Below are 72,089 nucleotides of genomic sequence, written 5' to 3' on the forward strand. Positions count from 1 at the left end.
TGCCAACAATTTGATAGTTCTCACTGTAATTTTCTGTATTGTTTTTAGTGTGCATATGCATAGCATACTCCTTGTTAAAATTGCTTTGAATACTAAATAAGTGATAAGTAAGCACTTGAAAAGTTAGACCTATTATACATTGTACATTATATATAGATAAAGCTATTAAATGCCAGCAAGATGAATGGTTTCAAGAACTTGAAGTTAGATAGTATGCATAAACTGAAATCTTTGTTTCTAGTGGTATGAACAACTCCTCTTAAAAGAAGTGGATGAATAAAATGAAGGAAGACTTGAGTGTTGGGGATCAAATCAGAAACCATCACATCAGAGATGTGTATCTTATTACGTATAAATCTATTTGAATAAGTATTTGTTCTTTGTATGTACAACATATATGTTTGAGAAAACAGATAAATAGGAGATATACTACACTTTATCCGTAAAAAAATAAATTCCAATTTGATGAAACAAATATTCGGACGTAAGAAGGATAGGGGGTAGAGGGTGATGTTGGAAACTATAATTTTCCCGGTTTACTATAAATATTGTTAGGAATTTGATTTTTTCTTTGTTTGAGCTTATCAGCATTTAAGGACATGTTAGCTATGATGGTCTCAGTATCTATCTATCGATAAAAAGTGTACTATGATGTGATCAATATTAGCATTCGGTGATTTATCAAGTGAATATGAGAATATTGATGTGTTTGTAACAAAAGCCACAATAGCTGGTTTGGGCAGCAACTGCAACATATATTTTCAACCTACACTAAGCATTGCCAGCAAACATTTGCGTTCTCCTTAAGCAAGTTATTATTACCATGTGATCTTAGCTATTGCCTTTGAGCAGTATTATTTTCAGATATTGTTTGTTGTAGTTATTTGTGTACATACTTTTCTGCAATAGGAGAACAAGTATCACCTCCTGGTGAAAACTGCTGAATTTTTCGCGCGAAATAGCGTATGAATATATATATATATATATATATATATATATATATATATATATATATATATATATATATATATATATATATATATATATAGTATTGCAAGCAATGCTAAAAGCAAACAGAAAAGGGAGAAAACCGCTAAGGCTTAAATGCAAGATGCTCAAAGTAGAAAAATGGATGTTAGGATAAGATGACTGTGGACAAAGTATGAAACTCAACATCAGAGAGACCTAAGTATGGTCAAAAGTAAGAAAATGATGAATAGGTATAGCTTAGAATAATCAATGTGGGAAAACGACAAGTGCAAGGACTACTTAAGTATACGAGAATCTAGTAGACAGACCATATTAAAACCTCTCCTTTAACTTTTAAATGTTTTATATTACAGTATATGTGGAATAGTCTTTATTAAAACGAAAACAAATTAAAATATAATATTACTGGTTCAACATATAATGTGAATTTGTCCTGTGAACACATATACATTGAAAAATAATTAAGTGAATACAGTGAACCGATTTGAAAACCTGTGAAAGCGAAAATGTGAGTATTCTGTTGCAAAAATGCTTCATTGAACTTAGAAAAGTATTTTTAAAGTGAACATAATCATGAAAGGGTGTAACTTATTGGTAATACAAAATATAAACTGGAAGATTCAGGATCATACTTGTTCAAACCTGTTTTAACTAAGTCTTCCAAATAAAAAAAATAGGAGATCGGGTGAAAGTTCTACAATGAGGTCAGTAAACTAAATAAGTACTGCAGTTAAGAAAGGTTAAACCTATGTGTGACTGTATTTCATGCACTATGGTAAAATTTCGTACTGTTTTACATAAATAGACAAAATTTTCAAAAAGTGTTTGAATAGAGACATCTTCTATTTCTTTTTTTTGTCAGTGCTGAAGATTAGAAGTCAAAAATGTCCAATGAAATTAGTAGTGAAGATGTGTGCCTCTGTTACTGCAATGACATTCAAATAAACATTCAATGTTTAGTAAACACGTTTCAAATGGGGTAATTTAAAAGAAGAAGTTTGCTACTTTGCAGTGGATGTAAAAGCGGGCAAAATAAACTATGAGTGCATTCTGTTAGATAAAAATATATTGAAGAAAAATGTGATAAGTTTTATTACGGATATAAACATGCAAGATGAAATTGTGCAGCAGTTTCAGAAGATGCATGACAGTACTTTATGAAACAGTTCATAATGACACATTTCTTAAACAATTGATAGAAATATTCTTGCAGAAAGATTTTAAGTTAAGAACATTGTTTGTGAATAGGAAAATTTTGAATTGTGTTCATGATTGAAAGAATCCAACAATTGATACAACTATGTTTCATTGAATAATCTTGTCAGTATTCTGTAGGTGTATTACAAGGTGTGAAAAGGAATGGTATGACTTGATTTTTTCTGTGATCGTAAAAACTGATAACAAATCAATCTTACTGTTGTAATTGTCTAAGAAAATTGAAAATAGTTACTGTATAGTGCAGTGCAGTGCAATAATTTTAAACATATCTTTTGACAATGATGGGAAGAAAGTGGTAAATGTTGCAAAAGAACTGATTAACGCCACTACAAAACGAAAACTACGTACAACCCAATTTAAAATATTGAAAGATACTCCTCTGCTACAATTATTATGGAAAATAAGTGTTTATAAGTCTTGAGGAGATGATAGCGTCTGTTAAATGTTTCATAATTTAAGAATGAATGAACAATTTTGCTAAATAAGTGATAGGAAGCTGTTCACTAATAATAAATTTGAGATCCTACAAACAATAATTACCAAAAACAAACCAATGGTTCCCAAATTTTACATATGCTTGTTATCAAATGGCAATACTTGTCCTCATACAAGATGTAAATTTTGTTAGCCAACTTTAATTCCCGGATATATTATATTATATTCTCAAATCATCTTGTTCTTTTCATAAATGACCATCTGGTATCCAGAGGTTAGTTTGTTTTGGAATTTTTTCGCATCAGCAATAGTACAACCATTTTGATGTTTAATGATAACATCATCATCATACAAATCCTTAGCCTGATTTAATAGTCGCTCAGAATTCTTTTTAATTCATACACGTAGTTGCGATGATAATCAGCCCTAACCTTACCGAAGATGATAGCCTTGGGAAGGCAATAGATATTTCTTTCCATTGGCTGGTACACTTTTTCCAAAACAGTGGTATAATACTCATACTTGACCGATCCATGGGTTTGACGTGAATTAGCAATGTGGATCTTAAAATTACCTTCTTCCCAAAAGGAAAAAATGCTCATTACTATTCAAGACACTTTCGATGGTTTGGAACAATATATTGGGGTTCAATTCCTTTTTTACGCTTCCATGAAACATATAGAGGGTTGTTCAGCTATGAAGTTAAGCTCTCATTTGTTATTCCTACAACAGTATTATTTTCGTTGTCTTTGAACGAATATCGTATTACAAAAATCAAATATTACCTGGATGTAGGATTCAGGATTTTTTTTTTCAATTTTACTTGTGCATTTAATACATATTTCTTCTCCTTTAGCCCTCTGTACGTATAATTACAAAATGTTGCCTTTACTATTTCAATTTGTGGTACCATACATTGTATTTGACGTGTCCAGATATCGTTAAGTTCATAGGATTTACCTAGCAATTTCATTGGATTGAACCTTTTCTTCTTACAAGTTTACCAATATCACAATAAATATTAGTAATATCAAATACTAATTTACATTCTGCTAAAGTAATATCCTGTCCACCTTCAAAATATGTCTATAGTTCAATCAACAAATGTTGATATTTTTCTTTAGGTACACGTATAACCTAGGAATGATAAGTATCCACCAGTTGTTTCCAGGTATAAAACACCACCTCTGGAACATCATAACCAAATCGATGAAGCAAATCTATAAGCTCATCAGCTTGTTTGACCAATTCCATCCACGACAATTGTAATAACGAAATTATATTATTGTAATGAACGATATCATATCACCAAACTTACACTTCACTAGTTAATTTTCCCAGGTAGGATGCAGTTTAACTTTGCACAAATATAATATTGTTCGTGTAATATTGCATTAAGTACTACTGTTGTCAATACGTTATAGACCTTTTAGCATTACCAATGTCTTTACCATTTCCTTTCAAACTGTAATGAATTATTTTCCTTCTCAATGTCTTTGGATATAATAATGAGATGGTGTTCACCAATGTGTGATACTGCTGTTTGCATGTTGCATTACGTTAACGTCAAGTGAGACAAAATTTTTGTCTGCAGTAAGTCTGATCATGATGTCCATTTTCCGTACATTAAATTTTGTCTCACTTGATGGACGCTTTGCTCCAGTATGGAAGCTTTCCTGGCAACGTATTGTGAACAGGTCTTCTCGGGCTAGCAGCCAGGTAAATACTGTTATATCTTGCGACTTTTCGAGGGCTGACATCGTCCTCATCTTCAGGCGAATATGATGGTGCAATGGAGTGTATGGAATATATATACCCATGTATGTATGATTGGACTCTTCTGATTGGTGGTTGAAATGGCGGCTTCTGATTGGTGCTTGAAATGGCGGGATATCATAGGTGTCCATGTATTACTCAGTTGGAATCCTGTGTCTCTGTTAAGGTTCGTTTTTTTCTTGTGTGACTGCAACGGCTTCTTTTATCCTCCTGTTCCAAATTCTTGAGCATTTTGCTATTATTTCGGCAATCTTATGTTGCTGTTTGATGCTATTTTCAGCCAGTCCGGATGTTTCTGGTTGGTTTAGTCTGATGTAACCGTTGTGTTCTTTGCATCTGGCTTCAATGGTTCGTCCTGTTTGTCCAATATATGACTTACCACATTCACATGGAATGCGGTAAACTCCAGGAGTTCGGAGGATCAGGTCATCTTTGGTTGATCGTATTAAGTTTTTTATTTTTTCTGGAGGTTTGTGTATTGTCCTGATGTTGTACCTGGCAAATAGTCTGCTGAGCTTTCCAGAAGTGTTCCCGGTGTATGGGAGGCAGATTGTGTTCTTCCGTTCTTCATTCGCAGTTTCTTCTGCACTTTTGTCCTTGTTGTCAGTGTCCTTCGTTCTGGTCCTTTTCAGGGCTATATTTATATCTCACATTGAGTATCCATTCTGTAGTATGGCGCTGCAAAGGTGATTAAGTTCCTCTACTAAACAATCCTTGTCGGAGATGGAGAATGCTCTATGTGCTAAATGTTGAGAACTCCAAGCCGTTGAGCTTTGTGATGGAGACTGTTTGCGTTGAAATATAAATCTGTATGTGTTGGTTTCCTGTATACCCTATGGCCTAGGCTGCCATCCGGTCTTCTGTATATCATGATGTCAAGAAATGGTGGACGTCCATCTTGTTCAACTTCCATCGTGAATTCCTCCGACAAGGATAAACTTTTGTGTTATGGTTGTTCTGAAAATCGTACTAATTTAGATGAAAGTGAGTCTATACCTTTAGACTATGATATGATATGCAATAAAGCATGACGTGCTATGGTTAATGTGCAAACATTTCTTGACTTATATGAAGAATTTGCAGGAGTACATAGTGATACTAAAATTGATGATTGGACATTTACATACGTATTATATAACATATTGCTAAACAAAGACAATATTCAGTTAATTAAAGAGTTATTCTTACAAAAAATTTTCAATATAATATTCAATTTTAAACTTGTAAAATAGTAATAATGGAAAATGAAAACTATTCTGTTAATCAATTACAAAATAATAAGAACAAAATGTATGAATTAACCAAAGCAACTGATAAAAGACTTTCGGCAATAAATTGGCCAACATGTAATAGTACATATACTAATATAAATATTGATTGTATTAAACAATATTTCAAGGAATGTTAACATTTTTAAAGTCACAAGTGTATCCTATGTAACAAATGTATCTGTTATAGAAATTTGTAAATAAAATTTGTATCACTTCATATTACTTGTTTTTATTAATATTTCATTAGATGTATGTTTTTAAAACTTTCTTATGTGTAAAAGCGATTTACATTATCGTACTTAAAATATTCTGTGAAAAATCATTTCTTGCTATTGAAAACTTTAACATGCACATATGAAAAAATAACTTTCTGCATGTCATGATTCGGGTACGTAAAATCTGTTTGTGCATTTTTATGACGTAAAAATTCTGCATGTTATAATTCACGTACGTAAAAACTGTTTCGGCATTTTTTATAACGTAAATATATGCATGTGATAATTCGTGTACGTAAAATCAGTTTCTGCGTCTTGTTTTTGAAAATTGCATTTTCGTTTTTAACCTTGTGTTTTTATTTTGAAAATTTCATTTTCATCTTATCAAGTCGCATTTTTCAGTTTACGTTTCTACATTTTGTTTTTTGAAAACACTTTTTTGCATTTTATATTACATGTATGTGAAAACTTTTCTGCACTTTATATTGCATGCGTGTCAAAACGTTTTGCATTTTGTAAGGTAAGTATATAAAATCACTCTACAATATTACAATTTTTAAAAAAATAATTATTAGATCAGTTTATGTCTGTTTTATATATATTCTCCTTTGCCATTGCAAAGTCGGTGTTAATTTTTGATTGCAAATATTTTATTCGTTCGGTGGTGTACTGTTAAATAATTACAGTTAAATAATTTGAATATAAAGATATATACAAGCATACAAACATAAGTATAGAAAATAATATATACATATATGTACAAAGAAAATAACACACACACACACACACACAGACAACTAAAGAAAATAATATATATAGATAATATTATATACATATATACAAAAAAGTAATCACTTTGGAGCGTTTGTGTCCTTTTCTAGTAAAATGTCCACTAATACTTCAATATATTTTGGATTTTTTAATAAGTTTTTATATTTTTCAACAAACAAGTGTTCATAATTTTCCATAACTGGCCATAATTTTCCACGCTTCTGCTTCAAGTGTTAATATGTTCACAATGAGACATCTATGGTCAAACTGATTGAAATAATTTAGGGTACACCCCTCACAAAGTAAAACTGTCTTCGGTTCCCACTTTAAAATACTGCCTTTAACACATGTTTCACTCACAAACTCACTACTACCTTGGCATTGTCACTGTTTCTTTTGCACACTCAAATCCAGTGGGGCCTTTTGGTGTGAAGTTGGAAAATCCAACGGTGAAACACTTGGCGATGGAGTGTCGGGTTTACATTCATCTGTCTCATTGAAAAATTTACAAATTTATTCCTCATTAAATAAATCAGGATCTTCTTCAGCAAGTGTCCACTTTATCGATGGAACTTGAAACTTTTGTTAGGGTGTTCCTGCTGCTGGTGCTGGTGAAGGTGTTCTTGATCCAACAGGCGAAGTTTGAGTTAGTACTGGATCCTCACTCAAATCAATAATTTCTTTATCTATAATAACATCTGGGGAAGCCACTGAAAAATAGCAAGTTTCTTCATCAATAAACATGTCCGGAGATTCTGTATTGGATTTGAATTTTTTCCTGGGAGATTCAACATACTCAAACGAAGAATCCCAGTCTATTTCGTTGCAAAGCTCGATTTCTCCCTGCATTAAACTGCCAAACGACTCATTGGTGATACTATGCCAGTCTTCTCTAAATACCCCATATATAAGGAAAACTTATGTCGACGTCATATCACGTAGTACTTTAAAACACTCCCCCTACATCATTTAAAATATTCACATGTACTTTCCCAATTCTCTATACAATTTTATAGGTATAAGGGGCGTAGAAAACATGTACATACTTTTCATTGATGTTCTCATATATCATTCATTTGATCAAACATTCTTTTGAAACAGTATCATCAATGTTATCTACTTTGTGCCACGATCATTGAGATCTTACAACGGTATTCCTCCAATATTGTTATTCATATCCTGTACTAATCAATCGTTTGTCATCTACGTACAAAAAAAGGGTCAACACAGTTCATACTACAAAACTTCTTTTGTATTTGAATTCGTTATCACATCAATTTGACAATCTTCTATTGTATTCACATTCAGCACCGCTGTATGTTTCAACAGGATCAATAGTTCTTTTGTTTCCCGTTCAGTGTCGCGTCATGTTCCACCATTTGTGCTGTCAAACTTCTTTTGTATTCTCCGCTGACAGTGTTTTATTTTATCTACCATGCCATTAAACTTGTTTCTATTACTCTGTCGGAGTAGATATCCCCCTGTTCATAAGCGTGGGAAAATTTTGGCCGTGGGAACGTTCCCACGGGGCTTAAACCGGTGTAAACCAGTATGTTGCTATGCTAGAATAAGGAAGTATACTCTTGGACGCCTACCAGATGTAAAAAACAAGATAAAACATGCCTTTTTCGTGTTCTTGTCGTTTATTGGCTAATAATTTGAACCCCCAAACCCCCCACCCCTCTTGCAAAGAGCGTAAGCGGAACGTATGTGCTTGTTTAGATCATTCTGTTAGCAGCTGTTGCAAAGGAAGAAACGTCAAAAAATTTAAAAATGTCATCGTCAATGAGTTTATTAGATAAGCTTAATAAGCCATCAATGGAACCCTTTACAAAAATGCGAGATTTGGAGATTGGAGTACCATTTCGAATTGTAAACTGTGAGATAATTACAACGGTATATGGTAAAAAGGCATGTGTGACATTTGAAGGAGGCGAAAAAGTGATTTTACCTGGCCGTTGTACTGAAAAATTGGAAGCAGATAATGGTGCATTATTAACGTATTTACAAAGTGGAAATGTCTGTTTAATATATAAAGGAATGAAGATTAATGTATCTGGACGTAACATGCACGATCTTGAATTTACTGAACTGGTTTACTCATCGTAAGTGTATGGTAGCATGTACAAACAAGATGAAACATGAATTTTCCTCTTCGCCCCCTTCCTCTTCATGCATGCGCAGTCATCTGTGTGCATAGTGTCGTTATTCTGTGCTGACCAGCAACTGGAGTAACATGTCTTTGAGTGCTTGTGCGTCAACTATGGATACCAAGAAAGAGTACTTGTTAAATGTTGAATATGGACTTAATTCAATGAAAACCAAATTAATTTGTATTGGACTGGATAGTGATACATTTGAACCAGTAATTCGTGTTGACAAAGGACTTGTGTTTGGAGTGGAGTTAAATTTGACAGAGTGGGAGAAACTTGTACATTTAACCCCATTTGTTACGGACTATTTAAATTCTCAAGTGGAAATTACATTTATAAAATCTCTTGGTCGAAAAAACGAACTGGTGGTGCGAAAACTAATGGGTGAAAAATGACTGATGTTAGAGAAGAAAGGAACACTTCATGCTCCTCGAAACACTGTGTACTTAACTTCAAGTGACTAGCTTTATTTCTTGGAAATATTACCGTGTATTGAACATGCTGTAAAAAACAGTAAAGTTTGTAGTGTTGTGCTACGTGAATATTTTGACTTGTGTACAGATACTATTCGTAATCATGTACAATCGCAGTGTTTTACATGCAGAGGACTTGCCGGAATCCATACCTGTGTAAATGAACAGAGTATTATTAATGGTATGAACATCAGTTTTAAAAATTTTTCTCTCTTGATAAGAACAGTGATGTGAACATTGATGGTGAACGATTAAAATTGGAAATGAAAGTATTTTGCAAACAAAAACTCATAGATTCAATTATGGCTGATTTAATTGATAGTGTATCGACACAGCCATGGTAGGGGGAAACCGAAACTCAACCTTCGGAGGGTATCAATGAAGTGAACGACTCTTCATAAAGAAGAAGAAGAAAATTGATTTGTTTTTTCACGTATACTAAACAACGTAATATCAAATGTAATAAAAATATATATAGTGAAAAGTGAAATGTTTTATTTGTGTGTGTTTTGTGTTCGTTTCATACACCTCAATATGATAGGATTTTTAATTTTTTATAAGAAAAAAATCCTAACATATTTTTTTCCTCGCATATTATAAGTGATACGTATAATAATAATAATAATAATCATAATGAATTCAAATTCTTGAAATGAATGTTAAAATAAAAATTAGTATTTGAAATTATTATTATTAGTAGTATTATACAACTTTGTCTTAAGTATGAAAAAACTTTTTTAATTTTTTAAAAAAGGAACTAAAATAATTAATATTAAAATTTTAAAAACAAAAGTCCTATCATAATAATAATATTGAATTCACATACTTGATTTAATTTACGAAAGAATAACTGATTAAGTATTTGAATTCATTATTATTATGTAGTTATGTGATTACATCATTGAATTAAAAATCAGTTTTAGAATCTTTTTTTTAAAAAAAACACTATGAAATTCTTTAATTCAATGACTTGAAAATATGTTTTATGATATGTGTATTTAATTACATAACTGATCATAAAACATATTTATTTATTAGGAAACGGAGAAAATACGAAATAAAACATTTGTTTTCAAAGAGAAAAAAGAATACAAAGTGTTTATTGCTGATGAAACTATTTACACAATTAAAACGACGGTAAGTATAGTACATTTTAAAAGAACGTTAGATTTTGTTTTCATTGTTCATGTAATGATAACTTCACAACTGCCATATACTGTTCACTGATGATGGCTATACACAGTTCAATTAATAATACTACTGCTGTTGATGATGGTGATGAAACGTAGATAGAAGTCAATCTGTACAATGAAGATGATGTCCATACACACGATGACGATCTTTTACTCTCTGAAATGAAAAAATTGAAAAACAAACTTAAAATTTATTTAATCTATAATCATGAACAAATAAAACAACAAATGATAATACATACAAACACATTATAATAAAGAAGAAGAAGAAGAAGGAGAAGAAATGACTACCTGCAATAATATGAAAAGAAAGTAATCAAAACAAACGAAGAAGAAGAATGAAGACATGATTACTTCATTCTTATCCAAAATTTAAGGGGTGGCCAAGGTACCCCTCCCAAATTTTTCAAGGGGGTGCACCAATATACCCTGTCTTATGAAAGCGAATGGACCCTTGTATACGTCCATATAACTATATAAGGTAATAACACCTCATCAAAAGGGATAAATTAGGTCAAAAAACCCCGAAATTTGAATTTTTGGCAATTTTTTACCCATGAAAGGGAACAACATAGACACCCAATACTGATAGAGGTATAGTGTGTCCGCTATCCTCTTATACAGTTTCTGTCCGATGCCGACACACAGTAGGTGGTGGAAGATGTCACCAGACTCAGTATGGGGGCTTATTTATGGCTGGTCAAAGGGAAGTCATTGAGGGTGACAGTTCACTTGTTGCCACATTTTACTTTTTGTGCTCTTTCTAGAATTCTTTTAAAAGAACAGGCGGTTGCAGAAGTTCTAATATGTATAGAAAAGCGTTTTATAGGTTTGGCTTTTTGCGTAACAAGCTGCGAAACATTTAAATTTGCACACCAATTCATACTTCTGTATAGCACTTATAGATACAATAATAATAATAATAATAATAATAATAATAATAATAATAATAATAATAATAATAATAATAATAATAATAATAATAATAATAATAATAATAATAATAATAATAAATGCTTTAATTCTACTTCCCTCCAGATGGTTAATTAAGCGTAATTTATTGTTATGATGTACACATTGCATTAATGTTGCCCACGCTACGGGATGCATCTTTTTAAATTAGTGCCAAGATAATAAACTTGACAATTCATGTTTCGTATTCGAGAGTAGAATCGAGACGACACGAGAAATTTTGTGTTTCGTTGGCAAAATTAGTTAAGTCTTAGTTCTCAAATACTTTTTTGTGATACAAGATAGTTTAAAAACTAAATTGATAAAGTGATTGTACGAACACAATAAAGAACAATATTTAAAGAAATGTAGGCCATTAAGCAATAAATATACTCTAATGTTAAATATGTTGAGTTGATTTTAGTTTAGCGTCCCGTTCAGCAGCGAGGCTATATGAGACATGGACCTACTGATTAACGTGGAATCCGAACCACATGAGCTCCCGCCGGGAATCGAACCCGGGTCTCCCACGCCAAAGGCGCGTACGCTAACCGCTTAGCCACGAGGGAGCTCAACGTTAAATATGGTGAGTGTTGTTATGCCATTATCTTCGTGGATCTTTCGTTACGCCCAAGGATTCTGATAACTTCTAGGTGAAATTAAGAAAATTATCAGACAATAAATTTTAAAACGAGATCAGAAAATTTTTGAGACGAGGAAAGCTTTTTCTATAATAGAAACGGAAGAAACTTTATATCTCGTCCTCTTCTTGTCGCGTGAACAGCACTATAGAAACCTCGCTACCCGCGTGGACTAGTGGTGCCCTTCCCGCTGGTCTAGTGGCTAGCACGCGCGCCTTTGGTGTACACGGTCCCGGGTTCGATTCCCTGTGGGAGAGCCTTTGGAATTTTAACTGTCCTTGATGTTTCTATGTTCATTTCCCTGTCGTTTTAGGTTAATAGAAAAACGAGTTGGTAAGTAAAAATCTAAAGTATTCTAAGAAGTAAAACGAGTTAAGTAAAAACCTAGTAATAACTAGTTAAGCATGTAAATCAGCCACGTCCGGTAAATCAGTTAACTTCTTTTAAGAAAAAAATTGCTAGCACGCTTGACTTCGATTTGCATCATCCCTCGTTCGATTCCCGGTGGAGGTGCAGTTCAACGACCAAAGTCTGATTCCACTATAATTAATAAGTCTACGTCTTCTTTAGCCTAGCAGGCATAATCGTGGGACGTTAAACAAAACCGTGGACAGTACTATATTAGACGCATTTATTATTATTATATTCCTTCTGTATTGCATGTTAGAATTCAGCGTTTACCAAAATTTGAGACAATCAGTAGTTACCATTAATATAACCCTTAATATTCTATTGCTATAGTATTCAATCAGTGCTCAAAGGTGATTTTTATGCTTGTAGTATAATATTTCTCTGCTTTCGCTGCAAAAATGTTTACTATATGTGAATTACGATCCCTGTTGAAACAGTTTGCATTTTAAATTAATTGCTTAAATTTTCTTGCATACACTATCGAAAGAAAAGAAAGGGAGAAAGCTATTTCTTAGTGTAATGATGAGTTGTGCTATTGTAAGCATCTAAAAAGCACCTATAAAAAGACCTAAAAATATCTTTAATAAGTGCCTAAAATGAGACGGGACCTTATGTTTAAAAGGGATCTGAACCATTACTCGATCTGAATTCGAGACAAGAAGTACACAAAAAAGTTAAATGAAAATAAAAACTAGTGAATGGGTTTGCTGGGTCTGTTTTATGTACAAGCAGGCACATAGCCAGGATTTCGTAATAGGGGGGAGGGGCTTCGAAGGAAGGGGTCCGGACCCCCCGGACCCAACCCTTAGCTACGAGCCTGTGCACAAGTGATTCATGGAACTAGGTTCACGTTTGAGTTTCGGTGCTATAAGGGACACTAAACTCCAATCAACCAAAAGTGATTCGTTAGTACCTGTCAAGTGTGTTAGAAACTACAGGAAAGCAAATGTTAGTAAGTCCGAGTTTGGCGTTCTTTTTCGAGGCTGAGGTAATATGGGACGTGGAATCCGAACTGCGGTAATGCATTCAAGTTGTAAGGCACGCACTGGCAATGAAGCCGGGACCAGCATGCTCCAAAGGTGCTAGCGCAAGCCACTAGACCAGAGAGGAAAGCTGGAAAGAAAATGCTGTATATATATATATATAAGGGCGGATCCAAGAAGGGGGCTAAGGGGCTATAGCCCCCCCTTGACGCTCAGGTTTACACTGCATAAAATGGGCTTCAATTCTGCTTTACACTGGATAAAACGGCAAATTATTGTTTAGCCCCTCCCTTGATCATATCCTGGATCCGCCACTATATATATATATATATATATATATATATATATATATATATATATATATATATATATATATATATAATAAACCTCTATAACCACAACTTTTAAATAGTGCTCTAATAAATCAATATCCTATTAGATAATATGTTACTACCCAAAAAGAAAATCGAACATATGTTACTAGAAACTAAAATATCAATTTGAATAAGACTTACTTCATGTCACGTCATCGTCTTCACTGTCTGATTCTCTAACACAAATAATAAATTGTTCTGAATTCTGATCATGACTAAAATAACTTTCTTCTATTTTCTGAATATGACGAACACAGTTCTCCCACAAGTTGCTGTCTATCTTCTGAACACATTCTCGTAATAACTGACACACACTTGCACTAAGGAAAGGGGAAGTATTGTTTTTTCTCACATCTGTCTTCAACCATGCCCAAACCAACTCTATCGGATTGAGGCAACAATGGTAGGGTGGCAAACGAAGAACTTCGTGACCATGCTCGTGTGCTATACTATCAATAACAAACTCTTTCTATATATTAGAGTTTTTGATTGCCTCTATTAATACAGCTGTAATAGGGAGGGGTTGTGGAATAGGAATATTGTGCCTATTCATGAAATCTACTATGTCCGAAATTTTCGTTGACATTGTGGGTATACGGCGTTTAAGTCGTGAATGATAGCTTGCATTGTCCAATACTATCACGCATTTCATATCAGTTGGTAAGCTCTTTATGAGGCAGTTCTCGAACCAATTCTCAAAAACCTGAGCATTCATGTCATCATGAGAATCTCTCTTTGAATCGCCGATGTTTCTTGCAGAAAGAAACAAACAATTCGGAACCCATCCTTCTGTACTCCCTCCATGTAAAATCATGATGCGCTTCCCTCTGGATACAGGAGCTTTGGGAGCGCAAGAGCAAGAACCATCATCCCAACCTCTTTTCACCACATCGTGTGTGTCGAACCAAGTTTCATCTACATAAACAATTTTGCAACCACTGTTCCTAAGCTGATAGAGTCGCGACAAAAATCTAAACCTCCAGGCAACTATTCTAGCCGACTCCATAATAATTCGCCTCTTGTTCAAAGTACGGAACTTAAAACCTAATTTCTGCAAAAACACACTTAAAGTAGTTCTTCGATATGGGAAGTGACCATCCTTTCGAAGTTCGGATAAAATTTCATTCAAAGTGGGGCTTCTACCCTTCACTGTAAAAATAATAAATTTTGCGCCTAACCATGTCACAAATAAAATTGTCGATTTTTGACAGTTTTCTTCTTTTATTACTCGATTTCTGTGGAGTTTTGGGACCTTGATGCACTATCGTTCGAACTGTATGTCGATGAAGGTCTAGGATTTTTGCGGTTTCAGTGATTGCTCCCCTCCCTAATTTATTTTTTGTGACATAATTGAAAGTATTGCACACAAGTTTTTGCGACTGTTTGCAAAGAGTTCCTGTTTGCTTTTTCACTTTCCTCGGAGTATCTTCGGCACGACTTGGTCCCGGATTGATTTCGAGGCTGTTAACACTACCGTCGTCTTCACTGTCACTAGAATTAGAACCAACACAAGCGCTACGATTCGAATCACAGTCATCAGTTACATCGACATCAACGTTATTCAAAACAGCACCATCTTCAGCATTATTGTCGCCATTGGAATCTTGGCTCTGTTCCCACGGCCTCCACATGCTGAAGATCACAGGAAAGTTTGATCGAAGAAAATCAGCGATAGTTTTAAAAACCTTGGTAAAAATTAGCAGTCTGATCTCGCACTACGCTTTACAAAAACTGAACGACTAGCCCAAAATTTACTTCGGATATTGGCAGATAAAAGTTTCTTCCGGCTATGCCTGGGAATGTGTAAATATGTTACGGTCGTGTTTTTCTATTCATTCATCTTTTTAGTAAGCGATTTTTAAAAAAATCTAACAGTGAAAAAAAGGAAGAAAAGAAAGTTCTTAATTTTATGAGGCGTGAAAAGTTAGCAAGTTTAATAGAGGACCCTTTTTTCCCCTCGAAGTTAGGTCAAATGAGTTTTCAAAATTGTTTCTTCTATGTACAAAATGGGGTGCTACGTTTTTATCTAAAGGGTGTCTTACTTGCAGTAAAGTTATATATATACATCGTTATAACCGAGGATTGCCTAGGGAAGATTTTTGACGCGAATCCAAGAAAGAAAAAAGTGTGTTTTGAAACGGATTAAAAATATTGACAAAAAAAAAAAAAAAAAAAAAAAGGAGGGAAGGAAAATAGCCACTGACCATCAGATGCAGTACACCCTGCCTGACAATTTGGAAAGACATACGGCAACATCGTAGAACACATTGACGAATGGGTTTTGCCAGCGGGAGCGTTGTCTGTTGGTGTTATTTGACTGCTGTTTTGTGGTTTCAGTGGGAAAGAGACAGAGCCTTTGAGATTCTGAAACTGTACACGAGGAAAGCGGACAGACTTTACATACTATGCTCCTAGGCTACCATACCAAATTTTTAGATTTGGCAATTTCCAAAATTTAAGGGGAGTGGTCCTATGTACCCCTGCCAAAATTTAGGGGGTGGGCCATGGTACCCCTGCCAAAATCTAGAGGGGGTGGTCCTAAATACCCCTAAGTCGTTGACCCCGGGCCAAGGTCATTGACCTTTGACCTATGACGTCACTAAAATTTTTGCTGACTCAGTTCGCCATACGGGGACCCCTACTATTCTACTGGTCTACTGTCATTATAAACTATGACATCTACCTTCCACAGAGTCTGCCAACAAATTCAGTTCCCATGGAACTTCTGGACTTCGAAGGTGGCCGGATTCTATCATGTATTAAAAAACAGCCATCACACACTATGGCCACATAAACACCTAGCATAAACCACGTTTCACAGAAGAATTTTCCGGACGAAGTATAATTCTTCTACTCGGGCCAAGTTAACTTTGAGGTGGATAAACACCGTGTGCGTGGGCTTTCTAGGGGTTCTCACATTTCTTCCCACTTTCTTCATTCCATCATTTCATTCATTTTTCATCATAATAGTCTTCTTTAGTATAGCCGGCATATAGACTAGACAAAAAGTATAGACCAACGTGGGTGCGCAAATGCTTCCCTTCGGAGTATGAGCAGTCGACAATTTGTCAGAAAAATGAAAAAAAAAAACAGCCAGAATGAAAGAACAAAATGTCGGATCGAAGTCAGGTAATAATAATAATAATAATAATCATGGAGAGCCATTTTTGAGTTGTAGTTTTAGTCTGTTCCTTTTCTCCAGCGGGTAAGCGTGTTTATTTCGAACTTATCATCTGTGTATTGTATTGTGTTCCATTTGATATCGGTTCGCATCAGTGACGACCCCAATCACCACCGACTGTTATCATCTTGAGTTTGCAATATTTGCCTTCGTGAGAAAATGGGTTCCAGTCTATCACATTCTGGCATGTATGACCAGAGTACATAACTTTCAGGGGCTATGGGAGAACGATCATTCTACTTCCGGTTCAACAGGTTGCGAATCGTAAGAGTAAGCATATTTCCATCTTTCAGTATGTCCTTCCACTTGTGCAAGTTTCAATACGATACTCGCCGAGGAGTTGCATAACTTTCCTTGTTAGTGGTGGACAAACACCGAGCTCGTGGTTTTTCTCGGTGTTCTCCTATTTCCTCCCACTTTCTTAATTGCACCATTTCATTCATTTCTCATCATCACCGTCTCCTTTAGCCTCATCGCATAGCCATGGGACGTAAAACTCAGAGATTTTATTTCATTTTTCATTCAACATGAAAAAGTGAAATTTAAAGGTCCATACTTCCAAAACTATGGGAATTTGCGTAGTTGGGTCAAGACTTCACTTAGAAAGAACTATATGCACTATCCAAAAATACATGTATCAGAACCCTAAGGTACTCACAAAGCAATTTTTATAGAGGGAGCTTGGTTACAAGCATATAATTTGAAGTATCCTTCAACTTCCTGTATAAAAATTGTTCCGGAAGTAGCCCTACACAGGATTTTGAAACTTGGATACTTGGGAAGGACACGTACTGGTTCCTAAGTGAAGTATTGATCCGACTATGGTAGGTCCCATAGTTTTTGAGCTCTCCGAATGGAAGCATTTGTGCACCCAGGATGATCTATACTTGTTGTCTTATCTTGGTGTCAGGAATCACCTCCCAAATGTTGCCGGTGTGGTTTTGAAACACCCTGTGCAATATGTATATCTATCTATTTATCTATGTGTGTAAGAGAGAGAGAGCCTTCGACATGATAATTATTAGTTAACTTGATATATTTCTGCTCTAAATTATAACTTTTGGTGATTTTCGTTTCTCCGATTTAGTACTACATGACCTCCGGTGCTTGGGGTCACTGGTTCAATCCCAGCTCGCGCCGTGTGGACTTTGTTGTGGACAAACATTGTGCTCGTGGGTTTTCTCGGGGTTCTTCCGTTTCCTGCAACTTTCTTCATTCCACCATTTCATTCATTTCTCATAATCACCGTCTCCTTTAGCCTAACCGGCATAACCGTACGACGTAAAACTCAAAGATTTCATTTCATTTCATTTTAGTACTACATGCTGGTTACATACACAGGACTGACACCGTTGGACCAAAACGGCATAGGATCGAAAGCAGATATCTTCATACGATTGAAATAATAAAAAGTACATTCATTGGATCGACAGGAGTTTATAATTTATAGTAGCAAATATTAAGCAGATAATAAAAATATTTCTTAGGCACATGATTAAAAGCTAAATTAGTTCAGAGAAGCGGCGTAGGAGCAAACTGGCGCAGGACCGAAACCAAACGGTATAAGACCGAAACAGGTTTCTGAGATGAATTTTCGTTCGTGTAACTTTTCGGTCCTGTGCCGCATCTCCCTAAATGCTAACAGTTGCTCGGTTACAGCCTGCCTCCAATCCATCAAGTAAAAATTAGGGATGGCCAATATTGTCGGGAAAAGTACACCATACAAAAGGCATTACATTTCCTCGTCTGTTCGATTTGGATAATTTTTGGATATGTTGTAGCTGAGGACTATGCCGTCAATTGTTTATACTGGGTTGATCAACTCCCTATGATCAATCCTGTGACCTCCTGTGGAGTTGGCCCCATATAAATAATTGACCGGGGAGTCATCAGCTACAACATATCCAAAAATAACCCAAATCGGACAGACGAGGAAATGCAATGTTTTTTGTACGTTATAACTTTTGGTGACCTCTGGGGGTCACAGAGTTGGTCATAGGGAGTTTGCCCCATATAAACAATTGACCAAGGGGTCCTCAGCTACAATACATCCAAAAGTCACCCAAATTGAACAGACGAGGAAATGCAATGCTTTTCGTACGGTGTCCTTTATTTCCCTGAATCGGAAATTCCACTTTCCGGATTTCGGAAAAACCCGGAGTGCATAAAAGATATGGAATTCGGAAAAATTTTGTATTTTTTCCGAATTCCAGAATTTTTCCGAAATCGGAATTTTCGAAATTCCGGACATCGGAATTTTTCCCAAATCCGAAATTTGTCCGAATTCTTTCCGATTTTACTTTCCGGATTCAGAAAAGTAAAACTTCTGGAATTGACCATCCCTAATAAAAATGGACAGTAATATGACAAATGGATAATCCGTGCCTTTATAAACATTTTAACGGATCCAAAGGCAAAGAGAATTTTCTCTGCATTACTCTTAAACATAATATCATGAAACTGTTAACCAAATAATAATTCTCAGTGCCCAAAATGTTATTCAATTTTATTTATTTCTTGAACAAAAAAGCTGCAAATGTGTATTTTGCTGCGCAGTTTCTCTGTCTACAAGACAACTAATTCCTCTGCCATCTGGTGGTAACAATAATCAACACGAGTGGCTTCAGAAAATGACTGCGGTGAAGTGTAGATGGAGGAAATTTCATAAATATTTTTTCTCAAAGTGAAAGTTAAGGACTTACTTTAAACTATAGGTAGAACATTTTGAATTTGAAATAGAGTAGTTTATTTCAAAACATAATACTGTGAAGAATTTAGTCAGGTGTTTGAATCGAAGTGCTTTATACAGATCTTACGGAATATTTCTTTGCACTAAATTGTTTACGATATAATTTTGGAGGTAAATTCGAACTAAGTAATTTGTTTCAGCGAAATTGTATTTAGTTGCATTGTTTAGAGTTATGATTTTGGAAGTTGTTGAGTTTAGAAAACCAAAGGGAAAAGAACGAAAATACTTGTTCATAAACATATGTAGGAAAAAGAAGAGATGAATTTGAGGAAAGAAGATACAAATAAACTGTCGGATGAAAATAATTTTCTCCGAAGCCTGAACAGTGGAAGTAATTGAGAATGGAAGTAAACCAGGTAACTATTGTAAATTGGTAATATAAATTTGTACTTTGCAATTTTATTAAGAATTCGTGTCAGTGGCGGGTCTAGCCCAAGGAGCCTAGGCAGTAACAAAAATAATTGGATGGCATTTAGTATCTCCCACAAATCGTTTCATGGTTCCAGAACCGAGTACCTTATATTTGTCTAAATTGTGATAAAGGTAGAAGTACAAGGGCCCTGAGGGCTTCTAACTCCTTCGCTAGCTGTCCCTAGCTCAGCTATATTTTGTAAAGTAAGTAAGACACTGTAAATCTTGTATGTGCAAAATTGGGGGAGATACCAAATATCAGCCAAAATAATTTAAGCTATTTATATATTTTTGACAATTTATAGTAAACTCATGATATACATATCACAGTCGAGGTTCCGACTGGGCACCCTAGATTTTACCTTGAAGATCCGCCACTGATGCATGCTATAATTTTGTACTTGCATCTTAACAAAGTGCAGGTTTTGTCTGAACTGGGTATCGCGCAAATTGATATGGAGCACAAGACAGTATTCCACAACAAAAATATTTTTGTAAAATACAGTAACCATTTTGTTGTATGAACGCTAGGTGCCACTAAGAGTTTCCAATTGTTTAGCAAAAATTAAAACATTTTATTTTATTCACACTAGGTGCCGCTAAGGGTGTTTAATTGTTTAGCGGAAGTTAAATATTTTATTGCATGCACCCTAGGCGCCACTATTTTCTCGTTTATAGTTTAGTAAAACTGCTGGGCAGAATTGGTAATTTTAAAATTGGTTTATCAGAAAGTAGCCTTTATTGAAAAAAGTAGGACAGAAATTTTGCAATTATGGATGATATGATTAAATTTCTCTGTTACCTGCTGTAATTGTGCCTTAATCACACATTAAACCTTTTCTATTGTAATACAAAATAAGCTGCCTCTCCAGGTCGTGCTCTAGTCTTGAATAGGATCGGGAAGTTGGGAAAAGAAATACAAGTATTTCGCCAGAATGTGAGAAAAATTTACAGCGTAGGTCTAGCCCTTAGAGAGATCAAATATTGAGTTTTGTAGAAACAGTTACAATAAATTGTGCGCTTCTTATTTTATCGTTTCTGTATTATTAATGTCATAATTGGTACTGTCTCTGATTGCCAACCGGGTGTTCCGGGTTCTGTTCGTAGCAGGGTCAGCGATGCCAACCTGTGGGAAAAATCCCATATCGTGGGAGTTTTTGACCTTATTTTCTCGGAAAGGGATAACAAGCAGCGTATATGGGATTTTTCGAGAAGATCGAGATTTATGGCTTATTCATTTAGATATTGCAAAAAGTGACTAACAAAGAAATTTAATTTTTAACATTACAGCATACTTTTAATTAGTAGAACGTGGGAAATTCATACGTGAAATGGGATTTTTTGCCTCTCGACATGGGATTTCAGGTTGGCATTACTAAGCAAGGTTAGTTTCATTTTCGCGCTGAGCCGTAATATGTTACTCGCCATGTTATATCCTTTGTTTCGTAGATAATACTTTCGCACCGCCCGTAACCTTAATTAGTGGGAGTTATCTACATTTACTACTCGAGCGTCATAATACTTTAATTTTAGCAGCAATAGTAATGATAAAAGGTAGGCAAATGTGGGCACGAGATCACAACCTTGTTCAGTTGTTTTGTGTATGTTACTCAGCGTAGGATTTATGTGTGTGTGTGTAGGGTCCAGATCAATATTTGTAAAATGTATTAATTTATTAATGAATCAAAATACAAGACGATAGTAACATCCAAGTCTTAAGAACCTAGTTAGGTACCGGTAGGTGTGCCTTTCACTAACGTTATAGGGTAGAAATGGTATAATTAATGTAAGCATCATTACATGTTACTCTCCGTGAGGAAGAAGAGTTACATTGACTGAAAATTGTGTATTCGATGTCCAGTAATTTCATAGTTGCATTGGGGGGGGAGAGGGGAAGCAAGATCCGACGATATGAGTAATTTTCACGTTTTTCGTTAGTATATTAACTATTAAAATGTGTATATATAGCTCAAACTTACGGGGAACGCAACCCCCCCCCCCCCTGAAAGCCCAAACGGCACTATCTTACGGTGCCTGAGTTCTCACGAGCTTTCGATAAATTAGGTTCGTACTTTTTAGTGTGTTACAGGTTACTAATGTGCAATACAGTCTCTGAAGGCTTTAGGTGCGATTAAAAGTTGATTATATGATGATGCCTGGATTCTTAATTTGGTCATATCACATCCAATATTCATGCAAATAGATACGTAGCGTTTTTAGTCTTATGCTGTTTCATATCTGCTAATGACAAATTGTACATGATGAGTTAATATGTGTTTTATTATTATTATTTATTTTCATCTTATAATTAGTAGTATGTCGTTAAAATACAGGATGAAAAGTGTTCCTAATTTCGAAACAATGCAGAACGGTTTTTCTGTTTATTTATTTTTTATTCACGTGATCATAATTTTCTGGGGCACTTCGCCACCTGTCGTTGTGTTTGAGAGGTAAAGAGTTCGAACGAAACGTGTAACAATTTCCGTTGATTTCAGAGATAAAATGTCGTAAGTAATTGCTTGAGTTATTGATGTTTGAGTAGTAATCCATTTGTAATATTTCTTGTTGAAGAAATAAAATATAGGTAAGGAGATCCTTGATTAAAGTTCTGGATTGTTGATACTGAAATGAGAGCGAAAGAAATTAATTCAAATTGTTGCTGTACTGAATAAGTATGCTGTAGCTAGCTTCATTATCGGTAGAAAATGCAGCAAGGGAAAGCTTCATTGTTTCTGTATGGTTTGCATTTCTAATATATAATGCAGGCTTAATGTGATACCCACTTGCCATTACTTCCATAGTACGTACCTAGCCAAAAAGTTACATTTTGCGTTATTCGTTAACTTTGGGGGAAGTACGTTGGGTTAGTTAAGTAGGGACAGTCAGTCAGGTTTGATGAGTTTAGGTGTTGTTATCACGTTTCCATTGTAGAAAGTGCAAATAACTCTACAAACTGATATTACAGTCCACACAAGTCTCACCTGCCATGTCACCATGTCATAGCTTATGTTAAGTCATTCTGACTGAAGGTCCTCTGCCGCTTTCCTTTTTTCTTGCAGTACTATGCATATAATACCGTATTCAATTCGCTGTCCGTCATTATTGCTTTTATGAAGTTTCCATTGATGACTACCTTCTTTTCCTTCTGCATTTAGGATCGTTTGATAACGCTAATTCTTATGTACAAAGTGTATTTGGCATTTTCTGGAGGCGTACATAAACCTTGGATGTTGGTCCCACACTTCGTTCACGCATAATATTATATTATATTATATTATTATTACAGGCTTAGTTTCTGTAAATGTGAGCTACATGTAAATTCATGCCTTATGTACTTCTTTCACCAGGAAGTGCAATCGTAGTACCTTATGAAATATTACTCAAGCAGACGGTTCTACGAAATTTTGACACATTTTTTGCATTTTTCGGTTTATTTGTGTAGAACATGCAAAAAATGAGGACCTAGTGCATAAACCACGAACCAACTTGTAATAGATGGCCATTAAAAAGCACAAATGCTATCTAACCAAGTCAAGGTAGGAACACAGCAGGGGAGCCCGGTGGTAGCGGGAAGGTGCGTCTATAGGAAGCAGGTGCGTCAGCGACGATGGGTATACGAATAAACGAGGATAGTGCAAAAATTCTTACCTTCAAAGACGGTTTCACTGCTTTCTCGGGTACAAATGATCCGGGAGAAATTCCTGAATTTTTACTTTTTTTTCGCACTTCGCACAGTTGAGTTTACGCCTACTCATACCATGACGCTGCACGAAATTCATATGACGCTCTTTATCATACGATTCTTTGTAATAAATGCATATGTTTGCATTACATTCATCGCACGCGTCCATAACTAACGTATCAACCGGAAATTCCCACCGTCTATTTCTACCCTATTTGAATTCTTGTATTCTTCCACCTTCCACTTCAATAAATAGTTACACATACAATGCTTACATTACCATTCAAAATCCGTTTCAATATGCTGTGCAGTGACAGAAATTACTTGCAATTTTAGGTGCTTTGGTGCAGATTGACTGAACATTACGGGTATAAATGTAGCGTTAGGACATAAAAACCACAGTGCAGAAAACACCAACTACCTGTTGGTGCTACTTAAAACGCGGATTGCAGCTAACCGAGTCAGCACAGGGGTAAGCTGGTGGTCCCGCGCGCGAGTGCGTCCGTAGAGAGCAGGCACGTAAGCGACGGTGGGTATGCGCATAAACGAGGATGTTGCAAAATAGTTGTTTGAATATAAGCGCTCAGTGGTACTTCCCGAGTAGGTAAAGTTGCGCGTTTTGTTTTTACATGAAGACATATTATCACTTTAATATCCTTGGTAACAGAAACAGTAACTTAACTATGGGTAACTGTAAATATCGTTTAAATGGGGTTAACTGCCCGAAATGGAAAATTTACGAAGATATGAACGGAATCAGATTAAATGTGATAATGAGAGTAACAAACGTTAGAAATGTCGTCACTGTAGCATGTTTAATAAGGGAGAAAATGTAAGTTAAATTGTGGACTGTATGTGCTCAGGAATTGATGCTTTATGAGGTGAGGTGGCGGTAGAGCACCATCCTCCAGTGTTTCACACCCACTGTGTTATTAACTAACTTAGGATATATATGCTGCTGTATTATCATGAGGTCAAGGTGGAACAAAACGAGCCCTGCGGATCTTCTTACCCTGTTCGCTAGCTGACGCTCGCTCAGTTACGTTTCATTACGTAAATAAATCACTTTTTTTTTTTTATCAATAAAGTTGTATGTGCAAAGTGGACTAAATATCACGTGACATTAAGTCACGCTCGTGTGTTGCAAATTCAATGTAAATTTAACCTCACCCTTTGGGAAGAAATGATGTTTAATCAGCCGCATTGTTGTAGTCATTAATGAGTAGTGTGTAGTTTGCAACACTTAATAGTTACTAGTTTTGCGCAGTAATACTATACTAATGTATACGGATGCAGGAAAGAGCAGAAGAAGATGAAAATACGAAATATTTGCGGTTAATAGGGAATAGTGGAGGTCAGAAGTGAAAGACGGGTAATTGTAAGTAAGGTACATAAAAGTAAGAACAGATAAGTTGTAATACAACGTTGAAGACAGATTCATGTGGGTGTTATCCGGGGCCGCCATCTGCGGCAGTTTAGCCTTTACATGTAACAAGGTATCTTACTTAACACATTTTGACGGATGGGTGTCATGTTGATTATTTACAATTAAGTGGTGCGCGCGCGCATGTAGCGGATTTGGGGAAATTGAGATATTATCATGGATAGTATTTAAAAGTAAGTGCAGAATATCGTTCGGCTGAAGTCCTGATTTCAGTTCAACAGTGGATTAAGCCTGACACAACCATTCATAATGACTGCTCGAAGTCTTATGATGGGTTGAATGAAGTAGAATTTTAGCAGTTTGCAGCGAATGACTCCGTGAATTTCGTAGATTTAGTGACATGCGTTCATGCGCAAAATATTGAGCGTTTGTGGCGATTCGCTAAGGATAGCATTCCACAATACGGTAACAAGAGGCATAATTTTGCTGGAGGGAGGCAGGGCAGCGTAAAATAGAGTGGAGTGGAGTAGTGTTAGGTTATGGTAGAGTAGATTAGATTTGATTGAGTTGATTTTCAGAATACTGTCCCTTTCAGCAGCGAAGCTATATGAGACGCGGACCTAAAGCTTAACGTGGGATGCTAACTGCATGAGCTCCCGCTGCGAATCAAACGCGAGTCTCCGACGCCAAAGGTGCATACGCCAATCGCAAATCTACGAGGGAGCTCTACTGTAGAGTAGGTTAGGTTACGGAAGTTTGGAATACTTCTGTGAAATGTAATAACAGTTCATATAATTCGCTAACATATTCTTAATCAGTGCCGACTTTTACCTTGATCAGTGGGTCAGCCTGTACGAAGTAGCCAATACAAACTAGTTTTGCATCTAATATGCTTCCAGGCAGGGCGAAGCTACAAGACCCGCACGCGGCTGCGTTTGTACGGAGAAGGCGCGTTAGTAACGGTGGGTAAGTGTTAACGAAGATTTGTTCCTAACGTGTCACAGTTTCTGCATGCCTGGAAATTACATATCCTTGGGTTATGTGTATTTTTGGATCCTTGTTATATAGTGGTGCATACACTGTTGGTCATCACCATGTAATATAACCGATTTTATATAATAAGGTACCGATAATTATATGAGATCACCTCGAATGCCAGACTGGCTACACCAGTTGTATAGAGTATTAGTGTATGAGGTAATATCCGAAAACGTTCAACTACTTTTTTAATAGTTCCGGCTCACATCTGCGGAAAGTAAACCTTATTAGACGTTGTTCTCATTGATTATTTCTCTCCAAATTACTTAAGTATGTGGAAATATCTATCGAGAAGGAGCCACTGAACCAGTCATCTCCAGTTCTATGCTTTAGAACGTCGTAGTCGTCTATTTCCCCTTTTCGGGAAAAAGCAACGAACTAAACACTACATTCTTTTTTTTTCTGTTAACTGTAAATAGAACAAAAAATTCTGTCGAAGTTTTAGATGTGATTGATGATGTATATAATGAAAAATCAGGCAGTTTTCGAACTTTATTATTATTATTATTAAATTAATTTAGTATACTTTGTACATGGAATTTCATGTAAAAATCAGGAGGCGATAGAAGGCAGCTAATGTATGTTTACTAGTGCCGAGGTATTAATTGTATCAGGTGAACAGAAGCTTGAGACATATGTTGTTGAGTTGATTGAATGACGTGAAATAACTTAAAATCACGATTGCTAGTTTCTGGCCGGATAAGATGGTTTTAGTAAATAAATATTTGTTAAAATGTATTTTAGAACCATTTTGATGTTTATGTCTAGTAAACTGCAATACTAATTCTAAACTTCAAAAGATCGTAAAATATTCATGAGAGTTTAGTTTATAACAAAATGTAAGTTTTCGAAGTTCTTTTTTGTTACTCACTTCGAATTATATTTTTCTACTTTCCAGGGCAGCTAGAGAGAGAGAGGAAACAGAAGCTGGATCTGAAGTCCAGGCACAAGGTGAGTTTATACCTGTCTCTTTCATTGAAGTACTATTGTCATTTCAATATTTTTCTTCTCTCCCGCTTACGTCACATATACCGAGTGGATCGCTAAGATATCTCGAAACTGATAAAGGCGATTTCTCTAAGAATAAACAATAACCACTAGACCAGCACGGACGGATCCCAAAATTGAAATAACTAAATCGTACTCTTAGTAATCATTTTGATCGGTCCATCTGTCCCCCTTAACTACGCCTATGGCACATTTTGCTTTTTTCTGTCGTAAACTACTAAACAATTTTGGGGGCAGTGGTATAGTGTTCACCTCCGCTGGTTGGTGTCCCTGGTTCGATCCCAGCTCGCGCCGTGTAGACTTTGTGGTGGACAAACACCGTGCTCGTGGGTTTTCTCGGGGTTCTCCCACTTTCTTCATTCCACCATTTCATTCATCTCTCATCATTACCGTCTCCTTTAGCCTAACCGGCATAATCGTGGGACGTAAAACTCAAAAGTTTTCATTTCATTTTTACTAAACCATTTTAAATTTGCTTAGGCACGGTGGCTAACTGGCAGAGCGATCAATCCCTGGTTTGATGACCGATCATATGAGTGTAGGTGGACGTCTTATATGCGAGTTTTCTCGTAATTCTCCCTTTCCTCTTCCATTATAATGCCACCAATTCTTTAATAGTCATTTACTTTGATTGATCATTCATCTCTTTTAGCTTAAAGGGCACATCTGTGGCACTTGAAATTAAAAATTTTATCGTACTGAAATTTGCACAGCAATTTATTAGTTTTATGTAGTACATATTGTATCGAAGGAAACTGTTTATTCACTTGGTACGTATCTCCGAAATTTTCAGTAAATAATTATAATTAACCCGGGAGGACCCATCTTTCTCAGCAGCTTGACCATAAAACACCTACAATAACAAGGTCATCACATCACACGGCATTCATCGGTAGAGTATAGAAGTATCAAAGTAAAATGTTCCTGCTAGTAATAAAGTATCTATGCAAATATCGATATTAACAGGAACAAAAGTTCTACTCTTAAAAAGAAAGTCATAAAACGTCTCGGATTTTTGTTTCTTTTTTCAATTTTGCTTAAAACTTCCCTGAATAGTGCAGATGCTATACGGTTGTGCCCTTGAGACTATAAGCAGTGTTAATCCTTTATTTGTAAATAACGTGATGCATTCAGTAAGTTTCTTGGTGGTTTTGACTTGTTATAAATATCCCCAAACTAATATTGCATTCTTTCGTATTCTACATTATACAATTTGTTGAAATACTGTCACTAGTTATTTTACATAGAGCATTCATTGGAATTCCTGCCAATATGATGTCCGTACTTCTGCCTATGATTCTGCAAAGTAACGAAAGTTAAAGCTAAGTTGTTTAGTGGTAAGTGCACGAGAAAAGATAGAAAAGGACTAAAAAAGAAAGAATAAGAAATGTTTTTTATCGAAGTTGTAAGTGTGAGTTGAAATAAAGTTGTAAAATAAACTTGACAACAAGTTGTGGACAAGAGATGGAACAGAATAATCAACTGTCACCTGACCTGATCTGGAAACCTCAAATATTAACTTTCACAGTCGACCTGGAGGTTTCGTATCTTGCCTGTCAAAATCATCTCTTTTATCCCCGTCAAAGACAGCACTCACATGTTGCAATTGTTAAAGCATAATAATCATAAGCTTTTAACAGTAGTCGCTGACTTTCAGCAATGCATTCCTTCAAATGAAAGTTTAAAGAAACAATCACGTAACTTGCGTTTTGTAACCACAAAAGTTGACAGTCAGTGGTAAAATATAAATAATAAAATCTTTGACAATTAATGCAAACTAACAGAAACTGACAACTAACGCCAAGTGTTGATGTTTTGGCATGATGTGACTAAAATTCTACCCAGGTGTGATATAGGACTAGGTACGCCATCTTTTGGAAAAATCCCTTAAAATTAGTGTATACACCTAATTTAATACTGTCCAAATAAGAAGTTCTGCAATAGGTATATTTAATGTACACTCATGTCCAAAATTATTGTTTTATGTCTATAATTATGTTGTTGTAGGAATATAATTTGATAACTAATTCGCCCCGTATTTCTTATAATGTTAGTATGTGTATAATCGTCAAAGACATGTATGTGGAAAATTTCATGTCAAAAGAGCAGTAAATAAGAACAATAAAACGAAAATAAAACTTTCTTGCTTGTCCATTTAGCAACATTTTGTTTTACTCATTCTAATTTTCGTATTTGTAATTCTTTTCCTATGAAATTTACCACAAATATACATTTCCCGATTATACACGTAGTATCAGTATTAAAAGTACCTCAAAATCATTGTCAAATTATGTTCTTAGAAAACGACAGTTATAGATATGCGATAATCATTTTGGACATGAGTGTACATATAAAATAATATTCTATGCATATAATGTACTGTATAGAAGAAATGGTTATGAATTATACCTATGTATGTACTGAACACTGCTGAACGTTATCAATAGTTGTACACATATTCTGTTCATTTTATAATAAAATAAACTTTTTCCTATAACATGGGGTCCGTTACTCATGAATTACATGGGGTTTCGTGGAAATTTGCCTCAAAGAAGGGTAGCAGTATATCTCGAAATTCCCCGATGTGTGTTGTAGCGTTTGTGTGCTTATCAGAAGAAAGAAAAGGGAAAAAAATGTGATCGCCATCCCAAATTTCACCCTGCACTAAGACACGTCACCGATTTGAGCGTAGAATGGCGGACTGGTTAAGTCATGGTCTATCGATCGCTTTTACACCCATCTTTACCCGAAAATCGACAAATCATATGTTGCCCTGTAGTTCCAAATGTGTTGCACATGGCAGTGGTCCAATTGTGTCTTCGTGTCATTTGTAATTTTCTAAGTTTTTTAAACCCAACGCGTCAGAACATTTACGTAATATAAAAATGCCACTCGTGTTCTGTCAAAATTTGGCTGTTACATCATTGTCATGTTTGCATAGTTGGGTCCTTGCACTCCGGAACCACGTGTTGTTAGTTCCGGTTCATCCAATCTTGGGTCTACGCATGTTTTTCCATCCCGATTGAACTGCACTGTCATCATGTTAACACTTCATAACAACACTGATAGTATCCTGATACATTTGCAGTTCCCAAATTGCGTCCTCAGGTAAACTCGAGCACCTCCCTATAGCCGGTTCGCGCGCCATGGTGTCTTTTGTAATGCATTCTTGCAGAACCTCCTACTTTATAATCATGGGCCATTTACATATATATATATATATATATATATATATATATATATAGATAGATAGATAGATAGATAGATAGATATAGATATATAGATAGATAGATAGATAGATATAGATATAGATATAGATATATAGATATATTTCCCTACAGGAACATCTTCGGATGCTCAACTTCAGATTAAAAAGCAAAAAATCACCAAATAAGTTTGAGTTCTCTGTAAGAATATCCTTATTTGAGCAGAAATTTTAAATTGACTTTTTAAACTGCGTATTTATCAGGTTGTTTAAAAAGTTTTAGTCCTTGGAGGTGGAAATTGAGAATACATTTATTCTTATTTGAAACTAGCATTATGAAATTACATATAAATTATTTGGTTGGTGGTCTGCTATTTTTCCGGACAATACCATAATCCCATTGTCGTAGAAACTATGTAGTTTCTGGCCAAAATGTGTGACACTTTGATTTCACAGGCCTCTTTTGAAACTAACTTTACACCATTCAGAGTTCTGCAAAGGCAGAAACAAATGATAGTCGGACGGTTCCAGGTGAAGATTATACGGTGGATGCACTTAAATCTCTCAACCCAGTTCTCTCAATTTCTGACGGGTCGTTAAAAATATATGCTGTCGTCCGTTGTTAGAGTGATATACGTCACCACTTCTGTTGACCAGCTCCGGCTGTTCGTTTTGAATTGCTAGGTATACTCGCGCTAATTGCCCACAGTACAGGTCTGAGTCTATCGTTCTCATTACGGCAGCAACTAGAGCTGCACGATACCCTTCCAGTTCTACCAAATGCACAGCCTAATATTCCTGGGCGTTATTGCGGGCTTAGCTATGGACTGTCAAGCTTCTTCTCGCTTCAGCCACGATAATTTTCGCACGTCGTTGTCGTAGGTTATCTATTTTTCATCACTCATGTTCAAACACTTCAGAAATGGCTCGAGTTCGTTACATTTCGGTAAAGATTGAGAGCTCATTCGTGGGGAAGCGGTTAGCGTACGCGCCTTTGGAGTGGAAGACCCAAATTCGAATCCCAATTAAGCTCATGTGGTTCGGATTCCACGTTAATCAGTAGGTCCGTGTCATGTAGCCTCGCTGCTGAAAGGGACTTTAAACACAAAACTCAAACTCATTCAGTAAAGATTCATAGATAGAAATTCAATTGAGTAAATGTGTTCGACTCTAATCATTTGTGCGCAGTGTCATACCACATTTGGGGATATATATATATATATATCCAAAAGTGAGAATGCAAACTGAATTATTTAACAGAAAATAGGGAGAACGTACTCTTTTACACGCACACATAAATAGTACACTCTAAGCACTTTCGTTAGACGCTTCATTATATGCGAAGGGAAGAAGTAGGGGGAAAAAGGAGGAAGAAATTGAAGATGAAAAAAACACTGTTAAGTGTCCAAGTGAGTGCCATACCATGTTGCAAAGAAGGTGTCGTGGTAGTATTCCCAGTTTAGTGTGGAAAAATAGTATAGGAAATATTTATATTGTGTATGAAAAATATTACTAGATAAATATCAAAGGAAATAATGGGAGATAATGTAGAATGTGAAGTATCAAAGAGTAATAATAAATAAAAGGGATGTTGACGAAGATACAAATAGATGTACTAGAAACGTAGTGAATATAGTTATATAAGCTATTATAGAGGTTTTCAGATAGGATAGTAATGTGTTCCACCTCATTCTGAGGAACACAGACAGATCTGAGGAAAGAATTTCGAGGGTACTTACGCAGAAAGTAAGGCTAAATATATTGCTGTGATCGTCGTAGGAGTTTTCGTCACGTCAAATTAACTGATGGGTTTTTTGTCGAAACACTTGCTGATTTTTATTGGCTCAAAACACACTAGCGAGCGCATTATAAAGTTAGTGAATTATTGGAAATGCATTACAGTAATGAGTTATAATATTTTATTCTAGTACACCTGAGGTGAATATTCAGGATGCTGCTTTAATGAGAGAGGTTTCTTTCCACAATGAAAAAAAGGAGACAGTGCAATTGTACTGAACATTTTATTATCGTTAAATCAGTTATTCACCTACCAGATAATACCTTATTGGATAGTGACATACATTAAACTTTTTAAATCGCAGAAAACAGCGTAGATTTGATTAAAAAACAGCAGCGTAAGTAAATTGTTGTGTTCAATATCGTATAAAAGTTAAAAACAAACGTTAGTATTGGACCTTATAAACCTTTAGAGCTTAGTTGTGTGTGCATTAGATTTAATAGAAACAAGCTTCTGAATCTGAATTCAGGGCTCAAACCTTACTAACATTGACATTACTAATACACTTTTATTTTTAATTTCGGAAGATGTGTTAGTAATGTCAATGACTCGCTATCTCTACAAAATTATATAAATGCTGTTTCCAAATGGTGTCAACACAATGAGCAGAACCTTAATGCAAATAAATGTTTTATAGTGTCATATTCACATAAGAACACATCCCTAAAATATAACTATTACATTGACAACGTCAGTATTGAGACGATCGAAGAGTTTAAAGACCTCGGGGTCACCTTTGACACAAAACTAACATTTTCCCACCATATTAAAAAAAAAAAAAAAAAGCGAAGCTTTGTAGAAACCTGGGGCATACGATAAGAACTGGTAGAAATTTCAAGGAAGAAAACACCTTAGAAACGATCGCTATCGTGAAATCGAAACTTCAATACGCCGCCGGAAAAAAAAAAAAGAATCGCAAGGTACTTAGCTTCCAAAGAAACAGGATATTTCCTACATTTGAAACATATCAGACTTTGATTAAACAACTGAACATTGTATCCCTCAACAGTAGAAGAAAAGTTCGGTTACTCTGCCTTCTATATAAAATTTTAAACAACAAAATCCAAATGTCCAATTACTTGAACCTCTGAAATTTAAAATTTCCTACGTTAGAAAACGTCCAAAAGCTGGCTTATTTCAATGTAGAACATTAAAAACCAATATAATAAAAAACTCACCTATTTGGAGCATGTGTGACATCTAGAACAAACTTTGTGTGGTTCATCCAAGTATTGATATAATCAGAATGTCCTTTACTAAATTTTAAAAAGTAGTAAATTCTTTAAGTGCCAAAATCGATGATTAACCAGTCATTAAAATGATCATTTGTCTATTCATTCTACTGTTACGTGTTCATCTGTTTTTGTGAATACTCTAAATGGACATCTTTACCTGTAGTATTCGTCTATCTGAATAAATAAATCGTTAATTACTCATTTCAGGATAAGACATTAGTGCCGTGTAAGTTCAAAATTGAAACAAAAAATAAAATCTGACCAAAACAAACATTTATTACTCTCAAGTGACGGCAATCCTGTTAAAAATATCCTTTATATGGCGTGGTACGAGCTATACAAATTCGCAAATGGGGTGAAATACGTTTCTCTGTAAACAAGATAACTTTTTATCTATAACTTCTAGGGGGCTCAAAGCTGGTATATAAGTACCTTAGGTCGGTACCGAGATCCAATAACCGAATCAGCCATCTAGGGGTCACTTTCAAGGTCAAAAGGTATTTTTTTTTAAATTTTATTTATTTATTTATTTATTTATCTTTTTATCTATAGAAAGAGACCTATCCGTTACAGTGACCTTAAGAAGGATATGTGTAAGTAGATGATGCACACTTACCTGCACAAAATACAAACACACATGGATCATATTGAAGAGTAGGAGAATTGTTTTTTCTAAAACATCGCAATTTGTGCTTGAAAAGTTTTTATTTAGTGCCAAATATTAATAACTGTTTACAATAGCATAAAGACAACGGATGATTTTCAAGTTGACAAATATAATATACATTCACTAAGGAATATAAAAGCATCACGCCATCAGTTGTATCGTACCACTGCAAATTTTATATCATTATTTGAAGACGATACATCTGGTTATCATTTAGTAAGCATGTTATTTCGCGACCAGTAGCTAAAAAAGTTGTAAAACTGACACATTTCCCACAATCTATTGCTTTATATTGCCATATATATTTGTATAAAAGCTCACTGAGCTGAGGGATGGTACTCCAGGTCTTGCTCTGTGATACAATTTGTGAATTAGTTGCATCAATCTTTCGATGTGTATGTTATCTGCCATACCATACGAGTCAATTATTCGAACTCTATCATGTCGTTGATCCGGAGAACCTAAATAAAAGTGTCTATCATCGACATAACGGAAGATGATCAACTGTGACTGGAGCACCCTTTCATCACAATATTGATGTATGTCACCGTATTCGATTGTCGAAATGTACAGCTTCATCAGAAAAACTTCGTCGAAGACAGAATAAATATTATAGAGCAGAGTGAAAACGGTCGGCCAATTATTGGAATGTCGGTTATGGTTTATGTATCACACATTACAAGTTAGATACAAAGATAAACTTGTTTATGGTAGGCGGTGAAGTACCATGTATGCAAAAGAAAGGTGCGGAGAGTAGTTTGCTATCAAATTCGAAATATTAACAACTTCATTTGCTTATAAAATACTTGTCTGATTCTCCAGCTCTTCCCGTGACTAATTTTTTTAGAACTTCTATATAACCGTACTTCTATTCACCGTACTGGCTGAAGGATTTCACTGTGTTGTAAGTCAGCTACACTTTCAGTTTCTTGTGTATTGCATTAACCCGTTGTCACTTCTGCTATATTTCAGTAAGAGAGAGAAAGAAAGAATGTACCTATGTTTCTTTGTTTTCTCGAGGGCCGCGGTGGCTCAGTGGTACAGCGTTCACCTCTGGTGTGTGTAGTCTCTGGTTCGATCCCAACTCGTTCCAAGTAGATTTTTTGGTGGACGAACTCCATGTGCATTTTTTTTCTTTCTTTTTCGAGGTTCTCCCGTTCCCTCGCACTTTATTCATTCCACTGTTGCACTCATTTCTCATTGTCACCGTCTCCTTTAGCCAGCCGGCATTATCGTGGGTCGTAAAACTCAAAAATTTTATTTATTTCATGTTTTCCTCTGTAACATCTCTTAACGAAAGCAAAAGACACCGTACAAATACCAGCGTCTCACTTACTCTTGCAAATATTTCAGTTTGTGTCGAAACTTTAAGTAAAGTATTTGTGTAAGAGCTCCCCATTAAATGATTTATAGATGTAGTTGAGCCTTTACAAATGCTTCTTTGTGAGCAAGTGGCTACCGCGAATGCTTCTGTAAGTGTATGATCCTGTTTACGATTCCTGGTACGGATATTTGTTTCAAAGTAAAAAGAAAAGTGGTTTATTTCCCACCTTTCCATCGCAGAAAGCCTCTTTCTTATTAAAAAAAAAAAAAAAAAAAAAATCAATGAACTTCGTGCAAATGCCAAAATTGTATCTCTCTTTCTCGCTCGCTATGTGTGTAAGGGGTGGGTTTAGAAGGTGCAAACTGTTGATCTTAAATCTTGTGTCACTTAAATTCATTACACGTAGTAATTATAATAATAGGGATAAAGAGTAGTACATCTAGTCCATGTAATTCTTTATAGTATGTTATTATACCTTTAAAGAGCATTAGAGAAAGAAAAAAATAGACCATATGAAGCGTATCTACTATGCGACTGGGCTGGCATGTCAACAGTTGAAATCAAGTGGATAATCGTAATTCACAGTTTTCTCTCTTTCTTTTCTTTTTTCTTTCACTAACTAGTGGCTTCAGCGTACGTCGCCTTGATGTGAATAATGTAAGTGGTCAAATGTGTTAACACATGATAAAATAGTTTGAAAATTCTGCTTTAATGCACCTATTGGAAACTGCATGAGTAGTGTTTGCTTAGCAGATATAAACTAAAATAATTTAACTATTGTAGGTGATGGAGGCACTGGAAATCGTGGTGTACGGCAAGTCTTAGGAAGACGGCGTTCCGGCGATCGTGTCGAATACCTTGTTCAATGGGAAGACGATTATACGTAAGTAGCTTAGTAAGATAAGGCCTACTATCCTTAGTTGGGATAACAAATCTTTATCCTCTGAAAAGAATAAACGAAACAGGTTGACATTTAGAGGAAGAAAAGGTTTTACCCTGTTGCCATATCATTAGTATTCCTCTGAAGCGTCGGCTACAACTATCCTTTCTTAGAGGGGGTTGTTATAGCAGACAACTCAACGGGATGCTAACGATGTGGCAACAGGATAACGCATCTTCCTCTAAACCACATCTATGAAATACCCAGAAGGTGTATATTATTATTATTATTATTATTATTATTATTATTATTATTATTATTATTATTATTTTTAAATACAACCCATGGAATTTCGTTGGTGTTTTATAAACAAATATTTCATTCACCCTTATATATGGCATGTCATAAGTCATTTCTTATGAAAAATCCAGAAGGGGTACTTTACTTTTGGGGGTGAATGTTTTCTTTGACAAACTTTTCCGAAAACTGTGTAAGTTAATTCGTATTTTACATGAAGAAGTTTTATTAGTAACTGCAGCATAACATGCTTTAGTTTAAGGAATTGAAGTGAGAAAGTTCAGTGCGGTGGCTCATACCTCTTGTTTGAATTCATTTGTTTCAGATCGTCGGAGTCGGAAAGTGATTCCTGTTCCTTTGATGACGCTCAAGAAATGCGAGGGTCCTCACAGGAGGAAAAGAAGAAGGAAAACCAGGTAACACTTAAACTAAATAGGTGGAATTAAGGTTTCCAAATTAATAGATAGTATTTGTTATTACGTTTTGTTATCCGAGTTCATCGAGCATAGATCGCAAATTTAGAGCGCTTGATGAATTTTTTGTATACCATATTACTTTTTAGGTGTGATTGCCTCTCTAGTCAGTAATCAGATTATGTAGTACGATTTCCACATAATATGTATTTAACTGTGCTTTAAAAAAGAGAGAAAAGAAAGAAAAGAAAAGTTATCATCTCCATACATTTTCATTTCTCCACTTTTAAATGTAAATATCTACAAAATTCAGAGAAGTAATGAAAAATATTCGAAATATAATCCTTAGAGACTTTATCTGACTGCAAAGTGATGATCTTGGGGGGAAAAAAAAAAGCTCATGATAAACAGGATACATACATACTACATGAAAATAACTTGGTCTTATTCACACTAAAATTTTAAAATTCATCTGTAATAATCTTAAAAATAATCCACTTTCGGCTTTCCTCTATTAATTAAAGTTCATCGTCTTCAGACTCATCACAAAATGACATATCGACATCAGAAGCAAAATGTTGAACACACCAGCCCTACCTTCCTGCATTCTATTGCGAGTCTTTGCGTTACTTTGCACTGGGACAATATATGGCTGAGCAGGTTGTCAGGAACAGCTTCTGGGTAAATCCATGCCAAGTAGTCAAGGAAAGCAATAAATTGTTGCTCGATAGTTTTTTTTTCTTCTTTTTTTAAACCTGATTTTTGATGTGCAATTACCTTACCATATTGTTACTTCAAAACAGCCATTATTTTAATTTTAGCGAGTTTAGGTTTCTAGTGGTAGCTATATTTGTTTTCGAAGATGCGCCATTTGCTGGTGTTGTAAGGGGTTACCGAATCTGAAGTGTCTAAGCCCCCAATTGTTCTATCGATGTGGAACAAAACCAAAATGGTCAGTAAGTTGTAGGCTACAAGACTCTGTATTAGCCAATATTGTCCATGAAATATAGCAAGGTGAAAAGTAGGTCATTGACGTTAAATGTTCTGAATTGTGCAGACGATTTTTTGCAAGAAAGCAAGTGATGAGGAAGGTGAGCTTTCCTGGATAAAGAGATCTGATAGAGAAGTGCTTATTCACCGTGTTTCAACCCTTAGACATGTTCTCCTTTTTTAATAGAATTTATTAAGAAATTAAAAAAGTAAAAAAAAAAAAAAAAGTGCGTTAGTATCCGTACTTCCTTCTGTATTTATTTGTAGGTATAAATTTGTGTTAATAGTAAAGGTACTTACATTCAAATCTGAAACTCCTAACTTTTGGTACAGCCCGCAGCAAACAACCTGCAACATGAGCATTTAAGTTTATTGTGAAACTACGCCTAACGGCGCGTGGAATCAACACAACGTCTAATTGGCATGAATCACGCCAGGATAAACCTCAGCGTCCTCCCCTGCACACTTATTTTGGAGCAAAAGACTTCGTCGTTTCACAATAAACTTACATGGTCATGTTGCAGGTTTTTTGCTACGGACTGTACATAATAGCATACAGACCTGTTACGGGAAGGAATTGTTTATCAGATCCCCCACCAGAAATATATATAATTATATATCTGTAAAGTACACACTTTTTTCACTTTTGTGAATTTTTTAATAATTTCTATTAAAAAGTGGGAACACGTTTAAGGGTTGAAACTTAGTGAATGAGCACTTCTATATCAGATCTCTCTATCCAGAAAAGCTTATAGTGATCTTTATTATGAACTAATTTTGAGGATATTCATTTTATTTTGTGCAATGGACTTAAAGAAGTGCATTTCGTATTATTTCTACGTTTTCTTTCGTTTTGCGTTACAATGTACTCTTTATTCACGTTTAAATTTCATCCGTGGGAACTACTGTGACAGCGTACTCTCACAGACCTTGCCTATATGTTATAATAATTCTCCTGCCAGTGAGAGTACAAGTGCAGACTAAATGAATAAAAATTCTGATATGAGGGTTCCGAGATTTCGTTCTGTACCTGGGTTCTAGACCCGTGGGAAGAAAAACACAGTATTTTGTAAGGTGGAGAAAGAGTAAATATAACTGTATTGTGCTAGTTTTTAATTTACAACAAAGTAAGTACATAACTGTTACAAACATCTCAAATACAATAAATTGAACTGAGGATGCATTTTATTCAATGATTTCCTCGTTCTTGATGTGCATAGTCTGCCTATTATAGATTTCTTTATATTCTGTTCTTTATAACGAGATCAAATTGCTGAAGTATGTTGCTTTTAACAAAAATCCTAATATTGCGGTTTGTTGCGGTTGTTTCTGGTAAGATTGGAACAAAACTTCGTTTTGTTTGAATCACATCACAATTTGCATGGTAACAGCGTTTGTGCGCAGATAGCTTTGTCTTCATTATGGTTGTTATTGGCGAAGCTGTCAATGCATGGGCGCTGGACGGATTCCAAGTTTGATTCCCAATCTTGGTTATTGGTATCCTTTGTCATCCGCAGTAATCATAATAAGTTCAGCTTTCTGATCATTTGCTTTCTTGCAAAAATCATCTGCTCAACTCAGAACTTTTCACGTCAGTCATCTACTTTTTCAAACCTACCTTACTATAGTTCATGGACGATAGTGGCTAATACAGAGTCTTGTAACTTGCAATCTGCTGACCATTTTGGTTTTTGTTTCACATCTATAGAACAACTAAGGGCTGAGATGCTTCAGATTCGTTAACCCCTTACAACACCAGCAAATGGTGCATCTTCGAAAACAACTATGGCTTTCTCTCGGAACCTAAAGTCAGTAAGAAAAATAATATTTGTTTTGAACTAACAACATGAAAAGGTAACTCCGATTTTTTAAAAAGTTGTTGAGCAACATGCATTGAACCATTTGACACGGACTTACCCTTTTAAGTCTGTTGTCTCTGGAGATAATTTACCTTCTCTTGAGTGCCACGCCTATTCTGTAGGTTCCAAATTGTTCCCGAAACATTGCTGTACTTGAAGGTAAACACGGAGAACTGTGTTGGAAAGCAGCTGCACTTGTTGAAGGTAACGCTGCCAATTGAATGATGAAGATAAACTTTCTTCTGCTTCAATTTCTGTTTGAGAATTTAGATAAGAGTTGAACACTGTGACTTCTTTCTGAAGAATCTTGAATGCAGTTTGCTGTCCTTTGTTGAATAAAGCAGATGTCCTGTCACATCCTGTGATGCCATGAAGAATAGAAAGCTGTATTTAAGTGGCTTTAAGCTTCTCTGAATATTGCTAATGTGAGAGTATTAACCTTTATTGTTGTTCGTTTGTGTCCTCATAAAATACACTGTAGCGTTTTGATGTTCACGAGCAATTAAAAATTGATAGCAAGCAGGGTTGGCTGGTTTAAATCAGCTGTTTTTTTTTTAAAAAAAAAAAAAAAAAACCAAGTGGTTTAAACCAAAAAAGAAAGAATTTTCATAAAAGTGTGTGTTCGTAAAATCTTGGTTAACATACATTTGTGGGTTATCACGTTTCACTCCCGTATATTATTCGTTTTATATTCAGACGTAAAATCCCCATTCATTACTCAAACAGATTATACTACAAAAGCAACTTTTGTTTTTTTAAGTTTATAAATGTTTCTTTTGTGATTTTTTTTTATAGTTCATTATTGTTGTTATGCAATTGCAGTCAAAGAAAAATTCTAAATATTGTGTCATTTTAATAATATTTACTATTGATAAAATACATCGAAATGCCATACTTTTTGTTGGAGGGTCATACAAACCCCATGAGAGGCATTTATTGAGATCAGAAGTATTTTTTGTATCTATTTATGTATAAATGAGTCAAAGCCAAAGTAATTCAATTCGCATCTTTATTCACTTTTCTTACTGATATGCAAATTAAGTCGTTGTATTTATTTAACTTGAACTAATAAAAGTTGTAGTGAACTAACGTAGACTAAATTAGTTCTTCTGTACTCTGCAGTATTTTGAAATTGTCCATATGTAATTCTGTATAAAGGTTTCACTTCTGCAATTGTTTATCTTTTTATCCTTCTCAAATGACTCTTGACAATTATATTAACAAGTAGGTAAAAATCAGTACAACGCATTAATCAGGAGTTCTTTGTAAGTAAGTCGACAGACGTATTGCATGTGTGGCCAATTAGTTCCGATTTCAGGTTCAAATAGAGGACAATTTCTCACGGATGTAAGCCGAGAAGCGGTTTGGATTCCGCTTTAAGCTTATGTGACCCCTTCCGTCATAACCCGGTTGTTGCATAACACCAAGGCGAAACAAACTTCTTTCTGTCTGTATGTGATATAAATACATAAAGCAAATTATTTAAACCAAAACAAAACAAAAAAAAAAAAAAAAAAAACTTTTTTTTTCTCAATAAAAACCATGTTTTTTGCCAACCTTGATAGCAAGTGAGAGTTCACTTCTGCACCAGCAACAGGAATATACCTATCAAAATACACTGCTTCACAGGACAAAAATGATTCCATACATATGTAACTTATTTTTTACAAATTTCTGCATGTGTCAATATCAGACAAAATAACAGAATGAAGTAGGAAGCTACCATCTATAATATAAGCTAATTGTGGTAGAGGTTGCTCGATAGTCTCTGTAATATCCATAACTACAGATTTTCTGGTTCTCCTAATTAAAATAATTTGAAATAAAGGTAGAGGATAAGACGCTAGTTCATATTTAAGATATTTCATCAATACTTCATGTAATTGCAGGAATCCGACTGAATACCTGAAGGAGATTGGTTGATCCTGAAGCTTCCTTCCTAATGTTAATTGTATTGTGTGCTGTAGATCTTGGCACGACATTCTCTTCTCTTTTCTTACTATACTAATTAACGCTATGGTGTATAGAACCCGTACGTTCAATGTCGCGTTCACAAAAGCTCTCCACTGACTTTTATCCTTAGCTATTCTAAGGCCATCGTAACCTGAGCTCTGACAGATCTAACATCGTGCAAGTTGACGACAGTGTTGCGAACTGTCATAGCAGGAAGAATCAAAGCGACCACTTGACAGAACGATGAAGGAATCGAATTACTTTATCACTGATTGAATCAGATTATAAGTTGAAATATTTACAAACTAGATATTTAAAAAATAATCGTACTTCACTTTACTCCTCAACATTCCAGCACAACGTAGTTCCACTAGGCCTAACGTTATTGCCACAATAATGATTTTTTTTCTTTTTCCACTTATTGACACAACTCTGTCCTTTGACAAGTTTGCTACATAAATAGAAGTGGGGTTACATGGAACAAACAACCGGTCCACCTCTCTGTCGCCACAGGGAGTAGGTTTTCGTGGAATTGAAAGCGAAGATTGTAGCGAGTCTGAACGGCTCTTCTAAAGTTCAAGGCCAATGAACTGTGATTTGGAAATTCAGGGTGAAATTAGTAGAATTTCTAATGGTCTTTGTAGGAAATTTGTTGACATCGAAAAAATGTACATAGTCTATATTACAGAGATCGTTATAATGAGCTTTTCATAAGGACTGATTTAGAAATTGAGTAGTTGGAAAGTAACGAACATGATCCAGCTATGTTTGTCTTTTCGTAGAAGACATTTTTTCACCAATATGTGAAGGGGATGATAGGTTTAGACCCACAAAAATACATTTGGAAACACTAGGTTGTTTCCATAGTAACAGAAGAGTGTTGTCGCATTTATACCTACTCATTACTGTGGAAGTTTTTGTGTGGTCAGGTTGTTTTGATTTTTTGTGCTATCATCTCAGTACATTGGTGTGAATATTGTGGTGTACTCGTTGTTATTTTCATTCATCAGTGGAACATAGTTTGCATTCGTATTATTCACATAGACCTAAAATATAAATTTAGAATGTGTATGTGTGTGTGTTTGTATTTATGAACACAATGCCTGAAGTGCGTAAGAAGTGAGGAAAGGGGGTGCCCTTGACAAGTCAGCCACGGGAATTTGTGTTTAATCTTAGGGAATATTAGCAAAAAGAACGTAACGACGGTCCTTTATTGCCATTGAATAAAGTGATTGAAAGAGTAGATTCAGCTTTATACATTAGCTCTACAACTGTGAAAAGAATCACAAAAGTGAAGTGCCCGAAAGACCTCACTGAACCGACGGAAACTTTATCCACCCTAGGAAAAAGCGTAAGATTTCTACAGTAAATGGAATTAAATTGTCTACAGTTAAAATCCATTCTCTAACGTAAGTAGTTTCCATTAAAAAAAAAAAAAAAAGATATAACATTATGTGTCTTGCGCAGAGTCGTTCTGACGCGTGTTTAGTGTCATACTAAAGAGTTGAGTTGATTTTGAGTTTAACGTCTCTTTCAGCAGCGAGGTTATATGAGACGTGGACCTACTGATTAATGTGGAATCCGTACCACATTAGCTCCCGTCGGGAATCGAACCGGGGGCTCCCATGCCAAAGGAGTACGCTAACCGCTTAGCCACGAAGAAGCTCGATGTCATACTAAAGAGTTCGACTAACATATGTTTCCATGCATTAGTCAGACATTTAGTATGACGCTAATCATACGTCAAAACGATTCTGCATAAGGCCTGTGTTTAGAAGTAACGGTTGTTTTCTTTACGATTTTGTAAACTATCTTAACGCAAACTAATTTGTTTGTTTCTTTTGACTAATACTTTCGTCAGGCATAATGTTAAATTATATTTTTTGTTGTAATATTAAATACATAGGTGATTCTTTTCCCACAAAATGTGCCCCTTGTTATATTGTATTGTTACGAAAGATAAACGTGGCAACCGCGCTTGATCGCACGTGAGAGTTGTCAGAGCTCTTCTTAGCGCGGCCTTACTCTAACTGGATCCAGTTTCTACTTTGTATTCCTATTTCTGCGACATCCATCGTAATATGACTGGTTCCAGTGAATAACCGGCTAAGTCGACCTTTTTTGTAAATTGAGATTTTACAGATATAAGCTTCTTTTGGTGAGTTCTACATTGTGTAGAAGCGGCTAAGGCGAATTCATAAAATTGAGGAAGTTACAGCATTTGGTTATGTCAAAATTAGCCTGGTAACTATTGTAAAATTTGCCCTTAAATTGCTGTCCTGTAAAATTTACTTTTCCCGACTTAGCCAGTTATATTGTCCAATTCACTGGTACCAGTTATATTGTCCTCCCATCTGCACCTAGGTCTTCCTAATGGTCGTTTTCCGGTTAGATTTCAAGTTAAAACCTTGAAAGCTTTCCTACTTTCTTCCAGCCTGGTTACATGACCTGCCCACCTGAGCCTCCTAGATTTGTTGACCCTAACAATGTTCGGTAAACCATATAAATTATGCAGTTCCTCGTTATGAAGTTTCCGCCATTCACCATTCCCGTTCCTCTTGGGTCCGAATATTCGTCTCAGAATTTTATTTTCAAATCCCTTCAGTCTGTGTTCTTTCCTCAGAGTAAGCAACCATGTTTCGCAACCATACAACACAACAGGCATAATTATCGTTTTGTATATTTTAAGCTTCAAATTTCTCGACAGAATTCTTTCTATATTTCCAAATATTTTACCCGTAATTCAAGACAATAAAATTTGCCCCAATCTCTTCTCTCTCTCACAATTCACTTTCACGTCAGTTACTAACCTGCTTACAGTTTAGATAAACCGCTCCTTTTGGTTGGTCTGTGCAAACGAATTTTCATGACTAAACCAGTCAGAAGCTCTGATATCTTTATCCTCTCTAGCTTGGCGGTGCCGTTCCGATGATTACAACCGTTTTCTATACAAGTTTTTAAGCTTTACTCACCTCCATGATTCTAGGAAATGATAAAACCCAGTAAACCAATGTGGAATCCGTAATACCTTGGCCATAACTCAAGCCGCCTGAAACTTTTATCGCATTCACCAGACATTGCTCAGTTACCATATCCGCTGCAGTTTCAATCCAAAAGCAGTTTGTCCTCCCGTAGTTCTGGTTTCATTGTATTTGCGAACATGTGCGTAAGAGTGTAAACCTAACGGTCCTAGTCTACAGTATGCTGTGCTCGACTATAAAGCTTTATCAGTGTTACTTATTCTAGTTGCTACACGGGGCCGCGGTGGCTCAGTGGTAGAGCGTTCACCTCTGGTGCTTGGGGTCCCGGGTTCGATCCCAGGCCCCGCCAAGTGAACTTTGTAGTGGACAAACACCGTGTGCGTGGGTTTTCTCGGGGTTCTCCCGTTTCCTCCCACTTTCTTCATTCCACCATTTCATTCATCACTCATCATCACCGTCTCCTTTAGTCTAACCGGCATAACCGCGGGACGTAAAACTCAAAGATTTCATTTTTTCTAGTTGCTACAGCCAAAGTTTGCTGTTCGACACTTTATCCGTAATTCTTGTCTTTACTTCTGCTAGATCTGGTATATATATATATATATATATATATTAAGAGAAAGAGAGAGAGGGGGTTATCCTTGCGGGGATTTAAAATTTTAATGCCTGATATTATGGAGGAAAAGGATCCTGTTAAATGTATTATTTACGGCCGAACGGTAAGAGTACACAGGCTCTCCAATACTCCTATTTTTCGTATATGTTTGCGTCTCTAAAGGTGTGGATGGTTGGAGGGCCTTTTGTCTTCGCAGTAGGGTGGTTGAATGAAGACTCTTCTGTGTTTTGTCCTTTCCTGCTTATTGGCTAAAGATAATTACACCAAACAATATACAATTAGCGCAAAAAGTATTCATACACCTGCAAAATGGAACAAAAAATAAACTAGTTTCGTCATATTCATTAAAACGTTCTATGGAGTAGTGATTTTAAAGACTTATAAATCATTTATTGAGGTGTATCAATACCTTTTGCACTAGCTGTAGGCAAATAATTGTAGAATATGTTACACATAGTCATATCTTACTTTAAAAGCGCTAGCTGCAGAATGTTTCCATTTTAGATCTTATTTTACATTTCAGATAATTGTTCCAGAAAAAGAGCAAGAGTATTTCTGCTTCTTCCCCGTAGCGTTTTCAGTATTTCATTATCATTTCTGCGTTTTCTATTCTGTCATTCCTGTTCTGATACCCAATTTTCTGTTTTGCAATGAGATAATTACCTATTTAGTTGTATTTAGAGTAGAATGTTCATATAACAATTGGTACAATTTCCATGTGATTTTTTAAAATTTTATTTATACCTATTGGATAATTGAAATGTTCCTTTTTCACAGCTTCACGAAACTTTTTTTTTTTTTTTTAATTAGCATATGAAGCCTGAGTGCAGGATTGTGGGTGTCTCAGAACGTAGTAAAACTATGGCCACTGGGTGACGATAAATTAATTGTTCGTACAAGTACAATGTAATAACTTAAGTTTTAGTATATTTTACCTCTACAGCGCCAAGGTTAACCGTAATGTAGATGTTCCTATGATACTTTAACGAACATTACATATGAGTTTTGCGTTAGCTGAAAAATGCCTATTAAGGTTTATATCTTATATGTGTTTATTTATTGTAATTTTAAGATGTTTATTTACTCATTTGTGGTTTACCTGGTATCACAGATACTAAGAAATCGATATATTAAAAAAAAACACTAAATAAACTTTTCCAAATAAAAGTTTACAGTAAAGGTTTACAGTACTTTTACGGATAAAATATATTAAAACAGTTTCGAAAATATTTTCTACTGGTTATTTCATATGTTACTGCGTATTAAATATTAAATGTAGGTACTTAAGTTAATGTTACGTTCGATGATTAATGGTTTTACTCCTTGAGTGCCATTCCAAGGTGCAGTGCTATACATCATGTTTCTTGAAAAGCTACCTTGTAAATTCCTTTGATCAGTTGCACAATGGGAAATGACTATTTCCCGCAGACTGTACAGGACACTGCCAGGACAGAGTGGGGGGAATGTTCCATCTCATTAAGAAATGCGAACAGAATTAACTGATTTCTCACTGTTCTAAAAAGAATTATGATTTTGTTAGAGATAATTATGAACTAAGAGATTCTGAAACACCAATTTTAAAAATAACTTTAGCCTTTGTTGAATGCGCAAAATACTGTTATGTTCATGTTAAATGGAACTGGGTATGTAACGGTGGTTTTGTATTATTTTTTTTATTATTTTATTTTAAATGTACGGAAATATACAGTTTTAAGTATTGTTATAAATTGTGTCATTGCTTATAAGTTACAACTAAGAAACTCTTTTGAAGCTTTTATATATATATATATATATATATATATATATATATATATATATATATATATATATATATATATATAGAGGGTGTCCCAAAAGTAATGTTAAAAAATGAAACCATAGATTCCTGGCACCAAAACAAGTAAAAAAAAAAAAGTTTATATGACCTATAGTCCGGAAGTGGACAGGGCTGGAGCTAGATAGCTAGATGTGGGGGGAAAAGGAACTTCACATTCAGGGTAAGGAACTTGCCGACTTACAAAACCGCATTGAAGATGCGTGTGAACAGTTATGGAACACACTGGGAGTGATGGAATGCATTCAAAACTCACGATTTGCGCGTGCGTAGACGCGGGAGGACAGCACTTTGAACATCTGTGCGCTTATTGTTAGCACGTATGACCTAGTAGTTTGTAGTGCTAGTCTGTGTAAAATACTAGTTACAAATAAAGTACGTCGTTGTGTATTCTGCCTGTTATTCCATTACATTACAGCTCCTGCCAAGTGTACTTTGTGTTGGACAAACACCGTGTGCGTGGGTTCCCTCAGGGTTCTCCCGTTTCCTCCCACTTTCTTCATTCCACCATTTCATTCATTTCTCATAATCACCGTCTCCTTTAGCCTAGCCAGCATAATCGTGAGACGTAAAACTCAAAAAATTCATTTCATTTTTCCATTACATTACACGACTAGTTGTACTTGTTCTTATTTCTACCCTCTCTCTGCAAGTTTCTACCTGGTATACCACTTTCCATTGTTCCCTGATATTATGCAACCATGCTAAGTGGTCTTTGCTTTGACTCCCATTGTACATATGCGTGCAATCGTGCCACAGATGACAACTTTTTTCTGTATGGTTTTTCATATTTACTTTCACAGTTTCAATACCCCTGGCGTACGGACATTCAGTGAATTCCTAATTGACGTATGGAGAATCTCTGGTGCAGTTATGTAACATGCGTTTCACATGTCAAGTCAAGATAATCTTTATGTATTTATGAACACCCTTCCTAGCTCCTATCATTATTCCGCTGCCAAGTGTGAAGTTCTTTTCCCCCTACATTCGAAGCTGTCTAGCTCCGCCCTTGTCCACTTCCGGACTATAGGTCATATACACTTTTTTCTCGCTTTGGTGCCAGGAACCTGTGGTTTCATTTTTTACCATTACTTTTGGGACACCCTGTAGAATCATTTTAGCACATAGGGTTCCTGTAGATAGGGTTAAAAAATAAAAATGGTGCTTTTGGTATTTTTGCGATAATAATAATAATAATAATAATAATAATAATAATAATAATAATAATAATAATAATAATAATAATAAATATTATTATTATTATTAGTAGTAGTAGTAGTAGTAGTATGTGTATTATGTGTATTTTAAATGTACAGAAATTACAATGTTAGTGTTGCTAACAGATTATGCCTTTCCTCTGAAGTGGGGACGGCCAATTCCGAAATTTTTATTTTACGAATTCCGGAATGTAAAATCGGAAAAAGAAATTATCCGAATTCCGGAAAATTTTGGCCATCTCTACTCTGAAGTGACAACTTTCACACTTTGAAACTTTTTCAAATAATCATCTTAAGTAAATATTAGGTGTGCTTAGAAATACAATTGGTCTAATGTGTAGTTTTGACAGTACCATAATATTACTTTTTTGTACTCTAACTATGATTTTCTTTTTTTTCTCAATTGTACCATTGCTTACAACTATCACACTTTTGTCATTTTTATAGGATTAGTTTGCATTCATTTGGTATGGTTAAATAACAAAAAGGGAGGCTTTTTTTGTAATAATTTTGAGGTTTTGTGAATGGAAAATATAGGCCTGGCAATGCAAGGGGCCGAGTGTTTATTACAAAACCTATCACGAAAAATAAGAAATACTAGACTAATGTACATAGACGAAAACAATAAACATACCGGTAATACTTCTCAAAATTACACAGATTTACAGATTTACATACAAAATGTTGTCTCCTATATTCCACAGCTCATTGTTTTCGCTAATGATATGATACTTTTTTGAAAATTTTGCTTTCAGTTGCGTTAAGTCCGGGCTGATTGGCTTGTAAGAGATGGAACAGGAACTTCCCAGATGATATTTTCAAAAGGTACCCAACAAAAGTCTTCATTTTCTGGCCAGTAGAATATAAAAGGCCAAGAGCGATTCATGAATTGAGCTCTGACGTACAAAAATATCAAAAGCACCCCTTTTATATTTTAACCATATCATATGTGTGCTAAGATGATTCTATAAAAAAGAAAAAAAAAAGCTTCAAAAGTTTCATAGTTGTAACTAGTGAGCAATGACACAAATGTAACAAAACCTAAAACTGTATATTTCCGTACATGTAATAATAATAATAATAAAATAATAATAAAAACAAAATCAAGCGTACCATGTACGTGTTAAGAGGAATGCAGAAAAAAGGTTTCATAGTTCTAACTTTTGAGAAGTGGCACAATTTGTTAAAAAAAAAAAAGGTTTGTATGCCCAATAATGTTTGACCTTTCGCAAGGTTTTTAGCATCTACTAAAAGAGCAAAAAATAAGCTTTCATTTGACACCTGGGTGAGCCTAATAACTTGAAAGATAAGAAAGTTACGGTAATTTTAGTTCCATGATGCTGAATGCTGGAAAGTGAAAATGGTGCCAAGTTCATATTTTTCAAAAATTTCTCCCCGGCCCATTTCTTATCAAAAAAAAAAAAAAATCGGAAAAATATTAATTTAGCATAATTTCATTGGTATTTATCTATGGAAAAATTTTGAAAAGAATCTGAGACATTGAAGCACATTCCTCTAGGGAGTTGACATTGAATGACGCTGTAGTGTTATATATCAAAGTATGACCAAATGTAAATATTTAAAATTATTGTCTAAAGTTATAGTGATGTAAAGTTCTTTTCATTTCTGATTTTATTTCTGTTAGCAGACAGTGAACTGCCAACGCCCAGCAGAGCGCATATTGGGCGTGTGTGAAGAGGAGGGGGAACGTTCCTTTCTAGTTAAGTGGTAGGTGTTTGTCATTGAAGGTAATGTACATTAAGACATCTAATTTTCATCTCAAGAGCAATTGGACCATTTCATTGTAACAAACGTTACACCAGCAAACAATTTTGAAGGTTTTATTTGTATTTACTATTATTTGAAACATCAGAACTTCTAACATGTGCATGTAATAAAGGATAGTTTATAGTTGAAAATTGAAGAATATTCATGTCTCTGGTATCACATTTTTATTGATATATCGGAGTTGAATTATGTGTAAGAAACATTGTATACACAAACAAGATTTCTCTAGAACCAAATACAGAAAATAATATTTTTGTTCTAGTACTTTTTGTCGAAAGTGAACATGCTTTTATAATGTAAAAATACTGCAGAACTGAATAACACAAAAATCTTCTCTTGACATTTGTGTGCAGGAAAACAAAAAATATATCCGTAACAAACGTTATTGACAAGGAACGGACATGAACGTGTCATCCGGACATCCGAATCAAACATAGTCTATTCAATAAACATAACAAAGATATGTTTATGTACAAAAAATTAGGTGCCATGGACAACGGAGTAAGTCCCTGGGGCCCATTAACCCTGTTAGTATAAAGAAAATCGTAGACTCGTAGTGAAATAGTGACTGTTCATTGGGAAGTCATGGTTTATAGTTCATTCTCTTCAGCATGAAACAAGCTTTCCAGAGGTGTGATGTATTGGGACCCATACCGTACTTGAGCAGGGAAAATTTCCTCCAAAAATCCCTCCCATCAACTTTGGCCACCTCTGGAGTGTCCCCGGCTAAAAGCACACAATCCAAATGTATCTTGAAAAATGTTATAGGGGATAAGAAATGTGTATATCACATATAAGGTTAGGTCATAAGTTCGGTTTTGTATGTGCAGAGCGTATTAGTATAGAACCTTTCCCCTCATACCTAGTTCGTCTATCAAAACAAAACGTGGTACACTCATTTCTTATCCCCTATAGTATTTTTTGAGATAAGTTTGGATTGTGTGCTTTTAGCCGGGGACACTTCAGGGATATCAGAGTTGATGGAAGGGAATTTTCTCGACATTTTCCCAATTTTCCCTGTTCTAATAGGCCTACGTTATGGGACCCGATACATAACACCTCTGGAAAGCTTGTTTCATGCTGAAGAGAATGAACTATAAACCATGACTTTCCAATGAACAATCACTATTTCACTACGAGTCTACGATTTTCTTTATACTGACAGGGTTAATGGGCCCCAGGAACTTACACCGTTGTCCATGGCACCTAATGTTCTGTGTGTGAACATATCTTTGTTATGTTTATCGAATGGACTAGGTTTGTTTCGGATGTCCAGATGACATGTTCATGTCCGTTCCTTGTGAGTCGCAATACTTTTATTCATAAGACTTATGCCTGCTATTCACAGTTGAAGATGTCTATGTTAAAAAGAGGCTACTTAATTTTTCGAACACACCTTCATCTTAATAAATGAATACCTAGTAATGTTAATACATTGAAATTACAGTAATTGTGGAACTTCCACTTTTAAGTGTTTTTAATAACAATTGAAAGCTTAATTTATATTGAATTGGCATAAAATTGAAATAATTTGTCTTAAAGATCGCACTGGCGTCTTCAGTTCCAGCTCAAGACTCAGTTGACTTTACAAGCTTTGTGTTAGCAGTAAATTTTTCTCGTACATTTATAGATTTCGGCAATTTACATACGATTAGATCCGACAATTTCTCACCTACTCATCATTCAAACGTGGAAGAAAGTATGGGTACTTGTACATTGTTTCTTGCTTTTTTGCATGAATTGCACACTTTATTAATGCATATTGCAATGTTCTGATTGGTAGAGTCTTGAAAAATGTATGTGGAGTTTCAACTCTTCATCTTTTATTGTGAAAGGAATTGTCTTATAAAAATTTTAGAAAGTTTTGTAAGTCTGAATAAAATGTTTTCTGCGTACAATGAGTTTGATGTTCTTCGGCACACTACGTGGCCTCGAATAGGATAATTGTCCTAGCCCACATGTACCTCAGATGGGGATCGGTAATACACCTTAGCCCATAGCACCCTTGGGAGTAGGTATTAAGGTTGGTTTAAAGGGACAAGCTTCACCGATAGATGGCACTACAGTCTTCGTGTCTCCCATATATTTTTTACCTTTCACGAAAATTCACGATTTCTCTTACAAATTTTAACCTAGAGACTTCAAATTTTTAGAAAAGGAACTTCATAATCTATCGAAGGCAATAATCCGTGCCGATTTTTTATTTAGAATTTTGTTCATTGTTGAAATTGCTTGATTGTTGAAATGGGTATCTAAATCTTTAACAATGGAACTGTTTCAACAATAAAGAAAATTCTAAATAAAATATCGGCACGGATTGTTCCCTTTGATAGGTTATGAAGTTCCTTCTTTAAAAATTTGAACTCTCTAGGTTGAAATTTGTAAAAGAAATTGTAAATTTTCGTGAAAGGTAAAAAATACATTGGAGAGATACGAAGTTTGTAGTGACATCTATCGGCAAAACTTGTCCCTTTACACTAACCTTAAAGGATACCTCCTTCGCTCATAGCAGCCCTGGGAGTTGGTGTTAGGCCTCAGGAGAAGGTTTTGGTAAGTGATCGATCAGCATTGAACTGATAATGTCCTCGTCTCGTCGTTTTTTATAGCCATCTTCTTGGAGGGAGGGACCCATGAATAGTCGACTTTCTTCGTAATGTTCCGAATCCTCTTTGTTTCTTCGTGGATATTAGTCTTCTTCCTTCGTCTGCAGTGTTCGTTTATGATTGTAGAAAACGTGTTTGTAATGAGAACATGTGGCATGCAGTGCGTGCGGGTATATGGATACTTATAATATTCTTCATATGGTAAATTTTCCCAGAAAGTGTCTCTTCTATGGATACCTAACAAGAATATGGTCACTAACTGCTAGTTCTTGAGAATTATTTATATCAGGTTGTCAGAGGTTTAGGACGCAGCAGCAGTTTTCTGTATGTACCACTGGAATCTGCATTGTTTCAGTGGTTTTACGTCACCAGTATTTGCGAATAGTAGCACTGAGCATGATGGACCGATTTTCACATATTGTGTTTGTTGGATTCGTGAAACAGACAGTGCCCGTTTCCCACTTCTCTTCGTATTTAATAGCAACCAATTGAACATCCTGAAGAAGAATGTAGTAACAATGAACGTTATTAATGTCACTTTTTGCATTTTTACATCATAAAACTGCTCTTCATTTTTTATAGTAGCACAAGTGTGTAAAACCCGCTTTCATACATTGCGTTTAAGAGTAGGATTGATTTTATTATTATTTATGGTACAATTCATGATTCTATTCAACATGATACTTCAGTGTGTTTGAGAATGATACAGCTTTTAGATTTTTGGAATCTTGAGCAGCACCATCAGTGCAGGTTTCGGTCGCTTGAAACGATTCGTTTGAAGTCAGTACAGTTAGAAACTCTCCCTTGATTTTGTTTCAGGATTCACATATGCCATATACTCGCACATTCTCTGAGCAACTAGTTGCTACCTCACATTGAGACTCAGGCTGTGGAACGATTTTATTGTCAGACAGACCAAAGGGTAAATACTGACATACAACGCTCCAAGCGGCTAAGATTTGCATTATTGGTGAAGGCGTATATCTCTTGACTGTTTGCTGATAAAGCAACAAGACTTTCAAGTGTAGATCTTTTACAAATACAGCTCCTCTACTTATTTTTGAATACACTAAACGTTACATCATGAAGTATAACGTTTGTTACGTTGTATGGTGTAAGGTTTGTTACGTGATTTCATTCTGACTTATTGAATTGAATGTATACGTTCTACAGTCATTTAAAACATTTCTTTATGGTGTTAAATAAGTTTGTTTCAGTAGAATATGTTAAACGAGTTTTCCATTATAGCACAAAATAGTCAATTTCTATAACAAACGTTACACAACATACGCTGATACTGAGTACAAGGAGATAATTCTGTTACATAATTTATTCGTTGTATTTGTCTTTTTACATGCTCTTCAGGCCTACGTTCTGCATGTACTATGAATTAGAAGAATTTTATTTTTGGACGCAAAGTATGTAGATTGTATCTACTATTTTATCTGGGTTTCAGTACATCATTATTCAATTTACATTTTCTGATTGTGATTATCATGGCTCCAGTTTACAATAGCATGTATGTTCTATAAAACCACCATAATGGAGAATGTTGAGAGACACAAACATTTCTGATTATTCATAAAAATTTCATCAATTTGTCTAGTTTTCATTGTGTCCCAATTCACGAAAAAAAATCCACACATATTTCTGTCTGTGATGGACGTTGCTAGTCTGCCACCTCTTTTGTCATCTCTCGTAGTTCTTCTCCTACTTGCGAATGCGTTGCACCACACACACACATTTGTTTCTACGGCATAACATTCTATTCATAGACCTCCACCAAATCTCGATTAATGTCCTGTCCGTTGGCCCATAGAAAGCTAATAACACTCCACATCTCCTCAGAGTAATGTTCAAGTTGATGCGCCATCTTTAAATTGCTATAGGTACTAGACGGGTTGACGTAAAAGATTGTAACTGTTGTCAGAGCTCCCTCACAAGGCCGTGATTTGTGGGGGGCAACTGCCCCCGCCCCCTCAGGGAAGCTTCCCGCCGTTCGAGGGGGGCCCATTTTGAGACAAAATTTTCTTATTGCATATGCGATACGAATATGAATTATAAATGAAACATCAAACAGGTTCACTACAGTACATAAACAAACCACACAAAAGGTAAATTAAACAAAAATGAGTTGTGGGCCCATTTCAATAAAAAAGTGTGCACTATTAGGGTCCCTAGAAATAATATATATTAGTATGGCTTTGAGATTTGTCAATATTTTCCCTTTAATTAATTTGTCATGTACGGAACGGGCCCATGGTCGTAACTAACGACCCGGAGGCCTTGTCGTGCGATAGGGCCCACAGCCTCCGGAAGGCCCATAAAGAGTAAGAGAAAGATGGAAAGAGGTTCCCAAGAATTAGAAAAAACAATTTTTCTTGGGGGCTCAAATACGCGTATTAATGCTTTGCCTCCCAGAAAAAAATCTAAGTTACGGCTCCCTCACCTCGGTATCTGTAACATACGAAAAAAATTAAGTAGGTACACAAAAATATCTGTGTTTTACAGACAAATTCATCTTATTTTTAAATACACCTTTGTATACACAATACTTGTCATTTCCGACATAGTACTCAAACATTTCTTTTAGCGGTATATTGCTAGGTGTATCCTGACACTCGCCCCTCCGCCCTTTCACCTCAAGTTGTAAAATGAGAAGGGACAGAAACATCCAAGGTAACTGGGCACTCAGGTTTCAGTTGACAATAAGAATAGTAGTAGGTTATTAAACATTCTTTTGTAGGATCAAATTAAGTTTATTATTATTATTATTATTTATTCGGTTAAACGGAACTGTAGTGTGTGTGCAGACTGAAATAGTGTGACATCACATCCTTTTCGTTGCTATGATGATTGCCATTACAAACACGAGCGAAGGCTGAGAAATAGCACAAAAATGGTTGTGTTATGTACCTGATTGTAAACATTATAGCGATAGCGATTTTTTACATTTCCCATGAATGAAGCAGAAAAAAGAAGGTGGAAAAAACAAATAGGTAAGTAATATTTAGTTTCATAGAGAGAAAATTATAGGCCTATATTGACATGTATTAAAATGAAATAAGTGCAAGTTTACATTCCCTCGGAAATGTTCTTTTTCATATCGTACTTTTGTTTATTTTTTTCATTTTGATTACAATATCTGTCAAAGTGTATCCACCTTATTCACTATAAGTTTAAATTTTTCACTCAGTGGTATCGATATTACATACAGTATTCCAAGCACGAAGAATTACTGTTTTAACAGTTGTTTAAAAATATGTGCAGAACCACTCATGACTAGTTGTGTCTTGTACCTTTTCCAACCAACTTCACTTCGTCCTTAAAGTATTTGAACATTCTAAATAATTTCACAGCTATTGTTCTTATGCACACGAAACTACAAACGCCTCATACTTCAATTAACGTTTGTGTAGAAAACAAAATGGCGATCACCATGGTAACGGAGAGGAAATGACGTCACTACTATTTCAGTCTATAATGTCAGTTCGTTATTCTCTAACCTTCTCTTCGTTATTCTGTGTCCAAAAGATACAAGTGCACATTTGAAGTACGCTTATTTCCGGAACTGACGTCACCTAGTGTGCGTCAAAAGGTCCAAGTTCACAAGTCTGCGAGTGCATAGTGCGTAGTGTGCGAGGATGTACAGTATGTTAGTATACTTGTGTGCTTAACATGGCGATTTGTAATAAAATAACCTAATAAAATTTTAAAAGCAATACGTTTAATATTTTTATTGAAGTGAATTTATTTGTAAGGTGATCTAATAATAATTTACTTGATAAATATACAATTTAGTGATATTACAAGTGAAATATAAAAATGTTACACAAATAACAAACCTATTTACGTTGTTGTTTGCATGCAAAGGGAAAACAACCAAATAGTTTCTTTAATAATACTATAAAGACATTTGTGTTTAAATATTACATGGTTTATGTAGCTTGAGATAATTAGACTGTCGGTAATATAGCTATTTGCACGTAAATGACAAATATTAATGCCCTATGAATTAAAATATTAAGCTCTAATATAGAATAATGAATGCCTAGATTATTCATTTCTCTATAGCTACAGCTGCAGCTGCAAATGTTAGGCAGATAGACCTAATTTTCTACTTTTGATTCTAAAGAAATTCCATTCAAAGCTACCATATTTCCTTGCACTTGTGAGAGACTAATATGCCAATTATCGTACATTTTGTATTTTTGACAGCTGCCCAAAAGTGAAATACTAATCAAAAATTTCTTTCCATACATTTATCAAAGATTTCAGAAATTCGTGTTGGTAAGTTTTTACTTTGGCCCTTTCATTCATTTTTTCGATTCAGTGATTTGATCTTTCGGTACCGGTTTTGAGCTCTTGGCATACATGAAAGAAACTTGTCATTTTATGGTTACCCCATATTGTCAATCTGTACGATATATTTATATTTAATACAACTGGAAAATCATTAAAAAAAAAGCATGTTTATTTTTTCTAGTACGCGAATATCTCCTTTTTTTGTTATCAATGTTCCATGTTCCACCATTATGAAGCGTTGGAATCAAGTGCGGATCAAAAGCTAATTTGACGAAGTGTACACTATTTAGTGTGCACTCCATTTGTAGACTTCGAGTGTGCACTATGTACTTTTGGACACTGCCTGAAAATGGTGACCGTAGAATTGTCCTTAAATTGAATGATGAACGAAAGAGTAGCTTAATGTTCGTAGTTTTTAGTATAATTGTTTTCTGTTTGTAGGGAAAACAGCATCGACGCCACCCTTGTGCCAGTTCGTGAAGCGAATGTATTATTTCCCGAGAAAGTGATTGCGTTTTATGAAAGCATCATACAATGGTATAGCTCGGAGGAAGAGGAGTGAAGATGTAATGATGTTGTTAGTGTGTAAATATATGATTACACATTTTTATGTATATATTACTTTTGTTTTAAACATTACAATGTAAATACGTTTCCAGTTACTCATTCAATAGATTTTTTTGTTTTGTTTTGTTTTGTTTGGTTTTTCTCTTCCCTATGACTCTTGTATCATATTTTGTATGATACTTGCCTCCCCTATAACTTTTGTATCATACAGAATATTGTTGAAACTGATTGTGCGTGTAAACAAACATGAAAAACATGTCTCTAAACATTTGAGGAATGTATTTTCAAAACATGCTAAATCCGTTTGGTAGAATTCTTCAGAAAGGACCAAAAACTATATCATTTTACATTGAAACATTACGGCAAGTAACATTTCAAACAGAATTTTCCACAGAAAATAATGTGTTTTAACAAAAAATAATTACAAAATTTAACATAAAAGGTCTTATAGTATACTCTTCCATATTCAATTTAATATCGGACATTTTTGAATTTAGCATGTTTTGGAAATACACTCTTCATTTCAGAATGAATGAATCGTACAGTGAAAAATACAGCGTTTCTTCATTTTACAAACGAATTTTGAGAAATCGGGAAGACTGTGTAAACAAGATTTCGAACACATAATTGGTTTTCTAAGCAACTTGTACCGCAATTGTAGTAGATGCATTGATTTTAACCCAACGCACACCAAAGTAGATTAAATTGTCCATACTTTTGTTAGGATAAGAATTTTTATGGATATTTCTTTAGTGTTATGTTATAACTCAAGTTTTGTGTCAAAAATTATAAATTTTATTTTCTGCCATTCAATTCTTTTAATTTCTATAAAATAACCCAAATTTTCAAAAAAAGTTTTCGTGGTAAATATAAAGTATCCTCCCTTGGTGTAAAGTGTTACCATAATATGTATGAGTTTATTTCCAGTTAAAATTGAAGATTCTGACACTAGGCGTCGCAACGGGCACAGCTAACGCAAAGTGTCGCACACCTAAACGGAAAAGACCTGCTTGTTTCAGAGTAATGGTATTAAAAGTGGAATCACACGTACATCAAGGGGTTACGCGTAACACCGCACACCAAGGGAGGGTTACAAAATGTTCAGCACATAAATCATTAATTCTCTGTCCCAGAAAATGTAATATTCTTCTCTATTTTGTGTCTTCAGTTGTTTTAGTTTATAATTGGTAGAAAATATTGAAGAATATTACATTTTCTGGGACAGAGAATTAATGATTTATGTGCTGAACATTTTGTAACCTTCCCTTGGTGTGCGGTGTTACGCGTAACCCCTTGATTTACGTGTGATTCCACTTTTAATACCATTACTCTGAAACAAGCAGGTCTTTTCCGTTTAGGTGTGCGACACTTTGCGTCAGCTGTACCCGTTACGACGCCTAGTGTCAGAATCTTCAATTTTAACTGGAAATAAACTCATACATATTATGGTAACACTTTACACCAAGGGAGGGTACTTTATATTTACCACGAAAACTTTTTGAAAATTTGGGTTATTTTATAGAAATTAAAAGAATTGAATGGCAGAAAATAAAATTTATATTTTTGACACAAAACTTGAGTTATAACATGACACTAAAGAAATATCCATAAAAATTCTTATCCTAACAAAAGTATGGCAAAATATGCAGTATTGGTCTGTTGAAAAGTTACGACTAATATTAAAGCTACCACTGCATGATGTGGAAAAAAAAAATGGTGTGTTGTGGGCTATGTCCAGGATGAGGAGCTCAGCCCATTACATTACCAGCATCTTCGAGCCTTTCATGAATCAATTAACGCCAGCCGAATGACGTTTAGTGTATTTCCAGTAGGACAACACATAGAACAGATGCTTCCTTGGAAGCAGTGCACTCTGTTTCCACACTTAATAGAACTTCTCGAAAGATCCATAGCTTCCAAGGTACCCTGATCTATCCAGTTGTATTGCGGGGCAACCTGAAATGCAAGGTGACCACAACGATCCACGAACTATTGGCCCAGTGCGACGGAATTTATGCAACGCCATTGCCAATGCCCAACTGGACAAGTTACTGCACGTTTCGCTGAACGTGATTCATCGGGCCAGTCTGCACCTGGAATATGGGTCAACATTTCCAACAGTACCTTTTGAGACGAAGGAACGCATGTAAGTTCACCGTTTTCTTTGATCTACTTGTATAATATTACTTTGGCAGTTCATATGTTGATCACTTGGTTTCCCATTCTGTTTATTGCGAAAATCCATACACTCATCCCTCGGTTTTACGGACGTACATTTAACAGATTTTCAAAGAAACAAACAAAATCTGGAGCAGCCTATTCAGTTCAAAAGTTTTGATTTTAATAAAATGTTGAATTATTGTATTAATGTATATATACAATGTAGAGGTATTTTGCAATACCAAATTGGATAGTGAGCTTCATTAAAAGGACAGTATTGGATTTTTTCATCTATCTTTCGTAATGCTAGGGGGCACGGTGGCTCAGTGGTAGAGCCCTTACCTCTGGTATGTGGATCCCTAATTCGATACCCGGCCAAGTAAGTTTGTGGTGGACAACAACCGTGAGCGTGGGTTTTCTTGAGACAGTTCCATTTCTTTCCATTTTATCATTCTACCAATTCTTACATCATTTACTTGCTTTAACCATCGTCTCCCTTAGCCTAAAGGACATAATAGTGGTGCGTTAAATTGTAAGATTTCATTTCTTTTCTTTTCTTTTTTTTTCTTTTTTTTTCGTAGTGCATTTCTGGATATTAACCACTGCAGATTTAAGTGTCGGAACTTATTAACAACATCGGACCATTATTATCCCCCTTTTTATTCGTTAAAACGAGGGATGAGAGTAATTTTCAACAATACAAACCACAAGTGGCTCTGCGTAGCGTCGTCGCTAACGCTCCCGCCTTCGGTGCGAGTGGTCCCGGGTTCGATTCCCGGTGAGGGCACTCGGTCGAAAAAGTGTGAAAAGCTTTTTCAGGTCAGCCATCCTGAATGAGGTTTTCCTTATTCACACCAGGCAAATGCCGGGATGGTACCTATTTTATAGGTGCCAGGCCGCTTCCTTCCTTCCCTTTCCCCGGATAGTGTGCTCGCCGAGGGACGTCATCTCTCATATGTGACGGGCTGAATGTCTACAGATGTCGAAAGCCCAGAAATCTAAATCCTAAATACACACTACAATACATCATTTCAGAATACAGTAGACTACCTAATATAGCAGAAGGGTTGATCGGATAACAAAAAAACCAGGTTCTATAATTCTCACTTCTTGCCTCACACGTACCATGAAAAACACCATTTATACCAAAAGCTGCTCTTATTCATATATTCTGACCTCTTAAGTCAGTACTTGTGCTTGTTATGCACTAGTATAAGTGCTTATGTACTACTATGCTGTAGATTCGTTCTAAAAATTGATTATAAGAAATGAAGTGGAAAAAAAATTTGTACACATTTGAAGGTGAATTTTATAATATCTAATTAATTGCAGGAAACATAAAATGATGTACACTGTGCATACATACGTACGATTTTAAAACAAAACATTAACGTAAAATGTTCGTTTAATGTTTTAAAAATGTATACTTAAATTTATTGTACAGTGCATGGATAAATAATTGCGCAAATGTGAAAAAGTGTATCTAGGAAGAAGAAGAAGAAAGAAGTCAAAACTTATAGGTTTTAATGTTCGAAAAAGTCTTTGATACATAACGTTCTCTCTTGGTCAAAATCTCGTTTTTATGAAGGCGTTAAAAGTCAAGTGGATATATCTATATCTCTCTTTCTCTCTCTCGATCTATCTATCTATCTATATATAGGGTGTTAGAAATATGTGTCGCAATATTTTGGGAAAAGATTCCTCACATTAAAATAAGAGAAAAAGTTCATATGGACTTGTGCTCAAAAGTGGATAGTTTCGGTGTTGTTGGGTGTCGAAAACGTGAAGAAAAGAAACTTAAAGCTCCATAGTTCCACTTTTATAGTATCGATCGTAGTCGAGTCAAGATATCACTGAGAACTAGTATGTGAACTATCCAAACATCCATCTTTCAGAACCTCCGGTACTTGCACAATCATTTTTAGAGAGGCTGTTTGGGAGTAGTTGAATATGGGTGTGTGCAAGTGCTCGTGCATTCTTAAACATGGATATTTGCATAGTTTATATGCCACTTCCTCAGTGATGTCTTGACCCAACTACCATAGGTCCCATAGTACTGGAGCTATGAACTTTCAAATTTCACTTGTTTCACGTTTTCGGCATCCTATAACTCCGAAACTATCCACTTTTGAGCACAGGTTCATATGGACGTTTTTTTCTTATTTTGATGTGAGGAGTCTGTTCCCAAAGTGTGACGCATTTTTGTAACACCCTGTGTATATTATTATTATTAAGTATTCTGCCTTTTGGCAGGTCCTGGGACTGATGATTTTTTTCTTAATTTTCACTTTGGGCTTGTAAATGTTTCTTCCATGTTTCACGATTTTCAGCTTCTTTTAACTCCCAATATTTTCTTCTACTTTTCAAATAATTCATCGCTTGTGTTCTTCTTATTGTTATTCCTCGCTTTTCTTCCATCTTCCCTTCTATGGCGGTATGAAGAAGAATATTTCTTCGCAAGATGTGTCCGATGCAATTGGCCTTTCTACGAAGGATGGTGACTAGAAGAGTCCTCTTCTCTTCTATTCGTTTTAAAACTTCTTCGTTTGTTACTCTTTCCGTCCATTTTTATCTTCTGCGTCTTCTTCCAACACCGCATTTCAAAACTCTGTAAATATTTCTTCTCCAACTTCCGTAATGTCCAAGTCTCTGAACCATAAAATCCAATACTCCATATATAGCACTTGACCAATTTCTTCTTAAGTCCAATATTGAGCCTGCTAGTTAAGAGTGATCTTTTCTTAATGAATGCTTCTTTGGCTGTGACAATTCTTGACCTGATCTCTTTGATGCAGTAAGCGTCTCTCGTCAAAATACTTCCTAGATACATGAAATGATCGACCTCTCCAAGTATTCTTTGTTCTACCCTGACCCGTAAAGGCGCATTTCCACGGGTTATTCTCATGACTTTCGAACCTTTGATGTTCACTTCCATTCCATATAGTTTCCCAGTGTCAACTATTTTATCAATCATCTCCTGTAGTCTTTCTTTGGTTCTAGCTATAATAATCGTATTATTTGCATACCTGATCTTGGTAATGACCTGCTCTCTAATCTTGAAATCTCCAATTCCCATTAACACGTTGTACAAAATAAGATAATTAAAGTAACGCAGTTGGAACAGCATTACCTTCACAAAAAAACGACTTTCAAATTTCAGGGAATTTGTGGTTTCTATGAAGCAATCCATTCTCAGGTGCCTCTTTGGACATAAAGTACATTTTTTTCCTCTGAAATTTTCACATATTTGCATTCGTGCGCCACCGGTAGCTTATGGCGGCTCGTTTTTATTATACCGTAAGCGCGAGCCGACGTGTGCCGCCGCACAGTGGAGTATTTGACTCTAAAACCCGGACAAAAGTCGAAAAAATAAAATTTGAAAAATGCATGAAATAAAGCTAATTTCTTGTTCTTCCATAACTGGCGGATCTTGTAAACATAAATTCCATTATTTAAATATGAAATGAACGTAAATAATAATTGATGAAGTCACTCAATTTTTCTGGCCATGCGAATTTAAATTAGTGTAGCCGCGTACAGTTTTTGAGGTGTTAATTTTAGTAATTGTATTAAGGTCATTATCAACAAAAACTATATTGTTTTAAAGGACATTGATAGAAGTTTTAATTTTATGATATGTTAACAGTTTAGCTCTAAGTCATGTTGGTTAAATATGTAATGAAATGGCAAGAACTTTTTGCAAGGAAAAAAATATGAAGTTTACAAGTTAAGAAGTGTTTTTATTTATGTTCTGAATCTAGTTGATCAGTGATTCCTTTTGCATTTAAAAGTTCAATCTTTTGTTAACTTAGTCCAGGAATAACATTTTGCCCCATTAAGATAAAAAATATATTTATAAATTACATCTAATTTGTTTTTTTACGGGAGATCAGAAGTCTTTCAGCAGTTCCCTGACATAAACCTATGAGCTCAATCTTTAGTTGATTGAGTTTATACAGAAAAGTAGAAATAATTTATTCAAGTAGGGTTTCATGCAATTAATGACATTTACTGAAACTTTTAAGTTCATAAACTGTACCATGAATTATGATGCGTAAAATTTGTTGTCTGTTTTTCTTTGGATTGGCTGTCCTTCATACAAGGATCAGGTTTTTCGAATCAATATTACACTTAGCCTACAAAATCCCTATTAAACAATGGCAAGGGAAATCAGAAGAAAACAAAACCATAGTTAAAGAGACGAAGAAAAGAAATTCAAACCAGTTTCAGAGAAGAGATGGGTTTGTTAGTGAACGTCCATCGCAATACGAACGATAATGCTTCAAGGATTTTTGCTGGCCATGAAACTGCTGCCCAAATAACTGGTGTGGATTTAAACTTGATAAAAAAAATGATTATTCTGTATGCAATTTCTAGTGGCCATGAAATAGACGTGGAGATATTTCAGAACTTTATGTAAAATTATATAATTGGTACCCGATGACTCCAGCCTTACATAAAGTTTTAATTCATGGCCCAGCAATCATAAAATATACTACTTTGCCTATTGAGCAACTCTGAGAGGAGGAAGCTGAGACTAGAAACAAACATTTTCGACTTAGGGGACGCAGTTCAGCAATAATAGCAACCGTCTTCAATGAACGACATCGTAATCGCTTCCTCCATCCAAAGGATAATTTCGATTCTTTCCTCGAGTTGACATCCCATCCTACCTACAAGAAAAAAAGTAGAGACAGTTTCCGTCCATACAATGTTCCACACACGACAAAATTTAAGTCTGAAAGATAACATAACCTATCCTAAATTCATTTACAACTTCAAAACCGTTGTAGATTTAGAAAAAAAAAAAAAAAAAACTTTACCGTTGGATTTCTCTTCGAGCGAGAATGTTGTTTACTATGTCACATGACCATATTGCAATTTAAAATAATCAAGTTGATTCCAATATGGCGGCCACCAAGATGACGGACGACAACCTTAACCACGTCATAATGTTTCTCCATATCACCAACATTGATCCCAATTGACTTCAGATCGACTGCATTTATAGTTTCTTAAACATTTAGCTGGTCCAGACTTTTGGCCACACCCTGTACAGTACATCTAAAAAAAAAATCTATTTTATGTTACCTTTTTATCCATTATTTGATGTAGCAAATGTTAATTAATAGCAAAACTAAGAATTTTCTCTTAAAATGTTTCAAAGTATTTACCATAGACAGTTTAAAACAATAAAAGAATAATTAATACACAAGATAATACAATTTTTCTGATTTTCCTAACTATTCATAACTGCAGGACCAGGTTTTGGCTATAATATATCTTTAAAATTGTAGGTAAACACAAATTAATTTAATTTAATCGATTATTTTATGATACTAAATGGTAAATATTTTTGTCCGGGTTTCAAGACTAAATACTCCACTGTGCGCCGTTGCTTCACAATAATTTTGTCAAATCTTTCCGATTTGAAGATTAGATAGTTTGATTAATACCTGCATAATAGCATTACTTTTCAAGGAGTTGGAGTAGTAGTCTCGCGAATATTTTTCAAACTGCATGTGCTCACAAAGAGCAGCTTTATTACAGAAAATGAGTATTAGTTCTTTTGTGTTTATGTTCGGAGATTGGAGCAGCATTGTTGGAGAAGCTGAAACTAGTGCAATAACTGGTGCACTTGTGGTGCTTTATCAGAATTAGGTAAATACTTGTAAAAAGTGGTAGTAAATACTTTACAAAGTCATGGAGGAGGAAAAGGGATACCCGACAGCTCGAAAATTGGTAAAAATCTGTGTCCACATACTGCAGTAGCTGTGAAGGTAACTCCACTATGTCTTGAGTGCTTCAATGCGAAAAATTAAGAAAGAAAATTCAAAAACCAAAAACCAGGTAAATAACTCAGTGGACAGTGTGTTCATTATTTTCATTTCAGCACAAATAGCGTATCTTCGATTTCTTAAAAATGTATTTTCTAGTGAATAATAGTGTTTTTATTGATATTGAAAAAGTATTTATCTACAATTTTCTCCCAATAAGTTTTATTTACGATTATCTGTACATTTCCATACGTATTTTATATTATAAGAGATGTCATACTAACAACATTTCATGTACAATAAGTGGGAATGCGGCGTAGGATCGACACTGCGTAGCGTCGAAACTGCGTACGATCGAAAAATTCAGCTCAAAACCTGTTTCGATCCTACGCAGTTTCGATCGTACGCAGTTTCGACCGTACGCAGTTGCCCTGAAATAATTTAAGTTTTAATCATGCGCTCAAAAAGTATATATATATTTTTTCTCTCTTTAATTTCTTTAACCTGTGCAGCTATAAATTAGGGTTATATTCATGGACTCCACACGACCTAAACTGCGTAGGATCGAAACTGCGTACGGTCGAAACTGCGTAGCGTCGAAACTGCGTACGGTCGAAACTGCGTACGGTCGAAACTGCGTAGCGTCGAAACTGCGTAGGATCGAAACTGCGTACGGTCGAAACTGCGTACGGTCGAAACTGCGTACGATCGAAACTGCGTACAGTCGAAACTGCGTAGGATCCACACTGCAGGTAGGATGGACAAGTTACAGGCGTATGGATTGAGAATCAATTATGATTTGTAATGATGACTATGTCAGAAGTGTAATACTAACTTTGAAACAGCTTCGACGGAATATAATGTAAAATAGTTATGTAACATGAAGAATTTAAAGTAATGAAGAATATGATGTATGATGAATATTGAAGGATAAGAATAATAATAATGTTTAACGAATATTTCGATTGTAAAGATATTATTTCGTAAAGGCTGTCAGAAAGTTAGAGAAACAAAAGTCAGATAAAGATTCATATGCTGTTCTGTGTGTACTTGTCTGCGTAATATGAATGAAAATTTATATGATTTTATGTACAGCTTAACGACCTAATCACCAGTTATTCATATGTATGTCAACAACGTTACAATATTGTACTTCGCTTTGGAAGTTTCTCATTTGTACACTGAACCTCAAAGCGATTTATAATTGGAACACGTACCCGTGGGAGTAGGAGCATTTCAATGTATTCCGTTACATTTCACAAAAATATTTTTAACCGTAAAAGATTCGAAATTAAACTACTATTCAAATAGAGAATAAAATTACGAAAGTTTACAATTATTACTGGAAATCAATGCTGTCACCCATTTTGAACATTTTAAAAGAACATAGTTTCTAATGTATTGACATTTCATTTCTTATGAATAGTTTGAAACGTTGTAAATAGTTGTAAAGAACCTGCAGAAAATTCATCAAAATCCTCCTACAATGGGGAAGCCGTGTTAGACATGGAGTTAGTGGATGCAGATGGTGGCATTGGAAAAGTCCGGGTCTCCCGAGCACAGTGGTGATATCAGAAACAGGGCCCCAGCCATGGGGCTCCAGAAAAATGGGGTCCCGAAGTTTTGGGCGCGGGTTCTTTCTATACGCCTATTAAACATGGAATTGTATGTGGGTGGTGAAGTTGGAAATGTTCGGGTCGTCTGAGCACAGTGTTAACGTCAGAAATTGGGCCCTTGTTTCAAAGGTCCAAAAATGGTGTCCCGAAATTTTGAGCTTGGCTACATTCCATTTTTCTTTTAAGCATGGAGTTATTGGATACATATTGTGGTGTTGGAAAGCTCCGGGACCTGAGACTCCAGAAATGAGATCCCAAAAGTTTGGGTTCAGGTCTCTTTTATTTGAATATTTAACATGGTGTTGTACTATAGTGTTAGCGTTTGAAAGGTCGGGGTCGATTAACGAAAGCGGTAATGTCAGAAATTGGGCCCTGGCCTCGAAGCTCCAGAAAATGTGGTTCCGAAATGTTGGGCTCGAGTCCACTCTATTTCTCGTTTAAGCATGGAGTTGTTCATACAGATGGTGACGTTGGAAAGATCCGATTCCCCTCAGCCCAGTGGTGGTCAGGAACCGGGCCCCCACCATGGGGTCCCAGAAATGGAGTCCCAATGTTTTGGGCATGAGCCCCTTCTATACGCCTATTAAACATGAATAGTTGTACGAAGGTGAAAAACTTGTATCTTCCTAAAAAAAAAAAAAAAAAAAACTTGTATCTTCCTTATAATTATTAGATAATAATCTCAGCTCCTAAACACGTATAAAAGATACCGAAGTTATATTTCAGCAAAAAACAATTACCATAAAACATCTCTTTGCATGTGTAATGACTTAAATATATTATATTTTGCCTCCCTCCCAAATAAATAAACAAATAAATAAACGATTACAGTCGATAAGCGTAAATCTGGCAGAACCTATTTTCCGAAATCTAAAACAAATCACGCAGATTGTTTATTGCTTGTTCGAGATTGTCCACATTACATTTTCGGTCGCGATTGTCCACATCACATTTTCGGTTTTTCATTGTATGTAATTAACTATACCATAACAGAAATTCCCGCTACGAACAAATTACACGTTAGGTATACGCCTATGTGTCTCGTCTCGAGGACTTCTGGGCCGCAGTGGCTTAGTGGCAGAGGGTTCACACATGATGCGGGGTCCTGGTTCTATACCAACTTGCGCAAAGTGGGGTTTGTGGTGAACAAACACCGTGTGTGAGGGTTTTCTCGGAGTTTCCCTTTCCCACAACTCTTTCATTTCACCATTCCATTTATTCTCATCATCTGCGTCTCCTTTAGTCTACCCAGGATGACAGTCGGAAGATTGCATTTTCATTTTCACATTTGGAGACCTTGTATCTGTGTTCCTTGAGTGCCCCAAATGCTAAATAATAATGGGTTGGAAGGCCCATGAAGTTTAGTACCTGGTACACCCATTATCTCAACTTGCCCAAAAAGTTAACGGCTCACGTTAAGTTAACGCCCCAAAACTTTGGTTTTCACACCTTATTAACTATATTGGCCCAAAAGATGAAATTTGTTAGCCCATCGATCTTTATCTCGACTAGCCCAGAAAGTTGGGAGGTTCTGGTGAAGTTAGCCCCCAAATTTTCGGCGCCTATATCACATTAACTATGGGAGAACGAAAGCTGAAATTTGGTAGCCCATCCAGCCCGTAGACAGTAGTATGTAGCCCATTCATTCTCTGGACCAGCCCAGAAACTTGGAAGGGGGGGGGCTCACGTTAAATTAGAGCCCGAAATCTTTGGCGCGCATATCTCATTAACCCTTTCGGGACAAAATCGATTTTGGGGTTTTTGGTAGACTTTCAGTTAATGATTTATTGCCCAAACACTGTTATCCCGATTGATATCGTTTACGTCTTGTATTTTAGAAGAGGGACATGGCTATTTTTTGGTGTAAGTTAGATTGCAGTGTTGCTAACGGGAGGGATTATTGAAAAAATGTAAGAGTGAATTTTTTTTTTTAAATTCCCTAGCCGAATTTCATGATTTTTTCTAGCTGGCAACACCGAAGCCATATGGGTTCAAGTCACCTAAAAAGAATTTTCTGGTATGTTGACAATGTACAGTAAAAACCTGAAGTCGCTGGCTGCCATACAAAGAGAGAAAGAAAAAAACCCTCTCATAATACACATTAAATTTTGGCACTTCTTACGCGTCAGAAGCAAAAATCAGCATACATGGTGGCTCACCGGCTTCCCTAATTATCCAATCGTGCTCCTCTATGGTGAGTTTTGTAGGCCAAGAATGATTCCAGACAGTTGTACGTTGGTTTGAATATAGCCAAGGACACTGAAATAATAGGGGGGAAAGGATAAATTTCCCAAATTTTTCACAAACAATTACAATTAACATTTTCTGTAGCTGGCAACATTGCTACCAGTCAGAAGCAAACAATTTTAAAGTAATCTTTGGCCCACCAATAATATATTCAGCTAGTATCATGATGATATCTCTCAAACTAAGCATGTAATTTTAAAAAAATATATCATTATTCCTAGAAAGTCACTATTATCCTTAAAATTATGTAATATGGTATACTGTAAGACCGGAATTGTAGTGTCCCCAATTATCCAAGTGAAACTTTTTATAGTGCGTTGTGTAAGTCAAGGATGAGGCTTCCAGAATCTGGTTTGTTCGTTCCAATGTAGCCAATATAAGAGAAGGAAATAAGAGGCAAATTTTAGAAGGGAAAAAAGGGAATTTTTTACCAAAAAAGTCTGGAAATAAATAGTTCTATGGCTGGAAATACTGCCAAGAGACAGCAGCAACTATCATAAAATAAACCTTAGCCCACCACTAATATATAATGAAAGTATCATGTCGATATTGAATAAACGAAGCTAGTAATTAAAAATTAATAGATTATGGTAAATATAAAAGTGAGAAAAATCAAGGATTAGAACCTTAATACGAAAATGAAATGAAATGAAATCTTTGAGTTTCACGTCCTACGGTTATGCCGGTTAGGCTAAAGTAGACGCTGATGATGAGAAATGAATGAAATGGTGGAATGAAAAAAGTGGAAGGAAACGGGAGAACCCCGATAAAACCCACGCACACGATGTTTAGAACCTAAATACGAATTTATGGTGCGCCTTCTAATTACGCAATTGCAACGATCTGTGCCCAAGTTTGTTCAGTAAGGACCGATGTTTGACTGACGTAGTACACTTGCGCTCGGACGTATAGGTACGGAATTATAAACATAAACTTCGAAAATTGACAAATCTGAAAATAATTTATCTTCGCATTGAATTTGGACCCCTCCTCCGAAGTAAATTCATGCGTAGGGTACGTACCACTATACTACGATTTTTAATTTCAGTAAAAATCCCTTTGTTTTCTTGCCCCCAGGATAACTATATACTCTGCCAGTTAATATTTTCTAAACATTTGGAGTGATGTATCGTCATATGTATAGATTAACCTCTTGCACACAGAGAATGTTTCTTTTCCAAGATTTAAATAAAACTGAAATGTTTTCCATTTCCATACAGAATTCAATTCACCTAAGATGTCCAAAGTTTGTGCGCTACCTGCTCAGACAATTCCTTCCTCCACCAACGGTTGTGCTCGATGTGGCGGCCACGTGCCTGGACTATCGCCCTGCAACGCAATTGCCACTGAAGCATTCCGCGTAGAAGGTGTGTGAGGGGAATTGTAGACCACACCGCTTGACAAGCTTTCCAAAGCCCTCTATGGTATGGGACGCCTTTGTGTGAGTCCTTGTTTCAGAAGGCCAAAGGCGCAGAAATCCATTGGCTACGCATCTGGTGACTCCACAAGTTTGAACGAGAAGGGTATAACAGACACATCAGTCTCCGTGGCCATACGCCAATAATACGCGACAGAACTGCGCACATTATGACTGGATGCTTTGACCATGTGGATCCACACCTTCCGGGTGTCCCTGCCATACAACTGTGGGATATAGTTCTGTATAAGGGTTCCATGATGTTCATTTGAAAGTAGTCTGCATTTACCTTGCCCTCGAAATTCACACGATGCATTGGAAACTTCCCACTGGCGCAGAAACCTGCCACCATCATGAAGCAATTCGAAAACTTCTCGCGACATTCACGGACGGACTCGCCGCGGCTCTTCGCATCATGTGGTGAATAAAAAATGGCCCTGGGCTTATTGGTGTTATCAAGGTAGATCCAGGCTTCATCCAGAGTGACAACCCACTACCATTTGTCATCTGAGAGGTACTGTTCATACAACTTTCTTGAATCTCTCTTGAATGTACCTTGGTGATAACTTATGGCCCATCGCCTTATGTGTTTTTTTTATTTTTTTTATTTGCAAATTGTCCTTTGTGAATCAACACATTGTGCTCTGAGACTTCCTGCATGAGATGGCACGTTTGCTTTGGGTGGGTGGGTTCTTCTTCACAACTGCTGCCCTGATGTTTTTCACAACGCGTGGTTTCCTGGTTGGACTCCTTTCTTCTTCACTCTCACGACTTGATCTTGACATTTAGGGCCGGTGCTTTTACAGCGCTATTACCCTTCCTACTGCACGCTTGATGATGTTGTTGCTGCTTGCCGCACACATTTTCACAATCACTGACTCATTGCATTTTGCATCGGGAAGTGCACATATGTGACCTTCGCAATAAGGTGTCACTTTAACAGAAATACTAGCTGCTCACCACAACAACTTCCACAGCAGTGTACGTGACTCACTACTGGATTTACGGGCTACTGACTTCTGGTTCCTTCTC

General features: G+C 35.7%; 1 protein-coding gene across 2 annotated transcripts; it reads left to right on the plus strand.

Moving 5' to 3' along the window:
- The first annotated feature begins 22,663 nt into the window (after positions 1-22,663).
- Positions 22,664-57,966, plus strand: LOC145674275 (uncharacterized). Of its 2 annotated transcripts, none has more exons than XM_081744110.1 (6): positions 22,664-22,703; positions 27,199-27,251; positions 36,321-36,420; positions 37,040-37,130; positions 50,223-50,305; positions 57,715-57,966. In XM_081744110.1, the coding sequence occupies exons 1-6, from the start codon at positions 22,699-22,701 to the stop codon at positions 57,833-57,835; spliced, it is 453 nt and encodes a 150-aa protein (XP_081600236.1). In that variant the 5' UTR covers positions 22,664-22,698; the 3' UTR covers positions 57,836-57,966. The 2 variants fall into 2 exon arrangements, with proteins under 2 accessions (XP_081600236.1, XP_081600237.1); XM_081744111.1 differs by having other exon boundaries at positions 50,226-50,305.
- Positions 57,967-72,089: the final 14,123 nt, after the last annotated feature.

This window comes from Thermobia domestica, chromosome 17 (assembly GCF_964235325.1).
Source record: "Thermobia domestica chromosome 17, izTheDome1.hap1.1, whole genome shotgun sequence".
Lineage (NCBI taxonomy): Eukaryota > Metazoa > Arthropoda > Insecta > Zygentoma > Lepismatidae > Thermobia > Thermobia domestica.

Excerpts from the sequence above, each read along its gene's own strand:
- LOC145674275 (XM_081744110.1), top strand. Across the intron at positions 36,421-37,039 it reads CAATGGGAAGACGATTATAC|ATCGTCGGAGTCGGAAAGTG; the intron begins GTAAGTAGCTTA and ends CATTTGTTTCAG. Across the intron at positions 37,131-50,222 it reads AAAAGAAGAAGGAAAACCAG|CAGACAGTGAACTGCCAACG; the intron begins GTAACACTTAAA and ends TATTTCTGTTAG.